The sequence below is a fragment of the Halictus rubicundus genome, unplaced genomic scaffold (assembly GCF_050948215.1).
Source record: "Halictus rubicundus isolate RS-2024b unplaced genomic scaffold, iyHalRubi1_principal scaffold0472, whole genome shotgun sequence".
NCBI classification, from domain to species: Eukaryota; Metazoa; Arthropoda; class Insecta; order Hymenoptera; family Halictidae; genus Halictus; species Halictus rubicundus.
This window is the reverse complement of record NW_027489013.1, coordinates 43376-115464: the sequence shown is the minus strand read 5'-3', so window position 1 is coordinate 115464 and position 72089 is coordinate 43376. Positions and strand designations below refer to the sequence as shown.

Here is a 72089-nt window from a genome sequence, read left to right as displayed (position 1 = left end):
ATAGGATAGGATAGAGGATAGGATAGGTTAGAGGATAGTATAGGATAGACAATAGGATAGGATATAGGACAGGATAGGATAGAGGATAGGATAGGATAGAGGATAGGATCGGATAGAGGATACGATAGGATTGAGGATAGGATAGGATAGAGGATAAGTTAGGATAGAGGATAGGATAGGATACAGGATGGGATAGGATAGAGGATACGATAGGATGGTGGATAGGATAGGATACAGGATTGGATAGGTTAGAGGATAGGATAGGATAGGACAGAGGATACGATAGGATAGAGGGTAGGAGAGGATAGAGGATAGGATAGGTTAGAGGATAGTATAGGATAGACAATAGGATAGGATATAGGACAGGATAGGATAGAGGATAGGATAGGATAGAGGATAGGATAGGATAGGGGATAGGATAGGATAGGGGATAGGATAGGATTGAGGATAGGGTAGGTTAGAGGATAGGATAGGATAGGGGATAGGATAGGATTGAGGATAGGGTAGGTTAGAGGATAGTATAGGATAGGCAAGAGGATAGGATATAGGACAGGGTAGGATAGAAGATAGGGTAGGATAGAGGATTGGATAGGATAGAGGATAGGATAGGATAGTGGATAGGATAGGATAGAGGATATGATAGGATAGAGTATGGGATAGGGAAGAGGATGGGATAGGATAGAGAATAGCGTAGGATAGATGATATTATAGGATAGAGGGTAGGATAGGATAGAGGATAGGATAGGATAGAGGATAGGATAGGATAGAGGATAGGATAGGATTGAGGATAGGATAGGATAGAAGATCGGATAGGATATAGGATAGGATAGGATAGAGGATAGGATAGGATAGAGGATAGGATAGGATAGAGGATAGGATAGGATAGAGGATAGGATAGGATAGAGGATAGGATAGGATAGAGGATAGGATAGGATAGAGGATAAGATATTATAGAGTATAGGATAGGGTAGAGGATAGGATAGGATAGAGGATAGGATAGAGGATGGGATAGGATAGAGGATACGATAGGATAGAGGATAGGATAGAGGATAGGATAGGATAGAGGATAGGATAGGATAGAGGATAGGATAGGATAGAGGATAGGATAGGATAGAGGATAGGATAGGATAGAAGATAGGATAGGATAGAGGATAGGATAGGATAGAGGATAGGATAGGATAAAGGATAGGATAGAATAGAGGATAGGATAGGATAGAGGATAGGATAGGTTAGAGGATAGTATAGGATAGACAATAGGATAGGATATAGGACAGGATAGGATAGAGGATAGGATAGGATAGAGGATAGGATCGGATAGAGGATACGATAGGATTGAGGATAGGATAGGATAGGGGATAGGATAGGATAGAGGATAGGACAGGATAGAGTATAGGATAGGATAGAGGATAGGAGAGGATAGAGGATAGGATAGGATACAGGATAGGATAGGATAGAGGATAGGAAATGATAGAGGATAGGATAGGATAGAGGATAGGATAAAGGATTGGATAGGATAGAGGACAGGATACGATAGAGTATAGGATAGGATAGAGGATTGGGTAGGATAGAGAATAGGATAGGAAAGAGGATAGGATAGGATAGTGGATAGGATAGGATAGAGGATATGATAGGATAGAGTATGGGATAGGGAAGAGGATGGGATAGGATAGAGAATAGCGTAGGATAGATGATATTATAGGATAGAGGGTAGGATAGGATAGAGGATAGGATAGGATAGAGGATAGGATAGGATAGAGGATAGGATAGGATAGAGGATAGGATAGGATAGAGGATAAGATATTATAGAGGATAGGATAGGGTAGAGGATAGGATAGGATAGAGGATAGGATAGGATAGAGGATAGGGTAGGATAGAGGATAGGATAGGATAGGGGATTGGATCGGATACAGGATAGGATACGATAGAGGATAGGATAGGATAGAGGATAGGATAGGATAGAGGATAGGACACGATAGAGGATAGGATAGGATAGAGGATAGGATAGAGGATAGGATAGAGGATGGGATAGGATAGAGGATACGATAGGATAGAGGATAGGATAGAGGATAGGATAGGATAGAGGATAGGATAGGATAGAGGATAGGATAGGATAGACGATAGGATAGGATAGAGGATAGGATATGATAGAGGATAGGATAGGATAGAGTATAGGATAGGATAGAGGATAGGATAGGATATAGGATAGGATAGGATAGAGGATAGGATAAAGGATTGGATAGGATAGAGGACAGGATACGATAGAGTATAGGATAGGATAGAGGATAGGATAGGATAGACGATAGGATAGGATAGAGGATAGGATATGATACAGGATAGGATAGGATAGAGTATAGGATAGGATAGAGGATAGGATAGGATATAGGATAGGATGGGATAGAGGATAGGATAGGATAGAGGATAGGGTAGGATAGAGGATAGGATAGGATAGGGGATTGGATCGGATACAGGATAGGATACGATAGAGGATAGGATAGGATAGAGGATAGGATAGGATAGAGGATAGGACACGATAGAGGATAGGATAGGATAGAGGATAGGATAGAGGATAGGATGGAGGATGGGATAGGATAGAGGATACGATAGGATAGAGGATAGGATAGAGGATAGGATAGGATAGAGGATAGGATAGGATAGAGGATAGGATAGGATAGAGGATAGGATAGGATAGACGATAGGATAGGATAGAGGATAGGATATGATAGAGGATAGGATAGGATAGAGTATAGGATAGGATAGAGGATAGGATAGGATATAGGATAGGATGGGATAGAGGATAGGATAGTATAGAGGATAGGGTAGGATAGAGGATAGGATAGGATAGGGGATTGGATCGGATACAGGATAGGATACGATAGAGGATAGGATAGGATAGAGGATAGGATAAAGGATTGGATAGGACAGAGGACAGGATACGATAGAGTATAGGATAGGATAGAGGATAGGGTAGGATAGAGAATAGGATAGGAAAGAGGATAGGATAGGATAGTGGATAGGATAGGATAGAGGATATGATAGGATAGAGTATGGGATAGGGAAGAGGATGGGATAGGATAGAGAATAGCGTAGGATAGATGATATTATAGGATAGAGGGTAGGATAGGATAGAGGATAGGATAAGATAGAGGATAGGATAGGATAGAGGATAGGATAGGATTGAGGATAGGATAGGATAGAAGATCGGATAGGATATAGGATAGGATAGGATAGAGGATAGGATAGGATAGAGGATAGGATAGGATAGAGGATAGGATAGGATAGAGGATAGGATAGGATAGAGGATAGGATAGGATAGAGGATAGGATAGGATAGACGATAGGATAGGATAGAGGATAGGATAGGATAGAGGATAGGATAGGATAGAGGATAGGATAGGATAGAGGATAGGATAGGATAGAGGATACGATAGGATAGAGGATAGGATAGAGGATAGGATAGGATAGAGGATAGGATAGGATAGAGGATAGGATAGGATAGAGGATGGGATAGGATAGAGGATACGATAGGATAGAGGATAGGATAGAGGATAGGATAGGATAGAGGATAGGATAGGATAGAGGATAGGATAGGATAGAGGATAGGATAGGATAGAGGATAGGATAGGATAGAAGATAGGATAGGATAGAGGATAGGATAGGATAGAGGATAGGATAGGATAGAGGATAGGATAGGATAGAGGATAGGATAGGATAGGGGATAGGATAGGATAGGGGATAGGATAGGATTGAGGATAGGGTAGGTTAGAGGATAGGATAGGATAGGGGATAGGATAGGATTGAGGATAGGGTAGGTTAGAGGATAGTATAGGATAGGCAAGAGGAAAGGATATAGGACAGGGTAGGATAGAAGATAGGATAGGATAGAGGATTGGATAGGATAGAGGACAGGATAGGATAGAGGATAGGATAGGATAGAGGATACAGGATACAGGATAGGATAGGATAGAGGATAGGATAGAATAGAGGATAGGATCGGATAGAGGATACGATACGATTGAGGATAGGATAGGATAGAGGATAAGATAGGTTAGAGGATAGGATAGGATACAGGATGGGATAGGATAGAGGGTACGATAGGATAGAGGATAGGATAGGATAGAGGATAAGATAGGATAGACGATAGGATAGGATAGAGGATAGGATATGATAGAGGATAGGATAGGATAGAGTATAGGATAGGATAGAGGATAGGATAGGATATAGGATAGGATGGGATAGAGGATAGGATAGTATAGAGGATAGGGTAGGATAGAGGATAGGATAGGATAGGGGATTGGATCGGATACAGGATAGGATACGATAGAGGATAGGATAGGATAGAGGATAGGATAAAGGATTGGATAGGATAGAGGACAGGATACGATAGAGTATAGGATAGGATAGAGGATAGGGTAGGATAGAGAATAGGATAGGAAAGAGGATAGGATAGGATAGTGGATAGGATAGGATAGAGAATATGATAGGATAGAGTATGGGATAGGGAAGAGGATGGGATAGGATAGAGAATAGCGTAGGATAGATGATATTATAGGATAGAGGGTAGGATAGGATAGAGGATAGGATAGGATAGAGGATAGGATAGGATAGAGGATAGGATAGGATTGAGGATAGGATAGGATAGAAGATCGGATAGGATATAGGATAGGATAGGATAGAGGATAGGATAGGATAGAGGATAGGATAGGATAGAGGATAGGATAGGATAGAGGATAGGATAGGATAGAGGATAGGATAGGATAGAGGATAGGATAGGATAGAGGATAGGATAGGATAGAGGATAGGATAGGATAGAAGATAGGATAGGATAGAGGATAGGATAGGATAGAGGATAGGATAGGATAAAGGATAGGATAGAATAGAGGATAGGATAGGATAGAGGATAGGATAGGTTAGAGGATAGTATAGGATAGACAATAGGATAGGATATAGGACAGGATAGGATAGAGGATAGGATAGGATAGAGGATAGGATCGGATAGAGGATACGATAGGATTGAGGATAGGATAGGATAGAGGATAAGTTAGGATAGAGGATAGGATAGGATACAGGATGGGATAGGATAGAGGATACGATAGGATGGTGGATAGGATAGGATACAGGATTGGATAGGTTAGAGGATAGGATAGGATAGGACAGAGGATACGATAGGATAGGGGGTAGGAGAGGATAGAGGATAGGATAGGTTAGAGGATAGTATAGGATAGACAATAGGATAGGATATAGGACAGGATAGGATAGAGGATAGGATAGGATAGAGGATAGGATAGGATAGGGGATAGGATAGGATAGGGGATTGGATAGGATTGAGGATAGGGTAGGTTAGAGGATAGGATAGGATAGGGGATAGGATAGGATTGAGGATAGGGTAGGTTAGAGGATAGTATAGGATAGGCAAGAGGATAGGATATAGGACAGGGTAGGATAGAAGATAGGATAGGATAGAGGATTGGATAGGATAGAGGATAGGATAGGATAGTGGATAGGATAGGATAGAGAATATGATAGGATAGAGTATGGGATAGGGAAGAGGATGGGATAGGATAGAGAATAGCGTAGGATAGATGATATTATAGGATAGAGGGTAGGATAGGATAGAGGATAGGATAGGATAGAGGATAGGATAGGATAGAGGATAGGATAGGATTGAGGATAGGATAGGATAGAGGATGGGATAGGATAGAGGATACGATAGGATAGAGGATAGGATAGAGGATAGGATAGGATAGAGGATAGGATAGGATAGAGGATAGGATAGAATAGAGGATAGGATAGGATAGAGGATAGGATAGGTTAGAGGATAGTATAGGATAGACAATAGGATAGGATATAGGACAGGATAGGATAGAGGATAGGATAGGATAGAGGATAGGATCGGATAGAGGATACGATAGGATTGAGGATAGGATAGGATAGAGGATAAGTTAGGATAGAGGATAGGATAGGATACAGGATGGGATAGGATAGAGGATACGATAGGATGGTGGATAGGATAGGATACAGGATTGGATAGGTTAGAGGATAGGATAGGATAGGACAGAGGATACGATAGGATAGAGGGTAGGAGAGGATAGAGGATAGGATAGGTTAGAGGATAGTATAGGATAGACAATAGGATAGGATATAGGACAGGATAGGATAGAGGATAGGATAGGATAGAGGATAGGATAGGATAGGGGATAGGATAGGATAGGGGATAGGATAGGATTGAGGATAGGGTAGGTTAGAGGATAGGATAGGATAGAGGATAGGATAGGATTGAGGATAGGATAGGATAGAAGATCGGATAGGATATAGGATAGGATAGGATAGAGGATAGGATAGGATAGAGGATAGGATAGGATAGAGGATAGGATAGGATAGAGGATAGGATAGGATAGAGGATAGGATAGGATAGAGGATAGGATAGGATAGAGGATAGGATAGGATAGAGGATAGGATAGGATAGAGGATAGGATAGGATAGAGGATAGGATAGGATAGAGGATAGGATAGGATAGAGGATAGGATAGGATAGAGGATAGGATAGGATAGAGGATAGGATAGGATAGAGGATAAGATATTATAGAGGATAGGATAGGGTAGAGGATAGGATAGGATAGAGGATAGGATAGAGGATGGGATAGGATAGAGGATACGATAGGATAGAGGATAGGATAGAGGATAGGATAGGATAGAGGATAGGATAGGATAGAGGATAGGATAGGATAGAGGATAGGATAGGATAGAGGATAGGATAGGATAGAAGATAGGATAGGATAGAGGATAGGATAGGATAGAGGATAGGATAGAGGATAGGATAGGATAAAGGATAGGATAGAATAGAGGATAGGATAGGATAGAGGATAGGATAGGTTAGAGGATAGTATAGGATAGACAATAGGATAGGATATAGGACAGGATAGGTTAGAGGATAGTATAGGATAGACAATAGGATAGGATATAGGACAGGATAGGATAGAGGATAGGATAGGATAGAGGATAGGATCGGATAGAGGATACGATAGGATTGAGGATAGGATAGGATAGAGGATAAGTTAGGATAGAGGATAGGATAGGATACAGGATGGGATAGGATAGAGGATACGATAGGATGGTGGATAGGATAGGATACAGGATTGGATAGGTTAGAGGATAGGATAGGATAGGACAGAGGATACGATAGGATAGAGGGTAGGAGAGGATAGAGGATAGGATAGGTTAGAGGATAGTATAGGATAGACAATAGGATAGGATATAGGACAGGATAGGATAGAGGATAGGATATAGGACAGGATAGGATAGAGGATAGGATAGGATAGAGGATAGGATAGGATAGGGGATAGGATAGGATAGGGGATAGGATAGGATTGAGGATAGGGTAGGTTAGAGGATAGGATAGGATAGGGGATAGGATAGGATTGAGGATAGGGTAGGTTAGAGGATAGTATAGGATAGGCAAGAGGATAGGATATAGGACAGGGTAGGATAGAAGATAGGATAGGATAGAGGATTGGATAGGATAGAGGATAGGATAGGATAGAGGATAGGATAGGATAGAGGATACAGGATACAGGATAGGATAGGATAGAGGATAGGATAGAATAGAGGATAGGATCGGATAGAGGATACGATACGATTGAGGATAGGATAGGATAGAGGATAAGATAGGTTAGAGGATAGAATAGGATACAGGATGGGATAGGATAGAGGGTACGATAGGATAGAGGATAGGATAGTATAGAAAATAGGATAGGACAGAGGATAGGATAGGATAGAGGATAGGATAGAGGATACGATAGAGGATTGGATAGGATAGAGGATATTATATAATTGAAGATAGGATAGGATAGAGGATAGGATACGATAGAGGACAGGATAGGATAGAGGACAGGATAGGATAGAGGATAGTATAGGATAGAGTGTAGGATAGGATAGAGGACAGGGTAGGATAGAGGATAGTATAGGATAGACTATAGGATAGGATAGAGGACAGGATAGGATAGAGGATAGGATATGATAGAGGATAGGATAGGATAGAGGATAGGATAGGATAGAGGACAGGATACGATAGAGGACAGGATAGGATAGAGGACAGGATAGGATAGAGGATAGTATAGGATAGAGTGTAGGATAGGATAGAGGACAGGGTAGGATAGAGGATAGTATAGGATAGACTATAGGATAGGATAGAGGACAGGATAGGATAGAGGATAGGATAGGATAGAGGATAGGATAGGATAGAGTATAGGATAGGATAGAAGATAGGATAGGATAGAGGATAGGATAGGATAGAGGATAGGATAGGATAAAGGATAGGATAGAATAGAGGATAGGATAGGATAGAGGATAGGATAGGTTAGAGGATAGTATAGGATAGACAATAGGATAGGATATAGGACAGGATAGGATAGAGGATAGGATAGGATAGAGGATAGGATCGGATAGAGGATACGATAGGATTGAGGATAGGATAGGGTAGAGGATAAGTTAGGATAGAGGATAGGATAGGATACAGGATGGGATAGGATAGAGGATACGATAGGATGGTGGATAGGATAGGATACAGGATTGGATAGGTTAGAGGATAGGATAGGATAGGACAGAGGATACGATAGGATAGAGGGTAGGAGAGGATAGAGGATAGGATAGGTTAGAGGATAGTATAGGATAGACAATAGGATAGGATATAGGACAGGATAGGATAGAGGATAGTATAGGATAGAGTGTAGGATAGGATAGAGGACAGGGTAGGATAGAGGATAGTATAGGATAGACTATAGGATAGGATAGAGGACAGGATAGGATAGAGGATAGGATATGATAGAGGATAGGATAGGATAGAGGATAGGATAGGATAGAGGACAGGATAGGGTAGAGGACAGGATAGGGTAGAGAATAGGATAGTATAGAAAATAGGATAGGACAGAGGATAGGATAGGATAGAGGAAAGGATAGGATAGAGGACGTGATAGGATAGAGGACAGGATAGGATAGAGGATAGGATAGTATAGAAAATAGGATAGGACAGAGGATAGGATAGGATAGAGGATAGGATAGAGGATACGATAGAGGATTGGATAGGATAGAGGATATTATATAATTGAAGATAGGATAGGATAGAGGATAGGATAGGATAGAGGACAGAATAGTATAGAGGATAGGATAGAGGATAGGATAGGATAGAGGATAGGATAGGATAGAGGACAGGATAGGGTAGAGGACAGGATAGGATAGAGAATAGGATAGTTTAGAAAATAGAATAGGACAGAGGATAGGATAGGATAGAGGAAAGGATAGGATAGAGGACATGATAGGATAGAGGACAGGATAGGATAGAGGATAGGATAGTATAGAAAATAGGATAGGACAGAGGATAGGATAGGATAGAGGATAGGATAGAGGATACGATAGAGGATTGGATAGGATAGAGGATATTATATAATTGAAGATAGGATAGGATAGAGGATAGGATAGGATAGAGGACAGAATAGTATAGAGGATAGGATAGAGGATAGGATAAGATAGAGGATAGGATAGGGTAGAGGATACGATACGATTGAGGATAGGATAGGATAGAGGATGGGATAGGATAGAGGGTACGATAGGATAGAGGATAGGATAGTATAGAAAATAGGATAGGACAGAGGATAGGATAGGATAGAGGATAGGATAGTGTAGAAAATAGGATAGGACAGAGGATAGGATAGGATAGAGGAAAGGATAGGATAGAGGACGTGATAGGATAGAGGACAGGATAGGATAGAGGATAGGATAGTATAGAAAATAGGATAGGACAGAGGATAGGATAGGATAGAGGATAGGATAGAGGATACGATAGAGGATTGGATAGGATAGAGGATATTATATAATTGAAGATAGGATAGGATAGAGGATAGGATACGATAGAGGACAGGATAGGATAGAGGACAGGATAGGATAGAGGATAGGATAGGCTAGAGGATAGGATAGGATAGAGGATAGGATAGGATAGAGGATAGTATAGGATAGAGGATAGGATAGGATAGAGGATAGGATAGGATAGAGGATAGGATAGGATAGAGGATAGGATAGGATAGATGATATTATAGGATAGAGGATAGGATAGGATAGAGGATACGATATTATAGAGGATAGGATAGTATAGACGATAGGATCGGATAGAGAATAGGACAGGGCATTGGATAGGAAAGAGGATAGGATAGGATAGAGGATAGGATAGGATAGATGATATTATAGGATAGAGGATAGGATAGAATAGAGCATACGATATTATAGAGGATAGGATAGTATAGACGATAGGATCGGATAGAGAATAGGACAGGGCATTGGATAGGAAAGAGGATAGGATAGGATAGAGGATAGGATAGGATATAGGATAGAATAGGATAGAGGATAGGATAGGATAGAGGATAGGATAGGATAGAGGATAGGATAGGATAGAGGATAGGATAGGATACAGGATAGGATAGGATAGAGGATAGGATAGGCTAGAGGATAGGATAGGATAGAGGATAGGATAGGATAGAGGATAGTATAGGATAGAGGATAGGATAGGATAGAGGATAGGATAGGATAGGATAGAGGATAGGATATAATAGAGGATAGGATAGGAAAGACGATAGGATATGATAGACGATAGGATAGGATAGAGGATAGGATAGGATAGAGGATAGGATAGGATAGAGGATAGGATAGGATAGAGGATGGGATGGGATAAAGGATACGATATTATAGAGGATAAGATAGGATAGGATAGAGGATATGATCGGATAGAGGATAGGATAGGATAGAGGATAGGATAGGATAGAGGATAGGATAGGATAGAGGATAGGATAGGATAGAGGATCGGATAGGACAGACGATAGGATAGGATAGAGGATAGGATAGGATAGACGATAGGATAGGATAGTGTATAGGATAGGATAGAGGATAGGATAGGATAGAGGATAGGATATGTTAGAGGATAGGATAGGATAGGATAGAGGATAGGATAGAGGATAGAGGATAGAATAGGATAGTGGATAGGATAGGATAGAGCAGACTATAGGGGATAGGATAGGATAGAGCAGACTATAGGGGATAGGATACGATAGAGGATACGATAGGATAGAGGAAAGGATAGGATAGAGGATAGGATAGGATAGAGGATAGTATAGGATAGAGGATAGGATAGGATAGAGGATACGATATTATGGAGGATAGGACAGTATAGACGATAGGATCGGATAGAGAATAGGACAGGGCATTGGATAGGAAAGAGGATAGGATAGGATAGAGGATAGGATAGGATAGAGGATAGGATAGGATAGAGCATAGGATAGGATAGAGGATAGGATAGGATGGAGGATAGGATAGGATAGAGGATACGATATGATGTGGGATTGGATCGGATAGAGGATACGATATGATAGAGGATAGGATAGGATAGAGAATAAGATAGGAATGACGATAGAGGATGCGATGTATGATAGGTTATGATAGACGATGGGATAGCATAGAGGATAGAATAGTATAGAGGATAGGATAGGATAGAGGATAGGATAGGATAGAGGATAGGATATAAGATGGAGGGTAGCGTAGGATAGAGGATAGGTTAGGATGGGATGGAGGATAGTATAGGATAGACGATAGAGGAAAGGATGGTTGATAGGAAAGGATAGAGGATAGGATATTTTAGAGGATAGGATAGGATGGAGGATAGGATAGGATAGAGGATAGGATAGGATAGACGATAGAGGATGGGATGGATGATAGGATATGATAGAGGATAGGATAGGATAGAAGATAGGATAGGATAGAGGATAGGATAGAGTATAGGATAGAGGATGGAGGATAGGATAGGATAGACGATAGAGGATAGGATGGATGATGGGATATGATACAGGATAGGATAGGATAGAGGATAGGAGACGATAGGATACAGGATAGGATAGCATAGAGGATAGGATAGAATAGAGGATAGGATAGGATTGAGAATAGGATAGGATTTAGGATATTATAGGATAGAGGATAGGATAGGATAGAGGATACGATATGATAGAGGATAGTGTAGGATGGAGGATAGGATAGGATAGAGGATAGGATATTATATTGAATACGATAGGATTGAGGATAGGATAGGATAGAGTATAGGATAGAGGATGGAGGATAGGATAGGATAGAGGATAAGATGGGATAGAGGATAGGATAGGATAGAGGATAAGATGGGATAGAGGATAGGATAGGATAGACGATAGAGGATAGGATGGATGATGGGATGTGATAGAGGATAGGATAGGATAGAGAATAGGAGAGGATAGGAAACAGGATAGGATAGGATAGAGGATAGGATAGGATAGAGGATAGGATAGGATAGAGGATCGGGTAGGATAGAGGATAGGATAGGATGGATGATAGGATATGACAGAGGATAGGATAGTATAGAGTATAGGATTGGATAGAGAATGGGATATGATTGGGATAGATAGATAGGATAGATAATAGAGTATAGGATTGGATAGAGGATACGATATGACAGTGGATAGGATAGGATAGACGATAGAGGATGCGAAGGATGATAGTATAGGATAGAGGATACGATATGATAGAGAATAGGATAGGATAGAGGATAAGATAGGAATGACGATAGAGGATCCGATGGATGATAGGTTATGATAGACGATAGGATAGCATAGAGGATAGGATAGTATAGAGGATAGGATAGGATAGAGGATAGGATAGGATAGAGGATAGGATAGAATGGAGGATAGGATAGGATAGAGGATAGGATAGGATAGAGGATAGGATAGGATAGAGGATAGGATAGGATACAGGATAGGAAAGGATAGAGGATAGGATGGATGATAGGATATGATAGAGGATAGAATAGGATTGAGGGTACGATTGGGTAGAGGAGAGGATAGGATAGGATAGAGGATGGGATGGGATAAAGGATACGATATTATAGAGGATAGGATAGGATAGGGGATAGGATAGGATAGAGGATAGGATAGGATAGAGGATAAGATAGGAATGACGATAGAGGATCCGATGGATGATAGGTTATGATAGACGATAGGATAGCATAGAGGATAGGATAGTATAGAGGATAGGATAGGATAGAGGATAGGATAGGATAGAGGATAGGATAGAATGGAGGATAGGATAGGAGAGAGGATAGGATAGGATAGACGATAGGATAGGATAGAGGATAGGATAGGATACAGGATAGGAAAGGATAGAGGATAGGATGGATGATAGGATATGATAGAGGATAGAATAGGATTGAGGGTACGATTGGGTAGAGGAGAGGATAGGATAGGATAGAGGATGGGATGGGATAAAGGATACGATATTATAGAGGATAGGATAGGATAGGGGATAGGATAGGATAGAGGATAGGATAGGATAGAAGATAGGATATGTTAGAGGATAGGATAGGATAGGATAGAGGATAGGATAGAGGATAGAGGATAGGATAGGATAGTGGATAGGATAGGATAGACAATAGGATAGGAAAGAGGATAGGATAGGATAGAGGATAGGATAGGATAGAGGATAGGATAGGATAGAGGATAGGATAGGCTACAGGATAGGATAGGATAGAGGATAGGATAGGATGGAGGATAGGATAATAGAGAAGGATAGAATAGGATAGAGGATAGGATAGAGGATAGGATAGGTTAGAGGATAGGATAGGATAGAGGATAGGATAGGATAGAGGATAGGATAGGATTGAGGATAGGATTGGTGAGAGGATAGGATAGGATAAAGGATAGGATAGGATAGACAATAGGATAGGAAAGAGGATAGGATAGGATAGAGAATGGGATAGGATAGAGGATAGGATAGGATAGGATAGGATAGAGGATAGGATAGGATAGCGGATAGGATAGGATAGGATAGAGGATAGGATAGGATAGAGGATAGGATAGGATAGAGGATAGGATAGGATAGAGGATAGGATAGGATAGAGGATAGGATAGGATAGAGGATAGGATAGGATAGAGGATAGGATAGGATAGAGGATAGGATAGGATAGAGGATAGGATAGGATAGAGGATAGGATAGGATAGAGGATAGGATAGGATAGAGGATAGGATAGGATAGAGGATAGGATAGGATAGAGGATAGGATAGGATAGAGGATAGGATAGGATAGAGGATAGGATAGGATAGAGGATAGGATAGGATAGAGGATAGGATAGGATAGAGGATAGGATAGGATAGAGGATAGGATAGGATAGAGGATAGGATAGGATAGAGGATAGGATAGGATAGAGGATAGGATAGGATACGATAGGATAGAGGATAGGATAGGATAGAGGATAGGATAGGATAGAGGATAGGATAGAGGATAGGATAGAGGATAGGATAGGATAGAGGATAGGATAGAGGATAGGATAGGATAGAGGATAGGATAGGATAGAGGATGGGATAGGATAGAGGATAGGATATGATAGAGGATAGGATAGGATAGAGGATAGGATAGGATAGAGGATAGGATAGGATAGAGGATAGGATAGGATAGAGGATAGGATAGGATAGGATAGGATAGAGGATAGGATAGGGTAGAGGATAGGATAGGATTGAGGATAGGATTGGTGAGAGGATAGGATAGGATAAAGGATAGGATAGGATAGACAATAGGATAGGAAAGAGGATAGGATAGGATAGAGAATGGGATAGGATAGAGGATAGGATAGGATAGGATAGGATAGGATACAGGATAGGATAGGATAGAGGATAGGATAGGCTAGAGGATAGGATAGGATAGAGGATAGGATAGGATAGAGGATAGTATAGGATAGAGGATAGGATAGGATAGAGGATAGGATAGGATAGAGGATAGGATATAATAGAGGATAGGATAGGAAAGACGATAGGATATGATAGACGATAGGATAGGATAGAGGATAGGATAGGATAGAGGATAGGATAGGATAGAGGATAGGATAGGATAGAGGATGGGATGGGATAAAGGATACGATATTATAGAGGATAGGATAGGATAGGATAGAGGATATGATCGGATAGAGGATAGGATAGGATAGAGGATAGGATAGGATAGAGGATAGGATAGGATAGAGGATAGGATAGGATAGAGGATCGGATAGGATAGACGATAGGATAGGATAGAGGATAGGATAGGATAGACGATAGGATAGGATAGTGTATAGGATAGGATAGAGGATAGGATAGGATAGAGGATAGGATATGTTAGAGGATAGGATAGGATAGGATAGAGGATAGGATAGAGGATAGAGGATAGAATAGGATAGTGGATAGGATAGGATAGAGCAGACTATAGGGGATAGGATAGGATAGAGCAGACTATAGGGGATAGGATAGGATAGAGGATACGATAGGATAGAGGAAAGGATAGGATAGAGGATAGGATAGGATAGAGGATAGTATAGGATAGAGGATAGGATAGGATAGAGGATACGATATTATGGAGGATAGGACAGTATAGACGATAGGATCGGATAGAGAATAGGACAGGGCATTGGATAGGAAAGAGGATAGGATAGGATAGAGGATAGGATAGGATAGAGGATAGGATAGGATAGAGCATAGGATAGGATAGAGGATAGGATAGGATGGAGGATAGGATAGGATAGAGGATACGATATGATGTGGGATTGGATCGGATAGAGGATACGATATGATAGACGATAGGATAGGATAGAGAATAAGATAGGAATGACGATAGAGGATGCGATGTATGATAGGTTATGATAGACGATGGGATAGCATAGAGGATAGAATAGTGTAGAGGATAGGATAGGATAGAGGATAGGATAGGATAGAGGATAGGATATAAGATGGAGGGTAGCGTAGGATAGAGGATAGGTTAGGATGGGATGGAGGATAGTATAGGATAGACGATAGAGGAAAGGATGGTTGATAGGAAAGGATAGAGGATAGGATATTTTAGAGGATAGGATAGGATGGAGGATAGGATAATAGAGAAGGATAGAATAGGATAGAGGATAGGATCGAGGATAGGATAGGTTAGAGGATAGGATAGGATAGAGGATAGGATAGGATAGAGGATAGGATAGGATTGAGGATAGGATTGGTGAGAGGATAGGATAGGATAAAGGATAGGATAGGATAGACAATAGGATAGGAAAGAGGATAGGATAGGATAGAGAATGGGATAGGATAGAGGATAGGATAGGATAGGATAGGATAGAGGATAGGATAGGATAGCGGATAGGATAGGATAGGATAGAGGATAGGATAGGATAGAGGATAGGATAGGATAGAGAATAGGATAGGATAGAGGATAGGATAGGATAGAGGATAGGATAGGATAGAGGATAGGATAGGATAGAGGATAGGATAGGATAGAGGATAGGATAGGATAGAGGATAGGATAGGATAGAGGATAGGATAGGATAGAGGATAGGATAGGATAGAGGATAGGATAGGATAGAGGATAGGATAGGATAGAGGATAGGATAGGATAGAGGATAGGATAGGATACAGGATAGGATAGGATAGAGGATATGATAGGATAGAGGATAGGATAGGATAGAGGATAGGATAGGCTAGAGGATAGGATAGGATAGAGGATAGGATAGGATAGAGGATAGGATAGGATAGAGGATAGGATAGGATAGAGGATAGGATAGGATTGAGGATAGGATTGGTGAGAGGATAGGATAGGATAAAGGATAGGATAGGATAGACAATAGGATAGGAAAGAGGATAGGATAGGATAGAGGATAGGATAGGATAGAGGATAGGATAGGATAGAGGATAGGATAGGATAGAGGATAGGATAGGATAGAGGATAGGATAGGATAGAGGATAGGATAGGATAGGATAGGATAGAGGATAGGATAGGGTAGAGGATAGGATAGGATTGAGGATAGGATTGGTGAGAGGATAGGATAGGATAAAGGATAGGATAGGATAGACAATAGGATAGGAAAGAGGATAGGATAGGATAGAGAATGGGATAGGATAGAGGATAGGATAGGATAGGATAGGATAGGATACAGGATAGGATAGGATAGAGGATAGGATAGGCTAGAGGATAGGATAGGATAGAGGATAGGATAGGATAGAGGATAGTATAGGATAGAGGATAGGATAGGATAGAGGATAGGATAGGATAGAGGATAGGATATAATAGAGGATAGGATAGGAAAGACGATAGGATATGATAGACGATAGGATAGGATAGAGGATAGGATAGGATAGAGGATAGGATAGGATAGAGGATAGGATAGGATAGAGGATGGGATGGGATAAAGGATACGATATTATAGAGGATAGGATAGGATAGGATAGAGGATATGATCGGATAGAGGATAGGATAGGATAGAGGATAGGATAGGATAGAGGATAGGATAGGATAGAGGATAGGATAGGATAGAGGATCGGATAGGATAGACGATAGGATAGGATAGAGGATAGGATAGGATAGACGATAGGATAGGATAGTGTATAGGATAGGATAGAGGATAGGATAGGATAGAGGATAGGATATGTTAGAGGATAGGATAGGATAGGATAGAGGATAGGATAGAGGATAGAGGATAGAATAGGATAGTGGATAGGATAGGATAGAGCAGACTATAGGGGATAGGACAGGATAGAGCAGACTATAGGGGATAGGATAGGATAGAGGATACGATAGGATAGAGGAAAGGATAGGATAGAGGATAGGATAGGATAGAGGATAGTATAGGATAGAGGATAGGATAGGATAGAGGATACGATATTATGGAGGATAGGACAGTATAGACGATAGGATCGGATAGAGAATAGGACAGGGCATTGGATAGGAAAGAGGATAGGATAGGATAGAGGATAGGATAGGATAGAGGATAGGATAGGATAGAGCATAGGATAGGATAGAGGATAGGATAGGATGGAGGATAGGATAGGATAGAGGATACGATATGATGTGGGATTGGATCGGATAGAGGATACGATATGATAGACGATAGGATAGGATAGAGAATAAGATAGGAATGACGATAGAGGATGCGATGTATGATAGGTTATGATAGACGATGGGATAGCATAGAGGATAGAATAGTGTAGAGGATAGGATAGGATAGAGGATAGGATAGGATAGAGGATAGGATATAAGATGGAGGGTAGCGTAGGATAGAGGATAGGTTAGGATGGGATGGAGGATAGTATAGGATAGACGATAGAGGAAAGGATGGTTGATAGGAAAGGATAGAGGATAGGATATTTTAGAGGATAGGATAGGATGGAGGATAGGATAATAGAGAAGGATAGAATAGGATAGAGGATAGGATCGAGGATAGGATAGGTTAGAGGATAGGATAGGATAGAGGATAGGATAGGATAGAGGATAGGATAGGATTGAGGATAGGATTGGTGAGAGGATAGGATAGGATAAAGGATAGGATAGGATAGACAATAGGATAGGAAAGAGGATAGGATAGGATAGAGAATGGGATAGGATAGAGGATAGGATAGGATAGGATAGGATAGAGGATAGGATAGGATAGCGGATAGGATAGGATAGGATAGAGGATAGGATAGGATAGAGGATAGGATAGGATAGAGAATAGGATAGGATAGAGGATAGGATAGGATAGAGGATAGGATAGGATAGAGGATAGGATAGGATAGAGGATAGGATAGGATAGAGGATAGGATAGGATAGAGGATAGGATAGGATAGAGGATAGGATAGGATAGAGGATAGGATAGGATAGAGGATAGGATAGGATAGAGGATAGGATAGGATAGAGGATAGGATAGGCTACAGGATAGGATAGGATAGAGGATAGGATAGGATAGAGGATAGGATAATAGAGAAGGATAGAATAGGATAGAGGATAGGATAGAGGATAGGATAGGTTAGAGGATAGGATAGGATAGAGGATAGGATAGGATAGAGGATAGGATAGGATTGAGGATAGGATTGGTGAGAGGATAGGATAGGATAAAGGATAGGATAGGATAGACAATAGGATAGGAAAGAGGATGGGATAGGATAGAGAATGGGATAGGATAGAGGATAGGATAGGATAGGATAGGATAGAGGATAGGATAGGATAGCGGATAGGATAGGATAGGATAGAGGATAGGATAGGATAGAGGATAGGATAGGATAGAGGATAGGATAGGATAGAGGATAGGATAGGATAGAGGATAGGATAGGATAGAGGATAGGATAGGATAGAGGATAGGATAGGATAGAGGATAGGATAGGATAGAGGATAGGATAGGATAGAGGATAGGATAGGATAGAGGATAGGATAGGATAGAGGATAGGATAGGATAGAGGATAGGATAGGATAGAGGATAGGATAGGATAGAGGATAGGATAGGATAGAGGATAGGATAGGATAGAGGATAGGATAGGATAGAGGATAGGATAGGATAGAGGATAGGATAGGATAGAGGATAGGATAGGATAGAGGATAGGATAGGATACGATAGGATAGAGGATAGGATAGGATAGAGGATAGGATAGGATAGAGGATAGGATACGATAGAGGATAGGATAGGATAGAGGATAGGATAGGATAGAGGATAGGATATGTTAGAGGATAGGATAGGATAGGATAGAGGATAGGATAGAGGATAGAGGATAGGATAGGATAGTGGATAGGATAGGATAGACAATAGGATAGGAAAGAGGATAGGATAGGATAGAGGATAGGATAGGATAGAGGATAGGATAGGCTAGAGGATAGGATAGGATAGAGGATAGGATAGGATAGAGGATAGTATAGGATAGAGGATAGTATAGGATAGAGGATAGGATAGGATAGAGGATAGGATAGGATAGAGGATAGGATAGGATAGGATAGAGGATAGGATAGAGGATAGAGGATAGGATAGGATAGTGGATAGGATAGGATAGAGCAGACTATAGGGGATAGAATAGGATAGAGGATAGGATAGGATAGAGGATACGATATTATGGAGGATAGGATAGTATAGACGATAGGATCGGATAGAGAATAGGACAGGGCATTGGATAGGAAGGAGGATAGGATAGGATAGAGGATAGGATAGGATAGAGGATAGGATAGGATAGAGGATAGGATAGGATAGAGGATAGGATAGGATACAGGATAGGATAGGATAGAGGATAGGATAGGATAGAGGATAGGATAGGATAGAGGATAGGATAGGATAGAGGATAGGATAGGATTGAGGATAGGATTGGTGAGAGGATAGGATAGGATAAAGGATAGGATAGGATAGACAATAGGATAGGAAAGAGGATAGGATAGGATAGAGGATAGTATAGGATAGAGGATAGGATAAGATAGAGGATAGGATAGGATAGAGGATAGGATAGGATAGAGGATAGGATAGGATAGAGGATAGGATAGGATAGGATAGAGGATAGGATAGGGTAGAGGATAGGATAGGATTGAGGATAGGATTGGTGAGAGGATAGGATAGGATAAAGGATAGGATAGGATAGACAATAGGATGGGAAAGAGGATAGGATAGGATAGAGAATGGGATAGGATAGAGGATAGGATAGGATAGGATAGGATAGGATACAGGATAGGATAGGATAGAGGATAGGATAGGATAGAGGATAGGATAGGATAGAGGATAGGATAGGATAGAGGATAGTATAGGATAGAGGATAGGATAGGATAGAGGATAGGATAGGATAGAGGATAGGATATAATAGAGGATAGGATAGGAAAGACGATAGGATATGATAGACGATAGGATAGGATAGAGGATAGGATAGGATAGAGGATAGGATAGGATAGAGGATAGGATAGGATAGAGGATGGGATGGGATAAAGGATACGATATTATAGAGGATAGGATAGGATAGGATAGAGGATATGATCGGATAGAGGATAGGATAGGATAGAGGATAGGATAGGATAGAGGATAGGATAGGATAGAGGATAGGATAGGATAGAGGATCGGATAGGATAGACGATAGGATAGGATAGAGGATAGGATAGGATAGACGATAGGATAGGATAGTGTATAGGATAGGATAGAGGATAGGATAGGATAGAGGATAGGATATGTTAGAGGATAGGATAGGATAGGATAGAGGATAGGATAGAGGATAGAGGATAGAATAGGATAGTGGATAGGATAGGATAGAGCAGACTATAGGGGATAGGATAGGATAGAGCAGACTATAGGGGATAGGATAGGATAGAGGATACGATAGGATAGAGGAAAGGATAGGATAGAGGATAGGATAGGATAGAGGATAGTATAGGATAGAGGATAGGATAGGATAGAGGATACGATATTATGGAGGATAGGACAGTATAGACGATAGGATCGGATAGAGAATAGGACAGGGCATTGGATAGGAAAGAGGATAGGATAGGATAGAGGATAGGATAGGATAGAGGATAGGATAGGATAGAGCATAGGATAGGATAGAGGATAGGATAGGATGGAGGATAGGATAGGATAGAGGATACGATATGATGTGGGATTGGATCGGATAGAGGATACGATATGATAGAGGATAGGATAGGATAGAGAATAAGATAGGAATGACGATAGAGGATGCGATGTATGATAGGTTATGATAGACGATGGGATAGCATAGAGGATAGAATAGTATAGAGGATAGGATAGGATAGAGGATAGGATAGGATAGAGGATAGGATATAAGATGGAGGGTAGCGTAGGATAGAGGATAGGTTAGGATGGGATGGAGGATAGTATAGGATAGACGATAGAGGAAAGGATGGTTGATAGGAAAGGATAGAGGATAGGATATTTTAGAGGATAGGATAGGATGGAGGATAGGATAGGATAGAGGATAGGATAGGATAGACGATAGAGGATAGGATGGATGATAGGATATGATAGAGGATAGGATAGGATAGAAGATAGGATAGGATAGAGGATAGGATAGAGTATAGGATAGAGGATGGAGGATAGGATAGGATAGACGATAGAGGATAGGATGGATGATGGGATATGATACAGGATAGGATAGGATAGAGGATAGGAGACGATAGGATACAGGATAGGATAGCATAGAGGATAGGATAGAATAGAGGATAGGATAGGATTGAGAATAGGATAGGATTTAGGATATTATAGGATAGAGGATAGGATAGGATAGAGGATACGATATGATAGAGGATAGTGTAGGATGGAGGATAGGATAGGATAGAGGATAGGATATTATATTGAATACGATAGGATTGAGGATAGGATAGGATAGAGTATAGGATAGAGGATGGAGGATAGGATAGGATAGAGGATAAGATGGGATAGAGGATAGGATAGGATAGAGGATAAGATGGGATAGAGGATAGGATAGGATAGACGATAGAGGATAGGATGGATGATGGGATGTGATAGAGGATAGGATAGGATAGAGAATAGGAGAGGATAGGAAACAGGATAGGATAGGATAGAGGATAGGATAGGATAGAGGATCGGGTAGGATAGAGGATGGATGATAGGATATGACAGAGGATAGGATAGTATAGAGTATAGGATTGGATAGAGAATGGGATATGATTGGGATAGATAGATAGGATAGATAATAGAGTATAGGATTGGATAGAGGATACGATATGACAGTGGATAGGATAGGATAGACGATAGAGGATGCGAAGGATGATAGTATAGGATAGAGGATACGATATGATAGAGAATAGGATAGGATAGAGGATAAGATAGGAATGACGATAGAGGATCCGATGGATGATAGGTTATGATAGACGATAGGATAGCATAGAGGATAGGATAGTATAGAGGATAGGATAGGATAGAGGATAGGATAGGATAGAGGATAGGATAGAATGGAGGATAGGATAGGATAGAGGATAGGATAGGATAGAGGATAGGATAGGATAGGATAGAGGATAGGATAGAGGATAGAGGATAGGATAGGATAGTGGATAGGATAGGATAGAGCAGACTATAGGGGATAGAATAGGATAGAGGATAGGATAGGATAGAGGATACGATATTATGGAGGATAGGATAGTATAGACGATAGGATCGGATAGAGAATAGGACAGGGCATTGGATAGGAAGGAGGATAGGATAGGATAGAGGATAGGATAGGATAGAGGATAGGATAGGATAGAGGATAGGATAGGATAGAGGATAGGATAGGATAGAGGATAGGATAGGATAGAGGATAGGATAGGATAGAGGATAGGATAGGATAGAGGATAGGATAGGATAGAGGATAGGATAGGATAGAGGATAGGATAGGATAGAGGATAGGATAGGATAGAGGATAGGATAGGATAGAGGATAGGATAGGATAGCGGATAGGATAGGATAGAGGATAGGATAGGATAGAGGATAGGATAGGATAGAGGATAGGATAGGATAGAGGATAGGATAGGATAGAGGATAGGATAGGATAGAGGATAGGATAGGATAGGATAGAGGATAGGATAGAGGATAGAGGATAGGATAGGATAGTGGATAGGATAGGATAGAGCAGACTATAGGGGATAGAATAGGATAGAGGATAGGATAGGATAGAGGATACGATATTATGGAGGATAGGATAGTATAGACGATAGGATCGGATAGAGAATAGGACAGGGCATTGGATAGGAAGGAGGATAGGATAGGATAGAGGATAGGATAGGATAGAGGATAGGATAGGATAGAGGATAGGATAGGATAGAGGATAGGATAGGATACAGGATAGGATAGGATAGAGGATATGATAGGATAGAGGATAGGATAGGATAGAGGATAGGATAGGCTAGAGGATAGGATAGGATAGAGGATAGGATAGGATAGAGGATAGGATAGGATAGAGGATAGGATAGGATAGAGGATAGGATAGGATTGAGGATAGGATTGGTGAGAGGATAGGATAGGATAAAGGATAGGATAGGATAGACAATAGGATAGGAAAGAGGATAGGATAGGATAGAGAATGGGATAGGATAGAGGATAGGATAGGATAGGATAGGATAGAGGATAGGATAGGATAGCGGATAGGATAGGATAGGATAGGATAGGATAGGATAGGATAGAGGATAGGATAGGATAGGATAGAGGATAGGATAGGATAGAGGATAGGATAGGATAGAGGATAGGATAGGATAGAGGATAGGATAGGATAGAGGATAGGATAGGATAGAGGATAGGATAGGATAGAGGATAGGATAGGATAGAGGATAGGATAGGATAGAGGATAGGATAGGATAGAGGATAGGATAGGATAGAGGATAGGATAGGATAGAGGATAGGATAGGATAGAGGATAGGATAGGATAGGATAGGATAGAGGATAGGATAGGATAGAATAGAGGATAGGATAGGATTGAGGATAGGATTGGTGAGAGGATAGGATAGGATAAAGGATAGGATAGGATAGACAATAGGATAGGAAAGAGGATAGGATAGGATAGAGAATGGGATAGGATAGAGGATAGGATAGGATAGGATAGGATAGAGGATAGGATAGGATAGCGGATAGGATAGGATAGGATAGGATAGGATAGGATAGAGGATAGGATAGGATAGAGGATAGGATAGGATAGAGGATAGGATAGGATAGAGGATAGGATAGGATAGAGGATAGGATAGGATAGAGGATAGGATAGGATAGAGGATAGGATAGGATAGAGGATAGGATAGGATAGAGGATAGGATAGGATAGAGGATAGGATAGGATAGAGGATAGGATAGGATAGAGGATAGGATAGGATAGAGGATAGGATAGGATAGGATAGGATAGAGGATAGGATAGGATAGAGGATAGGATAGGATAGAGGATAGGATACGATAGAGGATAGGATAGGATAGAGGATAGGATAGGATAGAGGATAGGATAGGATACAGGATAGGATAGGATAGAGGATCGGATAGGATAGACGATAGGATAGGATAGTGGATAGGATAGGATAGAGGATAAAATAGGATAGAGGATAGGATATGTTAGAGGATAGGATAGGATAGGATAGAGGATAGGATAGAGGATAGAGGATAGGATAGAGGATAGGATAGGATAGAGGATAGGATAGGCTAGAGGATAGGATAGGATAGAGGATAGGATAGGATAGAGGATAGTATAGGATAGAGGATAGGATAGGATAGAGGATAGGATAGGATAGAGGATAGGATAGGATAGGATAGAGGATAGGATAGAGGATAGAGGATAGGATAGGATAGTGGATAGGATAGGATAGAGCAGACTATAGGGGATAGAATAGGATAGAGGATAGGATAGGATAGAGGATACGATATTATGGAGGATAGGATAGTATAGACGATAGGATCGGATAGAGAATAGGACAGGGCATTGGATAGGAAGGAGGATAGGATAGGATAGAGGATAGGATAGGATAGAGGATAGGATAGGATAGAGGATAGGATAGGATAGAGGATAGGATAGGATAGAGGATAGGATAGGATAGAGGATAGGATAGGATAGAGGATAGGATAGGATAGAGGATAGGATAGGATAGAGGATAGGATAGGATAGAGGATAGGATAGGATAGAGGATAGGATAGGATAGAGGATAGGATAGGATAGAGGATAGGATAGGATAGAGGATAGGATAGGATAGAGGAGAGGAGAGGATAGAGGATAGGATAGGATAGAGGATAGGATAGGATAGAGGATAGGATAGGATAGAGGATAGGATAGGATAGAGGATAGGATAGGATAGAGGATAGAATAGGATAGAGGATAGGATAGGATAGAGGATAGGATAGGAAAGGGAAAGGATAGGATAGGATAAAGAATGGGATAGGATAGAGGATAGGATAGGATAGAGGATAGGATAGGATAGAGGATAGGATAGGATAGAGGATAGGATAGGATAGAGGATAGGATAGGATAGAGGATAGGATAGGATAGAGGATAGGATAGGATACAGGATAGGATAGGATAGAGGATAGGATAGGCTAGAGGATAGGATAGGATAGAGGATAGGATAGGATAGGATAGAGGATAGGATAGGATAGAGGATAGGATAGGATAGGGGATAGGATAGGATAGAGGATAGGATAGGATAAAGGTTTGGATAGGATAGAGGATAGGATAGGATAGAGGATACGAAATAGGATTGGATAGGATAGAGGATAGGATAGGAAAGAGGATAGGATAGGATAGAGAATGGGATAGGATAGAGGATAGGATAGGATAGAGGATAGGATAGGATAGAGGATAGGATAGGATAGAGGATAGGATATGATAGAGGATAGGATAGGATAGAGGATAGGATAGGATAGAGGATAGGATAGGATAGAGGATAGGATAGGATAGAGGATAGGATAGGATAGAGGATAGGATAGGCTAGAGGATAGGATAGGATAGAGGATAGGATAGGATAGAGGATAGTATAGGATAGAGGATAGGATAGGATAGAGGATAGGGTAGGATAGAGGATAGGATAGGATAGGATAGAGGATAGGATAGAGGATAGAGGATAGGATAGGATAGTGGATAGGATAGGATAGAGCAGACTATAGGGGATAGGATAGGATAGAGGATAGGATAGGATAGATGATATTATAGGATAGAGGATAGGATAGGATAGAGTATAGGATAGGATAGAGGATAGGATAGGACAGAGGATAAGATAGGATAGAGGATAGGATAGTATAGAGGATAGGATAGGATAGAGGATAGGATAGGACAGAGGATAAGATAGGATAGAGGATAGGATAAGTTAGAGGATAGGATAGGATAGAGGATAGGATAGAGGATTGGATAGGATAGAGGATACGATAGGATAGAGGATAGGATAGGATAGAGGATAGGATAGGATAGAGGATAGGATAGGATAGAGGATAGGATAGGATAGAGGATAGGATAGGATAGAGGATAGGATAGGATAGAGGATAGGATAGGATAGAGGATAGGATAGGATAGAGGATAGGATAGGATAGAGGATAGGATAGGATAGAGGATAAGATAGGATAGAGGATAGGATAGGCTAGAGGATAGGATAGGATAGAGGATAGGATAGGATAGAGGATAGTATAGGATAGAGGATAGGATAGGATAGAGGATAGGATAGGATAGAGGATAGGATAGGATAGGATAGAGGATAGGATAGGATAGAGGATAGGATAGGATAGAGGATAGGATAGGATAGGATAGAGGATAGGATAGAGGATAGAGGATAGGATAGGATAGAGGATAGGATAGGATAGAGGATAGGATAGGATAGACGATAGGATAGGATAGAGGATAGGATAGGATAGAGGATGGGATAGGCTAGAGGATAGGATAGGATAGAGGATAGGATAGGATAGAGGATAGGATAGGATAGAGGATAGGATAGGATAGAGGATAGCATAGGATAGGATAGAGGATAGGATAGAGGATAGAGGATAGGATAGGATAGTGGATAGGATAGGATAGAGCAGACTATAGGGGATAGGATAGGATAGAGGATAGGATAGGATAGAGGATAGGATAGGATAGATGATATTATAGGATAGAGGATAGGATAGGATAGAGGATAGGATAGGATAGATGATATTATAGGATAGAGGATAGGCTAGGATAGAGGATAGGATAGGATAGAGGATAGGATAGGATAGAGGATAGAATAGGATAGAGGATAGGATAGGATAGAGGATAGGATAGGATAGAGGATAGGATAGGATAGAGTATAGGATAGGATAGAGGATAGGATAGGACAGAGGATAAGATAGGATAGAGGATAGGATAGTATAGAGGATAGGATAGGATAGAGGATAGGATAGGACAGAGGATAAGATAGGATAGAGGATAGGATAAGTTAGAGGATAGGATAGGATAGAGGATAGGATAGAGGATTGGATAGGATAGAGGATACGATAGGATAGAGGATAGGATAGGATAGAGGATAGGATAGGATAGAGGATAGGATAGGATAGAGGATAGGATAGGATAGAGGATAGGATAGGATAGAGGATAGGATAGGATAGAGGATAGGATAGGATAGAGGATAGGATAGGATAGAGGATAGGATAGGATAGAGGATAGGATAGGATAGAGGATAGGATAGGATAGAGGATAAGATAGGATAGAGGATAGGATAGGCTAGAGGATAGGATAGGATAGAGGATAGGATAGGATAGAGGATAGTATAGGATAGAGGATAGGATAGGATAGAGGATAGGATAGGATAGAGGATAGGATAGGATAGGATAGAGGATAGGATAGAGGATAGAGGATAGGATAGGATAGAGAATAGGATAGGATAGAGGATAGGATAGGATAGACGATAGGATAGGATAGAGGATAGGATAGGATAGACGATAGGATAGGATAGAGGATAGGATAGGATAGAGGATGGGATAGGCTAGAGGATAGGATAGGATAGAGGATAGGATAGGATAGAGGATAGTATAGGAAAGAGGATAGGATAGGATAGAGGATAGGATAGGATAGATGATATTATAGGATAGAGGATAGGATAGGATAGAGGATACGATATTATAGAGGATAGGATAGTATAGACGATAGGATCGGATAGAGAATAGGACAGGGCATTGGATAGGAAAGAGGATAGGATAGGATAGAGGATAGGATAGGATATAGGATAGAATAGGATAGAGGATAGGATAGGATAGAGGATAGGATAGGATAGAGGATAGGATAGGATACAGGATAGGATAGGATAGAGGATAGGATAGGCTAGAGGATAGGATAGGATAGAGGATAGGATAGGATAGAGGATAGTATAGGATAGAGGATAGGATAGGATAGAGGATAGGATAGGATAGAGGATAGGATATAATAGAGGATAGGATAGGATAGACGATAGGATATGATAGACGATAGGATAGGATAGAGGATAGGATAGGATAGAGGATAGGATAGGATAGAGGATAGGATAGAATAGAGGATGGGATGGGATAAAGGATACGATATTATAGAGGATAGGATAGGATAGGATAGAGGATATGATCGGATAGAGGATAGGATAGGATAGAGGATAGGATAGGATAGAGGATAGGATAGGATAGAGGATAGGATAGGATAGAGGATAGGATAGGATAGAGGATCGGATAGGATAGACGATAGGATAGGATAGAGGATAGGATAGGATAGACGATAGGATAGGATAGTGTATAGGATAGGATAGAGGATAGGATAGGATAGAGGATAGGATATGTTAGAGGATAGGATAGGATAGAGGATAGGATAGAGGATAGAGGATAGAATAGGATAGTGGATAGGATAGGATAGAGCAGACTATAGGGGATAGGATAGGATAGAGCAGACTATAGGGGATAGGATAGGATAGAGGATACGATAGTATAGAGGAAAGGATAGGATAGAGGATAGGATAGGATAGAGGATAGTATAGGATAGAGGATAGGATAGGATAGAGGATACGATATTATGGAGGATAGGACAGTATAGACGATAGGATCGGATAGAGAATAGGACAGGGCATTGGATAGGAAAGAGGATAGGATAGGATAGAGGATAGGATAGGATAGGGGATAGAATAGGATAGAGGATAGGATAGGATAGAGGATAGGATGGGATAGAGGATAGGATAGGATAGAGGATAGGATAGGATAGAGGATAGGATAGGATAAAGGATAGGATAGGATAGAGGATAGGATAGGATAGAGGATAGGATAGGATAGAGGATAGGATAGGATAGAGGATAGGATAGGATAGAGGATAGGATAGGATAGGATAGAGGATAGGATAGGATAGAGGATAGGATAGGATAGGGGATAGGATAGGATAGAGGATAGGATAGGATAAAGGTTTGGATAGGATAGAGGATAGGATAGGATAGAGGATACGAAATAGGATTGGATAGGATAGAGGATAGGATAGGAAAGAGGATAGGATAGGATAGAGAATGGGATAGGATAGAGGATAGGATAGGATAGAGGATAGGATAGGATAGAGGATAGGATAGGATAGAGGATAGGATAGGATAGAGGATAGGATAGGATAGAGGATAGGATAGGATAGAGGATAGGATAGGATAGAGGATAGGATAGGATAGAGGATAGGATCGGATAGAGAATAGGACAGGGCATTGGATAGGAAAGAGGATAGGATAGGATAGAGGATAGGATAGGATATAGGATAGAATAGGATAGAGGATAGGATAGGATAGAGGATAGGATAGGATAGAGGATAGGATAGGATAGAGGATAGGATAGGATAGAGGATAGGATAGGATACAGGATAGGATAGGATAGAGGATAGGATAGGCTAGAGGATAGGATAGGATAGAGGATAGGATAGGATAGAGGATAGTATAGGATAGAGGATAGGATAGGATAGAGGATAGGATAGGATAGAGGATAGGATATAATAGAGGATAGGATAGGATAGACGATAGGATATGATAGACGATAGGATAGGATAGAGGATAGGATAGGATAGAGGATAGGATAGGATAGAGGATAGGATAGGATAGAGGGTGGGATGGGATAAAGGATACGATATTATAGAGGATAGGATAGGATAGGATAGAGGATATGATCGGATAGAGGATAGGATAGGATAGAGGATAGGATAGGATAGAAGATAGGATAGGATAGAGGATAGGATAGGCTAGAGGATAGGATAGGATAGAGGATAGGATAGGATAGAGGATAGGTGTTTAAAATCTGCATCGGCGGATTTCTCGTCGCCGTCTTCATTATAATTCGATTCCCCGAATTAACCGTTTAATCCGGGTATTATTGCCACCGACACCGGCGTCGTGCATGAGCGATCACGCATCGGCGTTTTTGCCCGTCGCCGGTAAACACCGTCTTCCTCGCGCGACAACAGTCAGCTGTTCGAATTTGTAAACACTGGCTCTCGTGCGATTCTCATGCACGCGCCGCGCGGGCCGTTGGTTGTTCTCCAAACTCCGAAATCCACTGCCTCTACCCTTTGTTCCCATCGCAGCCCCGACCGTTGGGACGCCGTTAGGACGTCCTAACGAACGGGCTGCTCTGCCTCATCCTTGCCTATTTCGAAAATCCCACTCCTCATCCTGCCGAAACCAACGGCCCGCGTTAGTATAAGTAGACCTGCGTTTCCGAAACGGGTCCCCTTTTACTCCTGCTCGTGATCGACTGATCCTTGCATAGCGCTGATTTATTGTCTTTACGATCGACTGATCGCCGTCTAATACCAGTGTCTGCGGGCTTCGCGTTCACTCCTGTACCGTTACTGTTACCGTTCGTGAATATATCTTTTGTTTTCATTATATACTCTCTCGTTCGTCACACTATCCTCCTTCCTTACATATTTCACTTTTCTTTCTCTACTGCACCTTTTCTGAGTCCTTCTGACTCAGCACTTGGCTATATTCCGCAACATTTGGTCCTTCGAGCCGGATTCCTTTCCACTTTTCCATCCACGCGCACTTCTCCATCTCTTTTCTTGTATACTTTTCCTTTCTCTTCCTCTCCTTTCTACTCGTCATGGACTCGCTTATCGCCCATCAACACATTCTGTTCGGGCGCATCGCACGAACCGTGGACAATCTCCGGAAGCAGGGCAAAGCGAATATCAACAAGGGGACGATTTTGGCCAAATTGTCTTGTTTGGACCAGGCCTGGGCGCAGTTTCAAGACCGCGACGCTCAAATCATCGCCTCCACTACTGAGGAGAACCGTCAGGTGGACTACTTCACCGAGGACTTCTTCGACCAAACGCAGGATGTGTACTGCAATCAGAAGGGAATTCTGTCCACGATGCTCGAAGACGTCGAGCAGAGTCAGGCACCCTCAACTGCAGGACATCCACCCACGCCAGGGCCCAGACCTCGATCGTCACTGCCACGGATCACACTGCCCACGTTCTCCGGTCAATTTACTGACTGGACGCGATTCCGGGACCTCTTCATGTCCTTGGTCATCGACGACGAGGCCTGGACGGATGCAGAGCGCTTCCACTACCTGTCGGCGAGCCTCACCGGGGAAGCAGCGCAGCTGATTCAACGGATTCCCGTCACTGCCGCCAACTTTGACCAGGCCTGGAAACTGCTAGAGCACCGCTACCAGAATCGACGACTTCTGGTTGCCGCGCAGTTCGACGCATTGTACAACATCAAGCCATGTGTCAATCACAGTGCAACGGAGCTCAAGGGCCTCTTGAACTCCACGTGCAACGCGACGGCGGTCCTGAACAGCCTCGGGGTACCAGTCACCGACGAATCCCACTGGATCGTCCACCATACCATCCGTCGACTGGACAGACACACCTTGAAGGAGTGGGAAAAGTCCCTGGGAAACAGCGTGAATCTCCCCGCCTTCTCGGAACTCCTCGAATTTCTCGAGACGACGACGAGAACTCTCGAGGCTTTCGAGTTCCGTCAGGGGACTCGCACTCCCGCACCATCAAAACCGCCGCCCACGAAGGTCAAGGCGCTACACACCGCCACGGACGCCGCATCGAGGCCTCGGTGCAACCTGTGCCAAGGAGACCACATTTTGTGTTTTTGCAGCGCGTTCCGATCCTTGACCCCTGCAGCCCGTCTCCAAATGGTCACGAGTCGCCGCTGGTGTAAAAACTGCCTCGGTCCGCACACCGTCGGGAACTGTCCGTCGGCAAAGCGGTGCCAACGGTGTGCCCAACCACACCACACGATGCTGCACGAGGCGTCCGACGGATCCAGCAACGCATCGACGGTCGCAACGCTGCACACCACGAAGAGGCTCAACTCCACCTCTGACTCAGGTCCTGTCTTGCTCGCCACCGCCCTGGTCACAGCGACTGCAGGACGCCGGATGGTCACAGCTCGCGCACTGATTGACCCCTGCTCTGAGGTGTCGCTCATCAGCGAAGCACTGGCCCAGACGATGCGACTTCCTCGGACGTCGTGTTCGCGCCTGGTCCTCGGCGCCGGAGGAAAGGCCACAGCAACCTCCCGAGGAAAGGTCAGACTGACCCTGACGTCAACCGTTCCCGGACTCGGACGGTCATGCACGGTGGAGGCACTGGTGCTGCCCAGGCTGACGGCCTACAAGCCCTCTGGTGCCACCCACACTCCGCGCTGGCCCCACATCAACGGCCTGCCGCTCGCAGACCCCAGGGCAACCTCGGCGACACCGATCGAGCTCCTGCTCGGAGCGGATGTGTATCCCCAGATTCTTCTGGAAGGGATACGTCGCGGTGGACAACACGCTCCAGTCGCTCAAGAAACCATCTTCGGGTGGATTCTTTCAGGGCCGACTGCGAGAGGAGGATCACCCTCCCGAATCGTCTCCACTCACACGACCACCACGGACGATCTGGCCGCTCTGGTGCGTCGCTTCTGGGAACAGGAGGAAGTTCCAACGACCACCAGGCACTGGAACGCAGAAGAAGAGGCCTGCGACGAGGGGTTTCGTCAGACCCACTACCGGCAGTCGGACGGACGGTACGTGGTTCGCCTCTGCTTCAAGGACGCAGTCCACGGATTAGGGGAGACGCACAGCGTTGCCCGACGCATCCTGCTGTCCACCGAACGGCGCCTCCAGACCAGTACGACCCTCCGTGACCACTATCACAACTTCATGAGAGAGTACCTGCAGCTCGGCCACATGCAGGAGGTCGCCAGGGAACTCGAGTGTCCCCAAGCGCCGCACTTTTACCTGCCTCATCACGGAGTAATGAAGGGCACGGGCGCCTCCGCAAAATTGAGGGTGGTCTTCAACGGGTCCCGACCATCTTCGACCGGCCGCTCGTTGAATGACCTCCTCTCCGCTGGTCCCAAGTTACAGCGCAACCTCATGGACATCTTACTGAGGTGGAGGCGACACAAGTTCGCTTTCCTTACGGACGTGGAAAAGATGTACCGCCAAATCCAGGTGCATCCCGACGACCGGGACTACCAGCGAGTGCTCTGGAGGGACAACCCGGACCAGAGGATCCAGGTGTTCCACCTCACCACCGTCACATACGGACTGACCTGCGCCCCTTTTCTGGCCATCCGCACCCTGCTGCAGCTTGCGGACGACGAAGAGGAGCAATTCCCACGAGGTGCCGCCATCCTGAGGGAAGCCACCTACGTGGACGACATCCTGTCCGGAGCCGATAGCGAGGACGAGGCCCGACAAACCCAGGAGGAACTCGTCGGAATCTGCAGGGCGGGCGGCTTCACGCTAAAAAAGTGGAGCGCCAACAGCACCGCCCTGACCTCGCACCTGCCCGACGAGGACCTTGCCCTGTCCTCCACGTTACCTTGGCAGCCAGAGCTGGGATGCAGTGCCTTGGGGCTGAAGTGGCACACACAGTCTGACACTCTGACCTTCAGTTTCCAGGGCCCTCCGACGTCTCCACTTCCGACACTATCGAAGCGGTATGTGTTGTCCCAGGTGGCAAAATTGTTCGACCCCCTCGGATGGCTGGCACCCGCGACCATCCGAGGGAAAATATTCCTTCAGCAGCTGTGGCAGCACCGCCTCGACTGGGACGAGCAGCTTCCATCGACCGCAGCTGAAACGTGGAGGAAACTTTCCGCCGACGCGGCCAACCTAACGTCGCTGAGGCTCCCACGATGGCTGGGCACGGAGCCAGCTACGACCACTCAGCAACTCCACGTCTTCGTGGACGCCTCCGAACGAGCCTACGCTGCAGCCGCCTACATCCGGACCAGCAACCCACACCGGACACAGGTCACTCTGGTTGCAGCAAAAACAAAGACAGCGCCGCTCCAGAGCCTGTCTCTCCCACGGCTCGAGCTGTGCGCTGCAGTACTGGGGGCCCGACTGCTATCCCACCTACGCCGCGAGATGGGACTGCAGTTCGACACGAGTCACCTCTGGTCAGACTCCACCGTCACCCTCGCATGGCTACACGGTGAACCGACGCGGTGGCGTACTTTTGTCGCCAACAGGGTGGCTGAATTCCACCGAACTGTACCGGACGTCCGCCTACACCACGTCGGCAGCCAGGACAACCCTGCCGACTGTGCCTCGCGAGGCATTCCCGCCAGCCAGCTCGCGAGTCACCCCCTATGGTGGCACGGACCCGCGTGGCTCACCGAACATCCCACGACGTGGGACACGACCTCGCCCACGCTCGACACCACCGAGGAGGAGCGGGCCCCGACGACGACCAGCTTCCACACCCGGATAGCCGACACGGAGCACGAGTCCCTGCTGCATCGTTACTCATCGCTGACCCGACTTTTGAGGGTCACTGCCTGGTGTCTGCGTTGGACGAGACGTCGACCAGCTCCGTCACCAGGAGACGTCTTCCCGATCCTGCATCCAGAGGAGGTGAGCCAAGCGGAGGCGCTCTGGATCAAGATTGTGCAGGGATCGACCTTCGAACGAGAGCTCTCTGCTCTCAACAATGGACAACCTCTTCGACCGTCCAGTGCCCTCCGAGCGACGACCCCGTTCCTCGACAACCAGGGCATTCTACGGGTGGGAGGGAGATTAAAAAACTCCCTGCTCTCCTATGACGAGCAGCACCCCATCATTCTGCCATCAGGATCAAAGTTGACCGAGATGATCGTCGAGCAGCACCACCGACGGACACTGCATGGGGGTGTGCAGTTGACCCTGGCATCCGTCCGCCAACGATTTTGGATACCACAAGGACGCCAAAACGTGAAGAAATGCGTCTCCCGCTGCATCAGATGTCTCCGATGGCGGGCGGCAACCGCCAGCCAATTGATGGGCGACCTACCACTCCACCGGGTCACGCCATCGCGCCCATTCACCCACACAGGCGTGGATTACGCCGGCCCGTTCAAATTAAAAACGGCGCCAGGACGTGGCCACAAATCTATCAAGGGCATTCCGGCGATTCACTGGCCGACGGGGACCATGCGCCTCTGTAACGAGCGACTGCGGCACAAATTTCGTGGGGGCTGACCAGGAACTGCGCCGCATGTTCCGGGCATCGTCCAAGGAAGCAGCTGCCATCGCCGGACAGCTGTCCAAGGAGGGAGTGCGGTGGAAATTCATTCCACCAGGAGCACCTCACTTCGGCGGGCTATGGGAGGCAGCCGTCCGCTCCGTGAAGCACCATCTCCGTCGCGTCGTCGGCGACCACGCTCACACGTACGAGGAGCTGGCGACGTTCCTCTGCCAGGTGGAGGCGTGCCTGAATTCGCGTCCACTCCAGGCACTGACGGACGACCCAGAGGACCTGACCCCCCTGACGCCGGGACACTTCCTCGTCGGAGGCCCCCTCCTGGCCACCCCGGAGCCCACGCTGCACGACGTCCCTACCTCGCGGCTCTCCCGGTGGCAACAACTCCAACAGCGGGTGGAACATTTTTGGCGACGTTGGTCCGCAGAATACCTGCACCAAATTCAAACGCGAAGGAAGTGGACAACCACCCAGCCATCCCTGGGCGTCGGGGACCTCGTGCTGGTGAAGTCCGAAGCCACCCCCCCCACGAAGTGGCCGCTCGCACGCATCACCGACGCCCACCCTGGAGCCGACGGCCATGTCCGGGTCATCACCGTTAGAACAGCCACCACTTCGTTCACCCGGCCGGTAACAAAAATAGTCCGACTTCTCCAGACCGGAGAGAACCAGGCATAACCTGCCGTCGCGCCGCGCCGTCCGTCGACATTCCCCCGCTTCCGCGATCTGTCCACATTCGGCGATAGCCGAAGGCGGGCGGAATGTTTAAAATCTGCATCGGCGGATTTCTCGTCGCCGTCTTCATTATAATTCGATTCCCCGAATTAACCGTTTAATCCGGGTATTATTGCCACCGACACCGGCGTCGTGCATGAGCGATCACGCATCGGCGTTTTTGCCCGTCGCCGGTAAACACCGTCTTCCTCGCGCGACAACAGTCAGCTGTTCGAATTTGTAAACACTGGCTCTCGTGCGATTCTCATGCACGCGCCGCGCGGGCCGTTGGTTGTTCTCCAAACTCCGAAATCCACTGCCTCTACCCTTTGTTCCCATCGCAGCCCCGACCGTTGGGACGCCGTTAGGACGTCCTAACGAACGGGCTGCTCTGCCTCATCCTTGCCTATTTCGAAAATCCCACTCCTCATCCTGCCGAAACCAACGGCCCGCGTTAGTATAAGTAGACCTGCGTTTCCGAAACGGGTCCCCTTTTACTCCTGCTCGTGATCGACTGATCCTTGCATAGCGCTGATTTATTGTCTTTACGATCGACTGATCGCCGTCTAATACAAGTGTCTGCGGGCTTCGCGTTCACTCCTGTACCGTTACTGTTACCGTTCGTGAATATATCTTTTGTTTTCATTATATACTCTCTCGTTCGTCACACTATCCTCCTTCCTTACATATTTCACTTTTCTTTCTCTACTGCACCTTTTCTGAGTCCTTCTGACTCAGCACTTGGCTATATTCCGCAACAATAGGATAGGATAGAGGATTGGATAGGATAGAGGATAGGATAGGATAGAGGATAGGATAGGATAGAGGATAGGATAGGATAGAAGATAGGATAGGATAGAGGATAGGATAGGCTAGAGGATAGGATAGGATAGAGGATAGGATAGGATAGAGGATAGTATAGGATAGAGGATAGGATAGGATAGAGGATAGGATAGTATAGACGATAGGATCGGATAGAGAATAGGACAGGGCATTGGATAGGAAAGAGGATAGGATAGGATAGAGGATAGGATAGGATAGAGGATAGAATAGGATAGAGGATAGGATAGGATAGAGGATAGGATAGGATAGAGGATAGGATAGGATAGAGTATAGGATAGGATAGAGGATAGGATAGGACAGAGGATAAGATAGGATAGAGGATAGGATAGTATAGAGGATAGGGTAGGATAGAGGATAGGATAGGACAGAGGATAAGATAGGATAGAGGATAGGATAAGTTAGAGGATAGGATAGGATAGAGGATAGGATAGAGGATTGGATAGGATAGAGGATACGATAGGATAGAGGATAGGATAGGATAGAGGATAGGATAAGATAGAGGATAGGATAGGATAGAGGATAGGATAGGATAGAGGATAGGATAGGATAGAGGATAGGATAGGATAGAGGATAGGATAGGATAGAGGATAGGATAGGATAGAGGATAGGATAGGATAGAGGATAGGATAGGATAGAGGATAGGATAGGCTAGAGGATAGGATAGGTTAGAGGATAGGATAGGATAGAGGATAGTATAGGATAGAGGATAGGATAGGATAGAGGATAGGATAGGATAGAGGATAGGATAGGATAGGATAGAGGATAGGATAGAGGATAGAGGATAGGATAGGATAGTGGATAGGATAGGATAGAGCAGACTATAGGGGATAGGATAGGATAGAGAATAGGATAGGATAGAGGATTGGATAGGATAGAGGATACGATAGGATAGAGGATAGGATAGGATAGAGGATAGGATAGGATAGAGGATAGGATAGGATAGAGGATAGGATAGGATAGAGGATAGGATAGGATAGACGATAGGATAGGATAGAGGATAGGATAGGCTAGAGGATAGGATAGGATAGAGGATAGGATAGGATAGAGGATAGTATAGGATAGAGGATAGGATAGGATAGAGGATAGGATAGGATAGAGGATAGGATAGGATAGACGATAGGATAGGATAGGATAGTGGATAGGATAGAGGATAGAGGATAGGATAGGATAGATGATATTATAGGATAGAGGATAGGATAGGATAGAGGATACGATATTATAGAGGATAGGATAGTATAGACGATAGGATCGGATAGAGAATAGGACAGGGCATTGGATAGGAAAGAGGATAGGATAGGATAGAGGATAGGATAGGATATAGGATAGAATAGGATAGAGGATAGGATAGGATAGAGGATAGGATAGGATAGAGGATAGGATAGGATAGAGGATAGGATAGGATACAGGATAGGATAGGATAGAGGATAGGATAGGCTAGAGGATAGGATAGGATAGAGGATAGGATAAGATAGAGGATAGGATAGGATAGAGGATAGGATAGGATAGAGGATAGGATAGGATAGAGGATAGGATAGGATAGAGGATAGGATAGGATAGAGGATAGGATAGGATAGAGGATAGGATAGGATAGAGGATAGGATAGGATAGAGGATAGGATAGGCTAGAGGATAGGATAGGTTAGAGGATAGGATAGGATAGAGGATAGTATAGGATAGAGGATAGGATAGGATAGAGGATAGGATAGGATAGAGGATAGGATAGGATAGGATAGAGGATAGGATAGAGGATAGAGGATAGGATAGGATAGTGGATAGGATAGGATAGAGCAGACTATAGGGGATAGGATAGGATAGAGAATAGGATAGGATAGAGGATTGGATAGGATAGAGGATACGATAGGATAGAGGATAGGATAGGATAGAGGATAGGATAGGATAGAGGATAGGATAGGATAGAGGATAGGATAGGATAGAGGATAGGATAGGATAGACGATAGGATAGGATAGAGGATAGGATAGGCTAGAGGATAGGATAGGATAGAGGATAGGATAGGATAGGATAGAGGATAGGATAGGATAGAGGATAGGATAGGATAGGGGATAGGATAGGATAGAGGATAGGATAGGATAAAGGTTTGGATAGGATAGAGGATAGGATAGGATAGAGGATACGAAATAGGATTGGATAGGATAGAGGATAGGATAGGAAAGAGGATAGGATAGGATAGAGAATGGGATAGGATAGAGGATAGGATAGGATAGAGGATAGGATAGGATAGAGGATAGGATAGGATAGAGGATAGGATAGGATAGAGGATAGGATAGGATAGAGGATAGGATAGGATAGAGGATAGGATAGGATAGAGGATAGGATAGGATAGAGGATAGGATAGGATAGAGGATAGGATAGGCTAGAGGATAGGATAGGATAGAGGATGGGATAGGCTAGAGGATAGGATAGGATAGAGGATAGGATAGGATAGAGGATAGGATAGGATAGAGGATAGGATAGGATAGAGGATAGCATAGGATAGGATAGAGGATAGGATAGAGGATAGAGGATAGGATAGGATAGTGGATAGGATAGGATAGAGCAGACTATAGGGGATAGGATAGGATAGAGGATAGGATAGGATAGAGGATAGGATAGGATAGATGATATTATAGGATAGAGGATAGGATAGGATAGAGGATAGGATAGGATAGATGATATTATAGGATAGAGGATAGGCTAGGATAGAGGATAGGATAGGATAGAGGATAGGATAGGATAGAGGATAGAATAGGATAGAGGATAGGATAGGATAGAGGATAGGATAGGATAGAGGATAGGATAGGATAGAGTATAGGATAGGATAGAGGATAGGATAGGACAGAGGATAAGATAGGATAGAGGATAGGATAGTATAGAGGATAGGATAGGATAGAGGATAGGATAGGACAGAGGATAAGATAGGATAGAGGATAGGATAAGTTAGAGGATAGGATAGGATAGAGGATAGGATAGAGGATTGGATAGGATAGAGGATACGATAGGATAGAGGATAGGATAGGATAGAGGATAGGATAGGATAGAGGATAGGATAGGATAGAGGATAGGATAGGATAGAGGATAGGATAGGATAGGATAGAGGATAGGATAGAGGATAGAGGATAGGATAGGATAGAGAATAGGATAGGATAGAGGATAGGATAGGATAGACGATAGGATAGGATAGAGGATAGGATAGGATAGACGATAGGATAGGATAGAGGATAGGATAGGATAGAGGATGGGATAGGCTAGAGGATAGGATAGGATAGAGGATAGGATAGGATAGAGGATAGTATAGGAAAGAGGATAGGATAGGATAGAGGATAGGATAGGATAGATGATATTATAGGATAGAGGATAGGATAGGATAGAGGATACGATATTATAGAGGATAGGATAGTATAGACGATAGGATCGGATAGAGAATAGGACAGGGCATTGGATAGGAAAGAGGATAGGATAGGATAGAGGATAGGATAGGATATAGGATAGAATAGGATAGAGGATAGGATAGGATAGAGGATAGGATAGGATAGAGGATAGGATAGGATACAGGATAGGATAGGATAGAGGATAGGATAGGCTAGAGGATAGGATAGGATAGAGGATAGGATAGGATAGAGGATAGTATAGGATAGAGGATAGGATAGGATAGAGGATAGGATAGGATAGAGGATAGGATATAATAGAGGATAGGATAGGATAGACGATAGGATATGATAGACGATAGGATAGGATAGAGGATAGGATAGGATAGAGGATAGGATAGGATAGAGGATAGGATAGAATAGAGGATGGGATGGGATAAAGGATACGATATTATAGAGGATAGGATAGGATAGGATAGAGGATATGATCGGATAGAGGATAGGATAGGATAGAGGATAGGATAGGATAGAGGATAGGATAGGATAGAGGATAGGATAGGATAGAGGATAGGATAGGATAGAGGATCGGATAGGATAGACGATAGGATAGGATAGAGGATAGGATAGGATAGACGATAGGATAGGATAGTGTATAGGATAGGATAGAGGATAGGATAGGATAGAGGATAGGATATGTTAGAGGATAGGATAGGATAGAGGATAGGATAGAGGATAGAGGATAGAATAGGATAGTGGATAGGATAGGATAGAGCAGACTATAGGGGATAGGATAGGATAGAGCAGACTATAGGGGATAGGATAGGATAGAGGATAGGATAGGATAGAGGATAGGATAGGATAGAGGATAGGATAGGATAGAGGATAGGATAGGATAGAGGAGAGGAGAGGATAGAGGATAGGATAGGATAGAGGATAGGATAGGATAGAGGATAGGATAGGATAGAGGATAGGATAGGATAGAGGATAGGATAGGATAGAGGATAGAATAGGATAGAGGATAGGATAGGATAGAGGATAGGATAGGAAAGGGAAAGGATAGGATAGGATAAAGAATGGGATAGGATAGAGGATAGGATAGGATAGAGGATAGGATAGGATAGAGGATAGGATAGGATAGAGGATAGGATAGGATAGAGGATAGGATAGGATAGAGGATAGGATAGGATAGAGGATAGGATAGGATACAGGATAGGATAGGATAGAGGATAGGATAGGCTAGAGGATAGGATAGGATAGAGGATAGGATAGGATAGGATAGAGGATAGGATAGGATAGAGGATAGGATAGGATAGGGGATAGGATAGGATAGAGGATAGGATAGGATAAAGGTTTGGATAGGATAGAGGATAGGATAGGATAGAGGATACGAAATAGGATTGGATAGGATAGAGGATAGGATAGGAAAGAGGATAGGATAGGATAGAGAATGGGATAGGATAGAGGATAGGATAGGATAGAGGATAGGATAGGATAGAGGATAGGATAGGATAGAGGATAGGATATGATAGAGGATAGGATAGGATAGAGGATAGGATAGGATAGAGGATAGGATAGGATAGAGGATAGGATAGGATAGAGGATAGGATAGGATAGAGGATAGGATAGGCTAGAGGATAGGATAGGATAGAGGATAGGATAGGATAGAGGATAGTATAGGATAGAGGATAGGATAGGATAGAGGATAGGGTAGGATAGAGGATAGGATAGGATAGGATAGAGGATAGGATAGAGGATAGAGGATAGGATAGGATAGTGGATAGGATAGGATAGAGCAGACTATAGGGGATAGGATAGGATAGAGGATAGGATAGGATAGATGATATTATAGGATAGAGGATAGGATAGGATAGAGTATAGGATAGGATAGAGGATAGGATAGGACAGAGGATAAGATAGGATAGAGGATAGGATAGTATAGAGGATAGGATAGGATAGAGGATAGGATAGGACAGAGGATAAGATAGGATAGAGGATAGGATAAGTTAGAGGATAGGATAGGATAGAGGATAGGATAGAGGATTGGATAGGATAGAGGATACGATAGGATAGAGGATAGGATAGGATAGAGGATAGGATAGGATAGAGGATAGGATAGGATAGAGGATAGGATAGGATAGAGGATAGTATAGGATAGAGGATAGGATAGGATAGAGGATAGGATAGGATAGAGGATAGGATAGGATAGAGGATAGGATAGGATAGAGGATAGGATAGGATAGAGGATAAGATAGGATAGAGGATAGGATAGGCTAGAGGATAGGATAGGATAGAGGATAGGATAGGATAGAGGATAGTATAGGATAGAGGATAGGATAGGATAGAGGATAGGATAGGATAGAGGATAGGATAGGATAGGATAGAGGATAGGATAGGATAGAGGATAGGATAGGATAGAGGATAGGATAGGATAGAGGATAGGATAGGATAGGATAGAGGATAGGATAGAGGATAGAGGATAGGATAGGATAGAGGATAGGATAGGATAGAGGATAGGATAGGATAGACGATAGGATAGGATAGAGGATAGGATAGGATAGAGGATGGGATAGGCTAGAGGATAGGATAGGATAGAGGATAGGATAGGATAGAGGATAGGATAGGATAGAGGATAGGATAGGATAGAGGATAGCATAGGATAGGATAGAGGATAGGATAGAGGATAGAGGATAGGATAGGATAGTGGATAGGATAGGATAGAGCAGACTATAGGGGATAGGATAGGATAGAGGATAGGATAGGATAGAGGATAGGATAGGATAGATGATATTATAGGATAGAGGATAGGATAGGATAGAGGATAGGATAGGATAGATGATATTATAGGATAGAGGATAGGCTAGGATAGAGGATAGGATAGGATAGAGGATAGGATAGGATAGAGGATAGAATAGGATAGAGGATAGGATAGGATAGAGGATAGGATAGGATAGAGGATAGGATAGGATAGAGTATAGGATAGGATAGAGGATAGGATAGGACAGAGGATAAGATAGGATAGAGGATAGGATAGTATAGAGGATAGGATAGGATAGAGGATAGGATAGGACAGAGGATAAGATAGGATAGAGGATAGGATAAGTTAGAGGATAGGATAGGATAGAGGATAGGATAGAGGATTGGATAGGATAGAGGATACGATAGGATAGAGGATAGGATAGGATAGAGGATAGGATAGGATAGAGGATAGGATAGGATAGAGGATAGGATAGGATAGAGGATAGGATAGGATAGAGGATAGGATAGGATACAGGATAGGATAGGATAGAGGATAGGATAGGATAGAGGATAGGATAGGATAGAGGATAGGATAGGATAGAGGATAGGATAGGATAGAGGATAAGATAGGATAGAGGATAGGATAGGCTAGAGGATAGGATAGGATAGAGGATAGGATAGGATAGAGGATAGTATAGGATAGAGGATAGGATAGGATAGAGGATAGGATAGGATAGAGGATAGGATAGGATAGGATAGAGGATAGGATAGAGGATAGAGGATAGGATAGGATAGAGAATAGGATAGGATAGAGGATAGGATAGGATAGACGATAGGATAGGATAGAGGATAGGATAGGATAGACGATAGGATAGGATAGAGGATAGGATAGGATAGAGGATGGGATAGGCTAGAGGATAGGATAGGATAGAGGATAGGATAGGATAGAGGATAGTATAGGAAAGAGGATAGGATAGGATAGAGGATAGGATAGGATAGAGGATAGGATAGGATAGAGGATAGGATAGGATAGAGGATAGGATAGGATAGAGGATAGAATAGGATAGAGGATAGGATAGGATAGAGGATAGGATAGGAAAGGGAAAGGATAGGATAGGATAAAGAATGGGATAGGATAGAGGATAGGATAGGATAGAGGATAGGATAGGATAGAGGATAGGATAGGATAGAGGATAGGATAGGATAGAGGATAGGATAGGATAGAGGATAGGATAGGATAGAGGATAGGATAGGATACAGGATAGGATAGGATAGAGGATAGGATAGGCTAGAGGATAGGATAGGATAGAGGATAGGATAGGATAGGATAGAGGATAGGATAGGATAGAGGATAGGATAGGATAGGGGATAGGATAGGATAGAGGATAGGATAGGATAAAGGTTTGGATAGGATAGAGGATAGGATAGGATAGAGGATACGAAATAGGATTGGATAGGATAGAGGATAGGATAGGAAAGAGGATAGGATAGGATAGAGAATGGGATAGGATAGAGGATAGGATAGGATAGAGGATAGGATAGGATAGAGGATAGGATAGGATAGAGGATAGGATATGATAGAGGATAGGATAGGATAGAGGATAGGATAGGATAGAGGATAGGATAGGATAGAGGATAGGATAGGATAGAGGATAGGATAGGATAGAGGATAGGATAGGCTAGAGGATAGGATAGGATAGAGGATAGGATAGGATAGAGGATAGTATAGGATAGAGGATAGGATAGGATAGAGGATAGGGTAGGATAGAGGATAGGATAGGATAGGATAGAGGATAGGATAGAGGATAGAGGATAGGATAGGATAGTGGATAGGATAGGATAGAGCAGACTATAGGAGATAGGATAGGATAGAGGATAGGATAGGATAGATGATATTATAGGATAGAGGATAGGATAGGATAGAGTATAGGATAGGATAGAGGATAGGATAGGACAGAGGATAAGATAGGATAGAGGATAGGATAGTATAGAGGATAGGATAGGATAGAGGATAGGATAGGACAGAGGATAAGATAGGATAGAGGATAGGATAAGTTAGAGGATAGGATAGGATAGAGGATAGGATAGAGGATAGTATAGGATAGAGGATAGGATAGGATAGAGGATAGGATAGGATAGAGGATAGGATAGGATAGAGGATAGGATAGGATAGAGGATAGGATAGGATAGAGGATAAGATAGGATAGAGGATAGGATAGGCTAGAGGATAGGATAGGATAGAGGATAGGATAGGATAGAGGATAGTATAGGATAGAGGATAGGATAGGATAGAGGATAGGATAGGATAGAGGATAGGATAGGATAGGATAGAGGATAGGATAGGATAGAGGATAGGATAGGATAGAGGATAGGATAGGATAGAGGATAGGATAGGATAGGATAGAGGATAGGATAGAGGATAGAGGATAGGATAGGATAGAGGATAGGATAGGATAGAGGATAGGATAGGATAGACGATAGGATAGGATAGAGGATAGGATAGGATAGAGGATGGGATAGGCTAGAGGATAGGATAGGATAGAGGATAGGATAGGATAGAGGATAGGATAGGATAGAGGATAGGATAGGATAGAGGATAGCATAGGATAGGATAGAGGATAGGATAGAGGATAGAGGATAGGATAGGATAGTGGATAGGATAGGATAGAGCAGACTATAGGGGATAGGATAGGATAGAGGATAGGATAGGATAGAGGATAGGATAGGATAGATGATATTATAGGATAGAGGATAGGATAGGATAGAGGATAGGATAGGATAGATGATATTATAGGATAGAGGATAGGCTAGGATAGAGGATAGGATAGGATAGAGGATAGGATAGGATAGAGGATAGAATAGGATAGAGGATAGGATAGGATAGAGGATAGGATAGGATAGAGGATAGGATAGGATAGAGTATAGGATAGGATAGAGGATAGGATAGGACAGAGGATAAGATAGGATAGAGGATAGGATAGTATAGAGGATAGGATAGGATAGAGGATAGGATAGGACAGAGGATAAGATAGGATAGAGGATAGGATAAGTTAGAGGATAGGATAGGATAGAGGATAGGATAGAGGATTGGATAGGATAGAGGATACGATAGGATAGAGGATAGGATAGGATAGAGGATAGGATAGGATAGAGGATAGGATAGGATAGAGGATAGGATAGGATAGAGGATAGGATAGGATAGAGGATAGGATAGGATACAGGATAGGATAGGATAGAGGATAGGATAGGATAGAGGATAGGATAGGATAGAGGATAGGATAGGATAGAGGATAGGATAGGATAGAGGATAAGATAGGATAGAGGATAGGATAGGCTAGAGGATAGGATAGGATAGAGGATAGTATAGGAAAGAGGATAGGATAGGATAGAGGATAGGATAGGATAGATGATATTATAGGATAGAGGATAGGATAGGATAGAGGATACGATATTATAGAGGATAGGATAGTATAGACGATAGGATCGGATAGAGAATAGGACAGGGCATTGGATAGGAAAGAGGATAGGATAGGATAGAGGATAGGATAGGATATAGGATAGAATAGGATAGAGGATAGGATAGGATAGAGGATAGGATAGGATAGAGGATAGGATAGGATACAGGATAGGATAGGATAGAGGATAGGATAGGCTAGAGGATAGGATAGGATAGAGGATAGGATAGGATAGAGGATAGTATAGGATAGAGGATAGGATAGGATAGAGGATAGGATAGGATAGAGGATAGGATATAATAGAGGATAGGATAGGATAGACGATAGGATATGATAGACGATAGGATAGGATAGAGGATAGGATAGGATAGAGGATAGGATAGGATAGAGGATAGGATAGAATAGAGGATGGGATGGGATAAAGGATACGATATTATAGAGGATAGGATAGGATAGGATAGAGGATATGATCGGATAGAGGATAGGATAGGATAGAGGATAGGATAGGATAGAGGATAGGATAGGATAGAGGATAGGATAGGATAGAGGATAGGATAGGATAGAGGATCGGATAGGATAGACGATAGGATAGGATAGAGGATAGGATAGGATAGACGATAGGATAGGATAGTGTATAGGATAGGATAGAGGATAGGATAGGATAGAGGATAGGATATGTTAGAGGATAGGATAGGATAGAGGATAGGATAGAGGATAGAGGATAGAATAGGATAGTGGATAGGATAGGATAGAGCAGACTATAGGGGATAGGATAGGATAGAGCAGACTATAGGGGATAGGATAGGATAGAGGATACGATAGTATAGAGGAAAGGATAGGATAGAGGATAGGATAGGATAGAGGATAGTATAGGATAGAGGATAGGATAGGATAGAGGATACGATATTATGGAGGATAGGACAGTATAGACGATAGGATCGGATAGAGAATAGGACAGGGCATTGGATAGGAAAGAGGATAGGATAGGATAGAGGATAGGATAGGATAGGGGATAGAATAGGATAGAGGATAGGATAGGATAGAGGATAGGATGGGATAGAGGATAGGATAGGATAGAGGATAGGATAGGATAGAGGATAGGATAGGATAAAGGATAGGATAGGATAGAGGATAGGATAGGATAGAGGATAGGATAGGATAGAGGATAGGATAGGATAGAGGATAGGATAGGATAGAGGATAGGATAGGATAGGATAGAGGATAGGATAGGATAGAGGATAGGATAGGATAGGGGATAGGATAGGATAGAGGATAGGATAGGATAAAGGTTTGGATAGGATAGAGGATAGGATAGGATAGAGGATACGAAATAGGATTGGATAGGATAGAGGATAGGATAGGAAAGAGGATAGGATAGGATAGAGAATGGGATAGGATAGAGGATAGGATAGGATAGAGGATAGGATAGGATAGAGGATAGGATAGGATAGAGGATAGGATAGGATAGAGGATAGGATAGGATAGAGGATAGGATAGGATAGAGGATAGGATAGGATAGAGGATAGGATAGGATAGAGGATAGGATAGGATAGAGGATAGGATAGGATAGAGGATAGGATAGGCTAGAGGATAGGATAGGATAGAGGATAGGATAGGATAGAGGATAGTATAGGATAGAGGATAGGATAGGATAGAGGATAGGATAGGATAGAGGATAGGATAGGATAGAGGATAGGATAGGATAGGATAGAGGATAGGATAGAGGATAGAGGATAGGATAGGATAGATGATATTATAGGATAGAGGATAGGATAGGATAGAGGATACGATATTATAGAGGATAGGATAGTATAGACGATAGGATCGGATAGAGAATAGGACAGGGCATTGGATAGGAAAGAGGATAGGATAGGATAGAGGATAGGATAGGATATAGGATAGAATAGGATAGAGGATAGGATAGGATAGAGGATAGGATAGGATAGAGGATAGGATAGGATAGAGGATAGGATAGGATAGAGGATAGGATAGGATACAGGATAGGATAGGATAGAGGATAGGATAGGCTAGAGGATAGGATAGGATAGAGGATAGGATAGGATAGAGGATAGTATAGGATAGAGGATAGGATAGGATAGAGGATAGGATAGGATAGAGGATAGGATATAATAGAGGATAGGATAGGATAGACGATAGGATATGATAGACGATAGGATAGGATAGAGGATAGGATAGGATAGAGGATAGGATAGGATAGAGGATAGGATAGGATAGAGGGTGGGATGGGATAAAGGATACGATATTATAGAGGATAGGATAGGATAGGATAGAGGATATGATCGGATAGAGGATAGGATAGGATAGAGGATAGGATAGGATAGAAGATAGGATAGGATAGAGGATAGGATAGGCTAGAGGATAGGATAGGATAGAGGATAGGATAGGATAGAGGATAGGATAGGATAGAGGATTGGATAGGATAGAGGATAGGATAGGATAGAGGATAGGATAGGATAGAGGATAGGATAGGATAGAAGATAGGATAGGATAGAGGATAGGATAGGCTAGAGGATAGGATAGGATAGAGGATAGGATAGGATAGAGGATAGTATAGGATAGAGGATAGGATAGGATAGAGGATAGGATAGTATAGACGATAGGATCGGATAGAGAATAGGGCAGGGCATTGGATAGGAAAGAGGATAGGATAGGATAGAGGATAGGATAGGATAGAGGATAGAATAGGATAGAGGATAGGATAGGATAGAGGATAGGATAGGATAGAGGATAGGATAGGATAGAGTATAGGATAGGATAGAGGATAGGATAGGACAGAGGATAAGATAGGATAGAGGATAGGATAGTATAGAGGATAGGGTAGGATAGAGGATAGGATAGGACAGAGGATAAGATAGGATAGAGGATAGGATAAGTTAGAGGATAGGATAGGATAGAGGATAGGATAGAGGATTGGATAGGATAGAGGATACGATAGGATAGAGGATAGGATAGGATAGAGGATAGGATAAGATAGAGGATAGGATAGGATAGAGGATAGGATAGGATAGAGGATAGGATAGGATAGAGGATAGGATAGGATAGAGGATAGGATAGGATAGAGGATAGGATAGGATAGAGGATAGGATAGGATAGAGGATAGGATAGGATAGAGGATAGGATAGGCTAGAGGATAGGATAGGTTAGAGGATAGGATAGGATAGAGGATAGTATAGGATAGAGGATAGGATAGGATAGAGGATAGGATAGGATAGAGGATAGGATAGGATAGGATAGAGGATAGGATAGAGGATAGAGGATAGGATAGGATAGTGGATAGGATAGGATAGAGCAGACTATAGGGGATAGGATAGGATAGAGAATAGGATAGGATAGAGGATTGGATAGGATAGAGGATACGATAGGATAGAGGATAGGATAGGATAGAGGATAGGATAGGATAGAGGATAGGATAGGATAGAGGATAGGATAGGATAGAGGATAGGATAGGATAGACGATAGGATAGGATAGAGGATAGGATAGGCTAGAGGATAGGATAGGATAGAGGATAGGATAGGATAGAGGATAGTATAGGATAGAGGATAGGATAGGATAGAGGATAGGATAGGATAGAGGATAGGATAGGATAGACGATAGGATAGGATAGGATAGTGGATAGGATAGAGGATAGAGGATAGGATAGGATAGATGATATTATAGGATAGAGGATAGGATAGGATAGAGGATACGATATTATAGAGGATAGGATAGTATAGACGATAGGATCGGATAGAGAATAGGACAGGGCATTGGATAGGAAAGAGGATAGGATAGGATAGAGGATAGGATAGGATATAGGATAGAATAGGATAGAGGATAGGATAGGATAGAGGATAGGATAGGATAGAGGATAGGATAGGATAGAGGATAGGATAGGATACAGGATAGGATAGGATAGAGGATAGGATAGGCTAGAGGATAGGATAGGATAGAGGATAGGATAAGATAGAGGATAGGATAGGATAGAGGATAGGATAGGATAGAGGATAGGATAGGATAGAGGATAGGATAGGATAGAGGATAGGATAGGATAGAGGATAGGATAGGATAGAGGATAGGATAGGATAGAGGATAGGATAGGATAGAGGATAGGATAGGCTAGAGGATAGGATAGGTTAGAGGATAGGATAGGATAGAGGATAGTATAGGATAGAGGATAGGATAGGATAGAGGATAGGATAGGATAGAGGATAGGATAGGATAGGATAGAGGATAGGATAGAGGATAGAGGATAGGATAGGATAGTGGATAGGATAGGATAGAGCAGACTATAGGGGATAGGATAGGATAGAGAATAGGATAGGATAGAGGATTGGATAGGATAGAGGATACGATAGGATAGAGGATAGGATAGGATAGAGGATAGGATAGGATAGAGGATAGGATAGGATAGAGGATAGGATAGGATAGAGGATAGGATAGGATAGACGATAGGATAGGATAGAGGATAGGATAGGCTAGAGGATAGGATAGGATAGAGGATAGGATAGGATAGGATAGAGGATAGGATAGGATAGAGGATAGGATAGGATAGGGGATAGGATAGGATAGAGGATAGGATAGGATAAAGGTTTGGATAGGATAGAGGATAGGATAGGATAGAGGATACGAAATAGGATTGGATAGGATAGAGGATAGGATAGGAAAGAGGATAGGATAGGATAGAGAATGGGATAGGATAGAGGATAGGATAGGATAGAGGATAGGATAGGATAGAGGATAGGATAGGATAGAGGATAGGATAGGATAGAGGATAGGATAGGATAGAGGATAGGATAGGATAGAGGATAGGATAGGATAGAGGATAGGATAGGATAGAGGATAGGATAGGATAGAGGATAGGATAGGCTAGAGGATAGGATAGGATAGAGGATGGGATAGGCTAGAGGATAGGATAGGATAGAGGATAGGATAGGATAGAGGATAGGATAGGATAGAGGATAGGATAGGATAGAGGATAGCATAGGATAGGATAGAGGATAGGATAGAGGATAGAGGATAGGATAGGATAGTGGATAGGATAGGATAGAGCAGACTATAGGGGATAGGATAGGATAGAGGATAGGATAGGATAGAGGATAGGATAGGATAGATGATATTATAGGATAGAGGATAGGATAGGATAGAGGATAGGATAGGATAGATGATATTATAGGATAGAGGATAGGCTAGGATAGAGGATAGGATAGGATAGAGGATAGGATAGGATAGAGGATAGAATAGGATAGAGGATAGGATAGGATAGAGGATAGGATAGGATAGAGGATAGGATAGGATAGAGTATAGGATAGGATAGAGGATAGGATAGGACAGAGGATAAGATAGGATAGAGGATAGGATAGTATAGAGGATAGGATAGGATAGAGGATAGGATAGGACAGAGGATAAGATAGGATAGAGGATAGGATAAGTTAGAGGATAGGATAGGATAGAGGATAGGATAGAGGATTGGATAGGATAGAGGATACGATAGGATAGAGGATAGGATAGGATAGAGGATAGGATAGGATAGAGGATAGGATAGGATAGAGGATAGGATAGGATAGAGGATAGGATAGGATAGAGGATAGGATAGGATAGAGGATAGGATAGGATAGAGGATAGGATAGGATAGAGGATAGGATAGGATAGAGGATAGGATAGGATAGAGGATAGGATAGGATAGAGGATAAGATAGGATAGAGGATAGGATAGGCTAGAGGATAGGATAGGATAGAGGATAGGATAGGATAGAGGATAGTATAGGATAGAGGATAGGATAGGATAGAGGATAGGATAGGATAGAGGATAGGATAGGATAGGATAGAGGATAGGATAGAGGATAGAGGATAGGATAGGATAGAGAATAGGATAGGATAGAGGATAGGATAGGATAGACGATAGGATAGGATAGAGGATAGGATAGGATAGACGATAGGATAGGATAGAGGATAGGATAGGATAGAGGATGGGATAGGCTAGAGGATAGGATAGGATAGAGGATAGGATAGGATAGAGGATAGTATAGGAAAGAGGATAGGATAGGATAGAGGATAGGATAGGATAGATGATATTATAGGATAGAGGATAGGATAGGATAGAGGATACGATATTATAGAGGATAGGATAGTATAGACGATAGGATCGGATAGAGAATAGGACAGGGCATTGGATAGGAAAGAGGATAGGATAGGATAGAGGATAGGATAGGATATAGGATAGAATAGGATAGAGGATAGGATAGGATAGAGGATAGGATAGGATAGAGGATAGGATAGGATACAGGATAGGATAGGATAGAGGATAGGATAGGCTAGAGGATAGGATAGGATAGAGGATAGGATAGGATAGAGGATAGTATAGGATAGAGGATAGGATAGGATAGAGGATAGGATAGGATAGAGGATAGGATATAATAGAGGATAGGATAGGATAGACGATAGGATATGATAGACGATAGGATAGGATAGAGGATAGGATAGGATAGAGGATAGGATAGGATAGAGGATAGGATAGAATAGAGGATGGGATGGGATAAAGGATACGATATTATAGAGGATAGGATAGGATAGGATAGAGGATATGATCGGATAGAGGATAGGATAGGATAGAGGATAGGATAGGATAGAGGATAGGATAGGATAGAGGATAGGATAGGATAGAAGATAGGATAGGATAGAGGATCGGATAGGATAGACGATAGGATAGGATAGAGGATAGGATAGGATAGACGATAGGATAGGATAGTGTATAGGATAGGATAGAGGATAGGATAGGATAGAGGATAGGATATGTTAGAGGATAGGATAGGATAGAGGATAGGATAGAGGATAGAGGATAGAATAGGATAGTGGATAGGATAGGATAGAGCAGACTATAGGGGATAGGATAGGATAGAGCAGACTATAGGGGATAGGATAGGATAGAGGATACGATAGTATAGAGGAAAGGATAGGATAGAGGATAGGATAGGATAGAGGATAGTATAGGATAGAGGATAGGATAGGATAGAGGATACGATATTATGGAGGATAGGACAGTATAGACGATAGGATCGGATAGAGAATAGGACAGGGCATTGGATAGGAAAGAGGATAGGATAGGATAGAGGATAGGATAGGATAGGGGATAGAATAGGATAGAGGATAGGATAGGATAGAGGATAGGATGGGATAGAGGATAGGATAGGATAGAGGATAGGATAGGATAGAGGATAGGATAGGATAAAGGATAGGATAGGATAGAGGATAGGATAGGATAGAGGATAGGATAGGATAGAGGATAGGATAGGATAGAGGATAGGATAGGATAGAGGATACGATATTATAGAGGATAGGATAGGATAGAGGATAGTATAGGATAGAGGATAGGATAGGATAGAGGATAGGATAGGATAGAGGATAGGATATAATAGAGGATAGGATAGGATAGACGATAGGATATGATAGACGATAGGATAGGATAGAGGATAGGATAGGATAGAGGATAGGATAGGATAGAGGATAGGATAGGATAGAGGGTGGGATGGGATAAAGGATACGATATTATAGAGGATAGGATAGGATAGGATAGAGGATATGATCGGATAGAGGATAGGATAGGATAGAGGATAGGATAGGATAGAAGATAGGATAGGATAGAGGATAGGATAGGCTAGAGGATAGGATAGGATAGAGGATAGGATAGGATAGGGGATAGGATAGGATAGAGGATTGGATAGGATAGAGGATAGGATAGGATAGAGGATAGGATAGGATAGAGGATAGGATAGGATAGAAGATAGGATAGGATAGAGGATAGGATAGGATAGAGGATAGGATAGGATAGAGGATAGGATAGGCTAGAGGATAGGATAGGATAGAGGATAGGATAGGATAGAGGATAGTATAGGATAGAGGATAGGATAGGATAGAGGATAGGATAGGATAGGATAGAGGATAGGATAGAGGATAGGATAGAGGATAGAGGATAGGATAGGATAGTGGATAGGATTGGATAGAGCAGACTATAGGGGATAGGATAGGATAGAGAATAGTATAGGATAGAGGATTGGATAGGATAGAGGATACGATAGGATAGAGGATAGGATAGGATAGAGGATAGGATAGGATAGAGGATAGGATAGGATAGAGGATAGGATAGGATAGAGGATAGGATAGGATAGACGATAGGATAGAATAGAGGATAGGATAGGATAGAGGATGGGATAGGCTAGAGGATAGGATAGGATAGAGGATAGGATAGGATAGAGGATAGGATAGGATAGAGGATCGGATAGGATAGATGATAGGATAGGATAGAGGATAGGATAGGATAGACGATAGGATAGGATAGTGGATAGGATAGGATAGAGGATAGGATATGATAGAGGATAGGATAGGATAGAGGATAGGATAGGATAGAGGATAGGATAGGATATAATGATATTATAGGATAGAGGATAGGATAGGATAGAGGATACGATATTATAGAGGATAGGATAGTATAGACGATAGGATCGGATAGAGAATAGGACAGGGCATTGGATAGGAAAGAGGATAGGATAGGATAGAGGATAGGATAGGATATAGGATAGAATAGGATAGAGGATAGGATAGGATAGAGGATACGATAGGATAGAGGAAAGGATAGGATAGAGGATAGGATAGGATAGAGGATAGTATAGGATAGAGGATAGGATAGGATTGAGGATAGGATTGGTGAGAGGATAGGATAGGATAAAGGATAGGATAGGATAGACAATAGGATAGGAAAGAGGATAGGATAGGATAGAGAATGGGATAGGATAGAGGATAGGATAGGATAGAGGATAGGATAGGATAGAGGATAGGATAGGATAGAGGATAGGATAGGATAGAGGATAGGATAGGATAGAGGATAGTATAGGATAGAGGATAGGATAGGATAGAGGATAGGATAGGATAGAGGATAGGATAGGATAGAGGATAGGATAGGATAGGATAGAGGATAGGATAGAGGATAGAGGATAGGATAGGATAGTGGATAGGATAGGATAGAGGATAGGATAGGATAGGATAGAGCATAGGATAGGATAGATGATATTATAGGATAGAGGATAGGATAGGATAGAGGATACGATATTATAGAGGATAGGATAGTATAGACGATAGGATCGGATAGAGAATAGGACAGGGCATTGGATAGGAAAGAGGATAGGATAGGATAGAGGATAGGATAGGATAGAGGATAGAATAGGATAGAGGATAGGATAGGATAGAGGATAGGATAGGATAGAGGATAGGATAGGATAGAGTATAGGATAGGATAGAGGATAGGATAGGACAGAGGATAAGATAGGATAGAGGATAGGATAGTATAGAGGATAGGATAGGATAGAGGATAGGATAGGACAGAGGATAAGATAGGATAGAGGATAGGATAGGATAGAGGATAGGATAGGATAGAGGATAGGATAGGATAGAGGATAGTATAGGATAGAGGATAGGATATGATAGAGGATAGGATAGGATAGAGGATAGGATAGGATAGAGGATAGGATAGGATAGAGGATAGTATAGGATAGAGGATAGGATATGATAGAGAATAGGATAGGATAGAGGATAGGATAGGATAGGATAGAGGATAGGATAGAGGATAGAGGATAGGATAGGATAGTGGATAGGATAGGATAGAGCAGACTATAGGGGATAGGATAGGATGGAGAATAGGATAGGATAGAGGATTGGATAGGATAGAGGATACGATAGGATAGAGGATAGGATAGGATAGAGGATAGGATAGGATAGAGGATAGGATAGGATAGAGGATAGGATAGGATAGAGGATAGGATAGGATAGACGATAGGATAGGATAGAGGATAGGATAGGCTAGAGGATAGGATAGGATAGAGGATAGGATAGGATAGAGGATAGTATAGGATAGAGGATAGGATAGGATAGAGGATAGGATAGGATAGAGGATAGGATAGGATAGACGATAGGATAGGATAGGATAGAGGATAGGATAGAGGATAGAGGATAGGATAGGATAGATGATATTATAGGATAGAGGATAGGATAGGATAGAGGATACGATATTATAGAGGATAGGATAGTATAGACGATAGGATCGGATAGAGAATAGGACAGGGCATTGGATAGGAAAGAGGATAGGATAGGATAGAGGATAGGATAGGATATAGGATAGAATAGGATAGAGGATAGGATAGGATAGAGGATAGGATAGGATAGAGGATAGGATAGGATAGAGGATAGGATAGGATACAGGATAGGATAGGATAGAGGATAGGATAGGCTAGAGGATAGGATAGGATAGAGGATAGGATAGGATAGAGGATAGTATAGGATAGAGGATAGGATAGGATAGAGGATAGGATAGGATAGAGGATAGGATAGGATAGGATAGAGGATAGGATAGGATAGAGGATAGGATAGGATAGACGATAGGATAGGATAGAGGATAGGATAGGCTAGAGGATAGGATAGGATAGAGGATAGGATAGGATAGAGGATAGTATAGGATAGAGGATAGGATAGGATAGAGGATAGGATAGGATAGAGGATAGGATAGGATAGAGGATAGGATAGAGGATAGAGGATAGGATAGGATAGAGGATGGGATGGGATAAAGGATACGATATTATAGAGGATAGGATAGGATAGGATAGAGGATATGATCGGATAGAGGATAGGATAGGATAGAGGATAGGATAGGATAGAGGATAGTATAGGATAGAGGATAGGATAGGATTGAGGATAGGATTGGTGAGAGGATAGGATAGGATAAAGGATAGGATAGGATAGACAATAGGATAGGAAAGAGGATAGGATAGGATAGAGAATGGGATAGGATAGAGGATAGGATAGGATAGAGGATAGGATAGGATATCGGATAGGATTGGATAGAGGATTGGATAGGATAGAGGATAGGATAGGATAGAGGATTGGATAGGATAGAGGATAGGATAGGATAGAGGATAGGATAGGATAGAGGATAGGATAGGATAGAGTATAGGATAGGATAGAGGATAGGATAGGATAGAGGATAGGATAGGCTAGAGGATAGGGTAGGATAGAGGATAGGATAGGATAGAGGATAGGATAGGATAGAGGATAGGATAGGCTAGAGGATAGGATAGGATAGAGGATAGGATAGGATAGAGGATAGTATAGGATAGAGGATAGGATATGATAGAGGATAGGATAGGATAAAGGATAGGATAGGATAGGATAGAGGATAGGATAGAGGATAGAGGATAGGATAGGATAGTGGATAGGATAGGATAGAGCAGACTATAGGGGATAGGATAGGATAGAGAATAGGATAGGATAGAGGATTGGATAGGATAGAGCATACGATAGGATAGAGGATAGGATAGGATAGAGGATAGGATAGGATAGAGGATAGGATAGGATAGAGGATAGGATAGGATAGAGGATAGGATAGGATAGACGATAGGATAGGATAGAGGATAGGATAGGCTAGAGGATAGGATAGGATAGAGGATAGGATAGGATAGAGGATAGTATAGGATAGAGGATAGGATAGGATAGAGGATAGGATAGGATAGAGGATAGGATAGGATAGACGATAGGATAGGATAGGATAGAGGATAGGATAGAGGATAGAGGATAGGATAGGATAGATGATATTATAGGATAGAGGATAGGATAGGATAGAGGATACGATATTATAGAGGATAGGATAGTATAGACGATAGGATCGGATAGAGAATAGGACAGGGCATTGGATAGGAAAGAGGATAGGATAGGATAGAGGATAGGATAGGATATAGGATAGAATAGGATAGAGGATAGGATAGGATAGAGGATAGGATAGGATAGAGGATAGGATAGGATAGAGGATAGGATAGGATACAGGATAGGATAGGATAGAGGATAGGATAGGCTAGAGGATAGGATAGGATAGAGGATAGGATAGGATAGAGGATAGTATAGGATAGAGGATAGGATAGGATAGAGGATAGGATAGGATAGAGGATAGGATAGGATAGGATAGAGGATAGGATAGGATAGAGGATAGGATAGGATAGAGGATAGGATAGGATAGATGATATTATAGGATAGAGGATAGGATAGGATAGAGGATACGATATTATAGAGGATAGGATAGTATAGACGATAGGATCGGATAGAGAATAGGACAGGGCATTGGATAGGAAAGAGGATAGGATAGGATAGAGGATAGGATAGGATAGAGGACAGAATAGGATAGAGGATAGGATAGGATAGAGGATAGGATAGGATAGAGGATAGGATAGGATAGGATACAGGGTAGGATAGGATAGAGGATAGGATAGGCTAGAGGATAGGATAGGATAGAGGATAGGATAGGATAGAGGATAGTATATTATAGAGGATAGAATAGGATAGAGGATAGGATAGGATAGATAGATAGGATATAATAGAGGATAGGATAGGATAGACGATAGGATATGATAGACGATAGGATAGGATAGAGGGTAGGATAGGATAGAGGATAGGATAGGACAGAGGATGGGATAGGATAAAGGATACGATATTATAGAGGATAGGATAGGATAGGATAGAGGATATGATCGGATAGAGGATAGGATAGGATAGAGGATAGGATAGGATAGAGGATAGGATAGGATAGAGGATAGGATAGGATAGAGGATAGGATAGGATAGAGGATAGGATAGGATAGAGGATAGGATAGGATATAGGATAGGATAGGATAGAGGATAGGATAGGATAGGATAGAGGATAGGATAGAGGATAGGATAGGATAGAGGATAGGATAGGATAGAGGATAGGATAGGATAGGGGATAGGATAGGATAGAGGATAGGATAGGATAAAGGTTTGGATAGGATAGAGGATAGGATAGGATAGAGGATAGGATAGGATAGAGGATAGGATAGGATAGAGGATAGGATAGGATAGAGGATAGGATAGGATAGAGGATAGGATAGGATAGAGGATAGGATAGGATAGATGATATTATAGGATAGAGGATAGGATAGGATAGAGGATAGTATAGGATAGAGGATAGGATAGGATAGAGGATAGGATAGGATAGAGGATAGGATAGGATAGACGATAGGATAGGATAGGATAGAGGATAGGATAGAGGATAGAGGATAGGATAGGATAGATGATATTATAGGATAGAGGATAGGATAGGATAGAGGATACGATATTATAGATGATAGGATAGTATAGACGATAGGATCGGATAGAGAATAGGACAGGGCATTGGATAGGAAAGAGGATAGGATAGGATAGAGGATAGTATAGGATAGAGGATAGGATAGGATAGAGGATAGGATAGGATAGAGGATAGGATAGGATAGGATAGAGGATAGGATAGGATAGAGGATAGGATAGGATAGACGATAGGATAGGATAGAGGATAGGATAGGCTAGAGGATAGGATAGGATAGAGGATAGGACAGGATAGAGGATAGTATAGGATAGAGGATAGGATAGGATAGAGGATAGGATAGGATAGAGGATAGGATAGGATAGACGATAGGATAGGATAGGATAGAGGATAGGATAGAGGATAGAGGATAGGATAGGATAGAGGATGGGATGGGATAAAGGATACGATATTATAGAGGATAGGATAGGATAGGATAGAGGATATGATCGGATAGAGGATAGGATAGGATAGAGGATAGGATAGGATAGAGGATAGTATAGGATAGAGGATAGGATAGGATTGAGGATAGGATTGGTGAGAGGATAGGATAGGATAAAGGATAGGATAGGATAGACAATAGGATAGGAAAGAGGATAGGATAGGATAGAGAATGGGATAGGATAGAGGATAGGATAGGATAGAGGATAGGATAGGATATCGGATAGGATTGGATAGAGGATAGGATAGGATAGAGGATAGGATAGGATAGAGGATTGGATAGGATAGAGGATAGGATAGGATAGAGGATAGGATAGGATAGAGGATAGGATAGGATAGAGGATAGGATAGGATAGAGGATAGGATAGGATAGAGGATAGGATAGGCTAGAGGATAGGATAGGATAGAGGATAGGATAGGATAGAGGATAGTATAGGATAGAGGATAGGATAGGATAGAGGATAGGATAGGATAGAGGATAGGATAGGATAGATGATATTATAGGATAGAGGATAGGATAGGATAGAGGATACGATATTATAGAGGATAGGATAGTATAGACGATAGGATAGGACAGAGGATAAGATAGGATAGAGGATAGGATAAGTTAGAGGATAGGATAGGATAGAGGATAGGATAGAGGATTGGATAGGATAGAGGATACGATAGGATAGTGGATAGGATAGGATAGAGGATAGGATAGGATAGAGGATAGGATAGGCTAGAGGATAGGATAGGATAGAGGATAGGATAGGATAGAGGATAGTATAGGATAGAGGATAGGATAGGATAGAGGATAGGATAGGATAGGATAGAGGATAGGATAGAGGATAGGATAGAGGATAGAGGATAGGATAGGATAGTGGATAGGATTGGATAGAGCAGACTATAGGGGATAGGATAGGATAGAGAATAGTATAGGATAGAGGATTGGATAGGATAGAGGATACGATAGGATAGAGGATAGGATAGGATAGAGGATAGGATAGGATAGAGGATAGGATAGGATAGAGGATAGGATAGGATAGAGGATAGGATAGGATAGAGGATAGGATAGGATAGAGGATAGGATAGGATAGAGGATAGGATAGGATAGAGGATAGGATAAGTTAGAGGATAGGATAGGATAGAGGATAGGATAGAGGATTGGATAGGATAGAGGATACGATAGGATAGAGGATAGGATAGGACAGAGGATAAGATAGGATAGAGGATAGGATAAGTTAGAGGATAGGATAGGATAGAGGATAGGATAGAGGATTGGATAGGATAGAGGATACGATAGGATAGAGGATAGGATAGGATAGAGGATAGGATAGGATAGAGGATAGGATAGGATAGAGGATAGGATAGGATAGAGGATAGGATAGGATAGAGGATAGGATAGGATAGAGGATAGGATAGGATAGAGGATACGATAGGATAGAGGATAGGATAGGCTAGAGGATAGGATAGGATAGAGGATAGGATAGGATAGAGGATAGTATAGGATAGAGGATAGGATAGGATAGAGGATAGGATAGGATAGGATAGAGGATAGGATAGAGGATAGGATAGAGGATAGGATAGAGGATAGGATAGAGGATAGAGGATAGGATAGGATAGTGGATAGGATTGGATAGAGCAGACTATAGGGGATAGGATAGGATAGAGAATAGTATAGGATAGAGGATTGGATAGGATAGAGGATACGATAGGATAGAGGATAGGATAGGATAGAGGATAGGATAGGATAGAGGATAGGATAGGATAGAGGATAGGATAGGATAGAGGATAGGATAGGATAGACGATAGGATAGAATAGAGGATAGGATAGGATAGAGGATGGGATAGGCTAGAGGATAGGATAGGATAGAGGATAGGATAGGATAGAGGATAGTATAGGATAGAGGATAGGATAGGATAGAGGATAGGATAGGATAGAGGATAGCATAGGATAGGATAGAGGATAGGATAGAGGATAGAGGATAGGATAGGATAGTGGATAGGATAGGATAGAGCAGAATATAGGGGATAGGATAGGATAGAGGATAGGATAGGATAGAGGATAGGATAGGATAGATGATATTATAGGATAGAGGATAGGATAGGATAGAGGATAGGATAGGATAGAGGATAGGATAGGATAGAGGATGGGATGGGATAAAGGATACGATATTATAGAGGATAGGATAGGATAGGATAGAGGATATGATCGGATAGAGGATAGGATAGGATAGAGGATAGGATAGGATAGAGGATAGGATAGGATAGAGGATAGGATAGGATAGAGGATAGGATAGGATAGATGATATTATAGGATAGAGGATAGGATAGGATAGAGGATACGATATTATAGAGGATAGGATAGTATAGACGATAGGATCGGATAGAGAATAGGACAGGGCATTGGATAGGAAAGAGGATAGGATAGGATAGAGGATAGGATAGGATAGAGGACAGAATAGGATAGAGGATAGGATAGGATAGAGGATAGGATAGGATAGAGGATAGGATAGGATAGAGGATAGGATAGGATACAGGGTAGGATAGGATAGAGGATAGGATAGGCTAGAGGATAGGATAGGATAGAGGATAGGATAAGATAGAGGATAGTATATTATAGAGGATAGAATAGGATAGAGGATAGGATAGGATAGATAGATAGGATATAATAGAGGATAGGATAGGATAGACGATAGGATATGATAGACGATAGGATAGGATAGAGGGTAGGATAGGATAGAGGATAGGATAGGACAGAGGATGGGATAGGATAAAGGATACGATATTATAGAGGATAGGATAGGATAGGATAGAGGATATGATCGGATAGAGGATAGGATAGGATAGAGGATAGGATAGGATAGAGGATAGGATAGGATAGAGGATAGGATAGGATAGAGGATAGGATAGGATAGAGGATAGGATAGGATAGAGGATAGGATAGGATAGAGGATAGGATAGGATATAGGATAGCATAGGATAGAGGATAGGATAGGATAGGATAGAGGATAGGATAGAGGATAGGATAGGATAGAGGATAGGATAGGATAGAGGATAGGATAGGATAGGGGATAGGATAGGATAGAGGATAGGATAGGATAAAGGTTTGGATAGGATAGAGGATAGGATAGGATAGAGGATAGGATAGGATAGAGGATAGGATAGGATAGAGGATAGGATAGGATAGAGGATAGGATAGGATAGAGGATAGGATAGGATAGAGGATAGGATAGGATAGAGGATAGGATAGGATAGAGGATAGGATAGGATAGAGGATAGGATAGGATAGTGGATAGGATAGGATAGAGCAGACTATAGGGGATAGGATAGGATAGAGGATACGATAGGATAGAGGAAAGGATAGGATAGAGGATAGGATAGGATAGAGGATAGTATAGGATAGAGGATAGGATAGGATTGAGGATAGGATTGGTGAGAGGATAGGATAGGATAAAGGATAGGATAGGATAAACAATAGGATAGGAAAGAGGATATGATAGGATAGAGGATAGGATAGGATAGAGGATAGGATAGGATAGAGGATAGGATAGGATAGAGGATAGGATAGGATAGGATAGGATAGAGGATAGGATAGAGGATAGAGGATAGGATAGGATAGTGGATAGGATAGGATAGAGCAGACTATAGGGGATAGGATAGGATAGAGGATAGTATAGGATAGAGGATAGGATAGGATAGAGGATAGGATAGGATAGAGGATAGGATAGGATAGAGGATAGGATAGGATAGATGATATTATAGGATAGAGGATAGGATAGGATAGAGGATACGATATTATAGAGGATAGGATAGTATAGACGATAGGATCGGATAGAGAATAGGACAGGGCATTGGATAGGAAAGAGGATAGGATAGGATAGAGGATAGGATAGGATAGATGATATTATAGGATAGAGGATAGGATAGGATAGAGGATACGATATTATAGAGGATAGGATAGTATAGACGATAGGATCGGATAGAGAATAGGACAGGGCATTGGATAGGAAAGAGGATAGGATAGGATAGAGGATAGGATAGGATATAGGATAGAATAGGATAGAGGATAGGATAGGATAGAGGATAGGATAGGATAGAGGATAGGATAGGATAGAGGATAGGATAGGATACAGGATAGGATAGGATAGAGGATAGGATAGGCTAGAGGATAGGATAGGATAGAGGATAGGATAGGATAGAGGATAGTATAGGATAGAGGATAGGATAGGATAGAGGATAGGATAGGATAGAGGATAGGATATAATAGAGGATAGGATAGGAAAGACGATAGGATATGATAGACGATAGGATAGGATAGAGGATAGGATAGGATAGAGGATAGGATAGGATAGAGGATAGGATAGGATAGAGGATGGGATGGGATAAAGGATACGATATTATAGAGGATAGGATAGGATAGGATAGAGGATATGATCGGATAGAGGATAGGATAGGATAGAGGATAGTATAGGATAGAGGATAGGATAGGATAGAGGATAGGATAGGATAGAGGATCGGATAGGATAGACGATAGGATAGGATAGAGGATAGGATAGGATAGACGATAGGATAGGATAGTGTATAGGATAGGATAGAGGATAGGATAGGATAGAGGATAGGATATGTTAGAGGATAGGATAGGATAGGATAGAGGATAGGATAGAGGATAGAGGATAGCATAGGATAGTGGATAGGATAGGATAGAGCAGACTATAGGGGATAGGATAGGATAGAGCAGACTATAGGGGATAGGATAGGATAGAGGATACGATAGGATAGAGGAAAGGATAGGATAGAGGATAGGATAGGATAGAGGATAGTATAGGATAGAGGATAGGATAGGATAGAGGATACGATATTATGGAGGATAGGACAGTATAGACGATAGGATCGGATAGAGAATAGGACAGGGCATTGGATAGGAAAGAGGATAGGATAGGATAGAGGATAGGATAGGATAGAGGATAGGATAGGATAGAGCATACGATAGGATAGAGGATAGGATAGGATGGAGGATAGGATAGGATAGAGGATACGATATGATGTGGGATTGGATCGGATAGAGGATACGATATGATAGAGGATAGGATAGGATAGAGGATAGGATAGGATAAAGGTTTGGATAGGATAGAGGATAGGATAGGATAGAGGATAGGATAGTATAGACGATAGGATCGGATAGAGAATAGGACAGGGCATTGGATAGGAAAGAGGATAGGATAGGATAGAGGATAGGATAGGATATAGGATAGAATAGGATAGAGGATAGGATAGGATAGAGGATACGATAGGATAGAGGAAAGGATAGGATAGAGGATAGGATAGGATAGAGGATAGTATAGGATAGAGGATAGGATAGGATTGAGGATAGGATTGGTGAGAGGATAGGATAGGATAAAGGATAGGATAGGATAGACAATAGGATAGGAAAGAGGATAGGATAGGATAGAGAATGGGATAGGATAGGATAGAGGATAGGATAGAGGATAGGATAGAGGATAGAGGATAGGATAGGATAGTGGATAGGATAGGATAGAGCAGACTATAGGGGATAGGATAGGATAGAGGATAGGATAGGATAGAGGATAGGATAGGATAGAGGATAGGATAGGATAGAGGATAGGATAGGATAGAGGATAGGATAGGATAGAGGATAGGATAGGATAGAGGATAGGATAGGATAGAGGATAGGATAGGATAGAGGATAGGATAGGATAGAGGATAGGATAGGATAGATGATATTATAGGATAGAGGATAGGATAGGATAGAGGATACGATATTATAGAGGATAGGATAGTATAGACGATAGGATCGGATAGAGAATAGGACAGGGCATTGGATAGGAAAGAGGATAGGATAGGATAGAGGATAGGATAGGATATAGGATAGAATAGGATAGAGGATAGGATAGGATAGAGGATAGGATAGGCTAGAGGATAGGATAGGATAGAGGATAGGATAGGATAGAGGATAGTATAGGATAGAGGATAGGATAGGATAGAGGATAGGATAGGATAGAGGATAGGATAGGATAGAGGATAGGATAGGATAGATGATATTATAGGATAGAGGATAGGATAGGATAGAGGATACGATATTATAGAGGATAGGATAGTATAGACGATAGGATCGGATAGAGAATAGGACAGGGCATTGGATAGGAAAGAGGATAGGATAGGATAGAGGATAGGATAGGATAGATGATATTATAGGATAGAGGATAGGATAGGATAGAGGATACGATATTATAGAGGATAGGATAGTATAGACGATAGGATCGGATAGAGAATAGGACAGGGCATTGGATAGGAAAGAGGATAGGATAGGATAGAGGATAGGATAGGATATAGGATAGAATAGGATAGAGGATAGTATAGGATAGAGGATAGGATAGGATAGAGGATAGGATAGGATAGAGGATAGGATAGGATACAGGATAGGATAGGATAGAGGATAGGATAGGCTAGAGGATAGGATAGGATAGAGGATAGGATAGGATAGTGGATAGGATAGGATAGAGCAGACTATAGGGGATAGGATAGGATAGAGGATAGGATAGGATAGAGGATAGGATAGGATAGAGGATAGGATAGGATAGAGGAAAGGATAGGATAGAGGATAGGATAGGCTAGAGGATAGGATAGGATAGAGGATAGGATAGGATAGAGGATAGTATATTATAGAGGATAGAATAGGATAGAGGATAGGATAGGATAGATAGATAGGATATAATAGAGGATAGGATAGGATAGACGATAGGATATGATAGACGATAGGATAGGATAGAGGGTAGGATAGGATAGAGGATAGGATAGGACAGAGGATGGGATAGGATAAAGGATACGATATTATAGAGGATAGGATAGGATAGGATAGAGGATATGATCGGATAGAGGATAGGATAGGATAGAGGATAGGATAGGATAGAGGATAGGATAGGATAGAGGATAGGATAGGATAGAGGATAGGATAGGATAGAGGATAGGATAGGATAGAGGATAGGATAGGATAGAGGATAGGATAGGATAGAGGATAGGATAGGATATAGGATAGGATAGGATAGAGGATAGGATAGGATAGGATAGAGGATAGGATAGAGGATAGGATAGGATAGAGGATAGGATAGGATAGAGGATAGGATAGGATAGGGGATAGGATAGGATAGAGGATAGGATAGGATAAAGGTTTGGATAGGATAGAGGATAGGATAGGATAGAGGATAGGATAGGATAGAGGATAGGATAGGATAGAGGATAGGATAGGATAGAGGATAGGATAGGATAGAGGATAGGATAGGATAGAGGATAGGATAGGATAGAGGATAGGATAGGATAGAGGATAGGATAGGATAGAGGATAGGATAGGATAGAGGATAGGATAGGATAGTGGATAGGATAGGATAGAGCAGACTATAGGGGATAGGATAGGATAGAGGATACGATAGGATAGAGGAAAGGATAGGATAGAGGATAGGATAGGATAGAGGATAGTATAGGATAGAGGATAGGATAGGATTGAGGATAGGATTGGTGAGAGGATAGGATAGGATAAAGGATAGGATAGGATAAACAATAGGATAGGAAAGAGGATATGATAGGATAGAGGATAGGATAGGATACAGGATAGGATAGGATAGAGGATAGGATAGGATAGAGGATAGGATAGGATAGGATAGGATAGAGGATAGGATAGAGGATAGAGGATAGGATAGGATAGTGGATAGGATAGGATAGAGCAGACTATAGGGGATAGGATAGGATAGAGGATAGTATAGGATAGAGGATAGGATAGGATAGAGGATAGGATAGGATAGAGGATAGGATAGGATAGAGGATAGGATAGGATAGATGATATTATAGGATAGAGGATAGGATAGGATAGAGGATACGATATTATAGAGGATAGGATAGTATAGACGATAGGATCGGATAGAGAATAGGACAGGGCATTGGATAGGAAAGAGGATAGGATAGGATAGAGGATAGGATAGGATAGATGATATTATAGGATAGAGGATAGGATAGGATAGAGGATACGATATTATAGAGGATAGGATAGTATAGACGATAGGATCGGATAGAGAATAGGACAGGGCATTGGATAGGAAAGAGGATAGGATAGGATAGAGGATAGGATAGGATATAGGATAGAATAGGATAGAGGATAGGATAGGATAGAGGATAGGATAGGATAGAGGATAGGATAGGATAGAGGATAGGATAGGATACAGGATAGGATAGGATAGAGGATAGGATAGGCTAGAGGATAGGATAGGATAGAGGATAGGATAGGATAGAGGATAGTATAGGATAGAGGATAGGATAGGATAGAGGATAGGATAGGATAGAGGATAGGATATAATAGAGGATAGGATAGGAAAGACGATAGGATATGATAGACGATAGGATAGGATAGAGGATAGGATAGGATAGAGGATAGGATAGGATAGAGGATAGGATAGGATAGAGGATGGGATGGGATAAAGGATACGATATTATAGAGGATAGGATAGGATAGGATAGAGGATATGATCGGATAGAGGATAGGATAGGATAGAGGATAGTATAGGATAGAGGATAGGATAGGATAGAGGATAGGATAGGATAGAGGATCGGATAGGATAGACGATAGGATAGGATAGAGGATAGGATAGGATAGACGATAGGATAGGATAGTGTATAGGATAGGATAGAGGATAGGATAGGATAGAGGATAGGATATGTTAGACGATAGGATAGGATAGGATAGAGGATAGGATAGAGGATAGAGGATAGCATAGGATAGTGGATAGGATAGGATAGAGCAGACTATAGGGGATAGGATAGGATAGAGCAGACTATAGGGGATAGGATAGGATAGAGGATACGATAGGATAGAGGAAAGGATAGGATAGAGGATAGGATAGGATAGAGGATAGTATAGGATAGAGGATAGGATAGGATAGAGGATACGATATTATGGAGGATAGGACAGTATAGACGATAGGATCGGATAGAGAATAGGACAGGGCATTGGATAGGAAAGAGGATAGGATAGGATAGAGGATAGGATAGGATAGAGGATAGGATAGGATAGAGCATACGATAGGATAGAGGATAGGATAGGATGGAGGATAGGATAGGATAGAGGATACGATATGATGTGGGATTGGATCGGATAGAGGATACGATATGATAGAGGATAGGATAGGATAGAGGATAGGATAGGATAAAGGTTTGGATAGGATAGAGGATAGGATAGGATAGAGGATAGGATAGTATAGACGATAGGATCGGATAGAGAATAGGACAGGGCATTGGATAGGAAAGAGGATAGGATAGGATAGAGGATAGGATAGGATATAGGATAGAATAGGATAGAGGATAGGATAGGATAGAGGATACGATAGGATAGAGGAAAGGATAGGATAGAGGATAGGATAGGATAGAGGATAGTATAGGATAGAGGATAGGATAGGATTGAGGATAGGATTGGTGAGAGGATAGGATAGGATAAAGGATAGGATAGGATAGACAATAGGATAGGAAAGAGGATAGGATAGGATAGAGAATGGGATAGGATAGGATAGAGGATAGGATAGAGGATAGGATAGAGGATAGAGGATAGGATAGGATAGTGGATAGGATAGGATAGAGCAGACTATAGGGGATAGGATAGGATAGAGGATAGGATAGGATAGAGGATAGGATAGGATAGAGGATAGGATAGGATAGAGGATAGGATAGGATAGAGGATAGGATAGGATAGAGGATAGGATAGGATAGAGGATAGGATAGGATAGAGGATAGGATAGGATAGAGGATAGGATAGGATAGAGGATAGGATAGGATAGAGGATAGGATAGGATAGATGATATTATAGGATAGAGGATAGGATAGGATAGAGGATACGATATTATAGAGGATAGGATAGTATAGACGATAGGATCGGATAGAGAATAGGACAGGGCATTGGATAGGAAAGAGGATAGGATAGGATAGAGGATAGGATAGGATATAGGATAGAATAGGATAGAGGATAGGATAGGATAGAGGATAGGATAGGCTAGAGGATAGGATAGGATAGAGGATAGGATAGGATAGAGGATAGTATAGGATAGAGGATAGGATAGGATAGAGGATAGGATAGGATAGAGGATAGGATAGGATAGAGGATAGGATAGGATAGATGATATTATAGGATAGAGGATAGGATAGGATAGAGGATACGATATTATAGAGGATAGGATAGTATAGACGATAGGATCGGATAGAGAATAGGACAGGGCATTGGATAGGAAAGAGGATAGGATAGGATAGAGGATAGGATAGGATAGATGATATTATAGGATAGAGGATAGGATAGGATAGAGGATACGATATTATAGAGGATAGGATAGTATAGACGATAGGATCGGATAGAGAATAGGACAGGGCATTGGATAGGAAAGAGGATAGGATAGGATAGAGGATAGGATAGGATATAGGATAGAATAGGATAGAGGATAGTATAGGATAGAGGATAGGATAGGATAGAGGATAGGATAGGATAGAGGATAGGATAGGATACAGGATAGGATAGGATAGAGGATAGGATAGGCTAGAGGATAGGATAGGATAGAGGATAGGATAGGATAGTGGATAGGATAGGATAGAGCAGACTATAGGGGATAGGATAGGATAGAGGATAGGATAGGATAGAGGATAGGATAGGATAGAGGATAGGATAGGATAGAGGATAGGATAGGATAGAGGATAGGATAGGATAGAGGATAGGATAGGATAGATGATATTATAGGATAGAGGATAGGATAGGATAGAGGATACGATATTATAGAGGATAGGATATTATAGACGATAGGATCGGATAGAGAATAGGACAGGGCATTGGATAGGAAAGAGGATAGGATAGGATAGAGGATAGGATAGGATATAGGATAGAATAGGATAGAGGATAGGATAGGATAGAGGATAGGATAGGCTAGAGGATAGGATAGGATAGAGGATAGGATAGGATAGAGGATAGTATAGGATAGAGGATAGGATAGGATAGAGGATAGGATAGGATAGAGGATAGGATAGGATAGAGGATAGGATAGGATAGATGATATTATAGGATAGAGGATAGGATAGGATAGAGGATACGATATTATAGAGGATAGGATAGTATAGACGATAGGATCGGATAGAGAATAGGACAGGGCATTGGATAGGAAAGAGGATAGGATAGGATAGAGGATAGGATAGGATAGATGATATTATAGGATAGAGGATAGGATAGGATAGAGGATACGATATTATAGAGGATAGGATAGTATAGACGATAGGATCGGATAGAGAATAGGACAGGGCATTGGATAGGAAAGAGGATAGGATAGGATAGAGGATAGGATAGGATATAGGATAGAATAGGATAGAGGATAGTATAGGATAGAGGATAGGATAGGATAGAGGATAGGATAGGATAGAGGATAGGATAGGATACAGGATAGGATAGGATAGAGGATAGGATAGGCTAGAGGATAGGATAGGATAGAGGATAGGATAGGATAGAGGATAGTATAGGATAGAGGATAGGATAGGATAGAGGATAGGATAGGATAGAGGATAGGATATAATAGAGGATAGGATAGGAAAGACGATAGGATATGATAGACGATAGGATAGGATAGAGGATAGGATAGGATAGAGGATAGGATAGG

The 72089-nt window shown here is 42.2% G+C and overlaps 2 protein-coding genes across 2 annotated transcripts; both read left to right on the top strand.

The window, feature by feature from the left end:
* Positions 1-31321: 31321 nt before the first annotated feature.
* On the top strand, positions 31322-35707 carry LOC143364350 (uncharacterized). Its single transcript, XM_076804745.1, has one exon. The coding sequence runs from the start codon at positions 31322-31324 to the stop codon at positions 35705-35707; it is 4386 nt and encodes a 1461-aa protein (XP_076660860.1).
* A 16-nt stretch (positions 35708-35723) lies between these two features.
* On the top strand, positions 35724-36386 carry LOC143364349 (uncharacterized). The gene has a single exon (XM_076804744.1). The coding sequence runs from the start codon at positions 35724-35726 to the stop codon at positions 36384-36386; it is 663 nt and encodes a 220-aa protein (XP_076660859.1).
* Positions 36387-72089: the final 35703 nt, after the last annotated feature.

Excerpts from the sequence above, each read along its gene's own strand:
- LOC143364350 (XM_076804745.1), top strand. The coding sequence starts at position 31,322 with ATGGACTCGCTTATCGCCCATCAACACATTCTGTTCGGGCGCATCGCA.
- LOC143364349 (XM_076804744.1), top strand. The coding sequence starts at position 35,724 with ATGTTCCGGGCATCGTCCAAGGAAGCAGCTGCCATCGCCGGACAGCTG.